Raw genomic sequence first — 72089 nt, 5'->3', positions numbered from 1 at the left:
ACTGTATCTCAGAAGGACAGTGTAAAATGTGAGTTTACAGCTTTGACGGCACACCAGTCTATCACAGAAATCTGTAAATGTTAAATAATTAAGTTAAGTAAAATTGCCATCAAACCACTCGCTGTCAAAATAAATGTCAGTTTGCAAGCAAATTGTGATTCATTCTTCATGGGAAAACTATGCATATTTAAAGTCATTCAGGAATGCATTTTTTAAAATGTACAGGCATACTACACAGTAGTTCCTTCAACAGTAGAGCAGTAGTAAAGGCTTGCACTTAAAACAGGAAGGGTGTGAGTTCCACATGGGATGCTAATGTAACCTTGAGCAAGGTATTTCTGCTTCAGTAAAACCCCAGCTATATAAAGATAAACAAATGTAAAGCTCTTTGTGTAAAAGCATCAGCTGAATAAATTATTAATAGTATATCCAAACAATCCTCTTCCTGCATTATTGTGCTTGACTTTATAATGCAGATCTGTTTTGTGTATAGCATGCTCTGTTTGTAAACATGTTCCCAAGCACATCAAAAATGTTAACTTTTTCAAAGACAACCTTCTGCTAAATGCGCATTAAAAAAATCTAATATCGCAATTCTACTTAACAGATGCAAATGTGGCATTATTAGGTTAATGAAATATGCTGCAGCACAGATTCTCACCTAGACAATTTAAATAAATGAAAACAATTAATCATCACATTTGAGTAAGTGGAGCAATTGTTAGGACAACAGCTGTAATTCACTGCTGTAGAGCAGGTTAATTAAACCTGTCACACTAACAAAACCTACTTTCTAGTCTGAAGTGTAATTTTAACATTGATAATAAAAAATACTCACTAATCAACCCATTTCTAAAACTGTAAACAGATTTTTTTCTCTTCTTTTTCTTAGCTTTTAATTCTGTAGAGTGTGTATGCTTGATGCAATGATGTCCAAAAAAATAAAGAAATGAAACCAACACAAAGAGATACTAAGCAAAGCTGTCTGAACCTGCCTATTCATAACATTTCACAATTTAAAGAAATAGTTTCAGATTTCCTTCCTTGGTTAACACTGGTATTGCCGCAAAGACAAGTTTAATTTGAGTGTTCCTAGATTTTAGTTTTTAAATTACAATCTGAAAACTTAACTTGATCCAACAATGAGAAAGCTTTTTTAAAAAACAAAATGCAGTCTCTGCAGATTAGGAAATGGGCAGCAATAAATGGTAACTCATTGATCAGATACTTCAATTTAATGTTGCTAATGAAGCTACTCTTCGTAGAGCTCCAAAGTTTCTGATTTACAATTTCCCTTAGGCCAGGATGAGCAGAAAACAAAATAACTATCTCATATCTCACAGGAAGAACAACATTATATTGCTTTTTCCTCCTCCCCTATTTCAATTTTACCTTTACTGTGCCTTGTGGTTTAGCCAAATGGCCTTTTCAAGTCATACCTGTGGAGTCAGAAATTGGATGTTCCCTGTCAATAGCCCCCAAGGCAGATTCTGATCTAATGATTAAATACAAGCTCGTGCTCTCTTTCAGACTGGTCTCCATGGAGCTCTGCTGCACACTCTACCACTGTCAGTTGGAGCAAAAACTTTCCAAGCAGCCAACATCAAACAAATGACCTCTCACCTACCCCCACTGCTTCCCTCTAATAAAATGTTGGCACATCATCCTTTTTTTTTTCTTCACCTTCCCCATTACTTTGTCCAAGCTCTAGGACTTTATACTCTTTTCTGAAATTATTGCAGTATCTACTTTAGAAAATCAAATTCTAGCAACAAATTCTGAATGTACAGTACGTGATCTTAAATGTTTTTATCACCAATAATGCCATGTTGATGTAGAGTTTTATACATGAAAATCTACAGCAGGCTATCTTTTAACATTTTAAATACAATAAATAGTCCATGCTAAAGCATATAAAACAACAAACCTAGGCCTAAGGCAGATGACTACTACTACAACTACTACTACTAATAATTTTTATTTTACATAACACCTTCAAAAGTGGCCTCACAATGCGCTTTAAACAGAGAAAAAAACTCACAGTGAGAGTACACAATTACAATGAGGGTTAGAATAGAGAAGGAATGCAAAGGGGCAGAGACAGAACCAGTTAAATAAAAGCACTTCTAAAAAAGAGGGTTTTGAGGCTAGATTTTAAAGAGCTTGAGGAAGGTGACTATCTAATGGATAGGTATCTTATGGATAGGTATGGGGGACAGACATAAGACCACAATTATCTGAATGAAGGCTGCAAGGTGGGGACTAGGGCAATAGTAATTCAGACAATTTCTGAGGTGCCAAAACATGAGTCTTATATGGGATAACCTCTTAAAACCTGTCCAACCTTCAGGTTTCAGGTTTCAGTTCTGAAATCGAACTCATTAAGCCTGATGTTCCTCAGGGCTCGATAGTGGACTCCCTACTTTTCATCATTTACTGTACTTGTTCCCACTTATCAGCTATCAATATCACGTGGTCTTAATTAACATTCCTACACTGATGATATTCACATCTATGTCCATACTAAACCTGAGAGCTGTCACTGCTCTCTCTAATTGCATCTCTGACATACAAACAAGGAAGACTCTCAATTTCCTTTATTTAAACTGCGACAAGACTGAATTAATTCTTCACAGCACCCCTTTTCAGCTCCTGTATGTAAAGCCAATGCAGTCACCCTATCTGTAGGTAAGATAAGAGATAAGATCACTTTATCACCCATATACAATTTCTTGCATTAGGAATTTGTCTTTTCGCATACCCCAGCTTGCTCTCCATGAGACACACAGACAGGGAGAGAAGCTTGGGGTCAGAGCGCAGGATCAGCCATTTATAAAGCCCCCCTGGAGCAGTTGGGGTTAAGGGCCTTGCTCAGGGGCGCGACAGAGTAGGATTCCTCTGCCAGCCACGAGTTTAGAACCAGCAACCTTCCAACCACAGGCGCAGATCCTTAGCCACTGTGCTCTGCCCCGTGCATGGTACTATACCCGAGTTTCAATCTAAATTGAAGAACTTATATTTGGTGATATTTGGTCTAGGCTTAATGTTTGACCCATACATGCAACATATCGTAAAAACATAATTCTTCCACCTCAAAAATGTCGCCTGACTACATCCTACTGTATGTTGTTGCTAACTGTTGTCAACATGTTTGTTTTCTCTCAAATTGATTACTGTAACACACTTCTCACTGGAGTATCTAAATCCACGTTGAACAAACTACAGTATGTTTAGAATTCGGCACCAGAAACCTGAGACAAGGCCAAGTGCAAGTGTTCACATTGCTCCTATCCTGGTGTCCTTCATGTCCACTTCAAAATCCTTTAAATGCAAAGGCTGTTTTACTGAATTGTAACAGCAGGTTCCACAATTTTAGCAAGAAAGGGTACATTATATAGGGCAAACTTTGTTAGGTTGTCCAGAGTGAGAGGGGTACATTTTTTGTGAACAAACAAAAGCAAGTCAAATGGCATTCATCCTGTGGTAGAAGTAATTTAAATATGAACACACTTGGTCAAAAGGTCTGGTATTGTGCTTGTGGCATAACAGGGCCCAATGGAACAGATGAGTCTGTTATAGTGACATTATTCCTCTGGGGTGCCAAGTGTATTGAGTAATGTGTACATATTTACTACTTTACGTGTTTTATAAAGCATTGATGCTTGTTGAGGTTGTGTGGCTTTGGTAAGCCTCAAAATTTGCTTGGAAATATTTAAATTCAAGGGTCATAATACAGCAAACCATTGCCATCACTCTTCCACCTTTGCAAGACAACAGATATTGAAATACAATAACTTCAACACTTTAAAAAAGAAATATTTATTTTGCAACTGCTTTAATGAATGGGAGTACATCACCTCAATCCATTTAAATCAATGCCCTACTTTAATATTAACTAAATGTTTTTTGTTTCATGTATTTGATCTAATACTCCATTGTTTGAAAATATAAAAAACTCCTTAAAGAGAATATTTTTTGCTTGTGATGTGTAAAGACAGCTGCAAAATATTTAGGCAGGATGAGTGTCCAAAAAAGCAGTTGAGGAAATAAGAAAAAAAAGACCTACTGTATGTCATTTCTTCTTTGTTGAAGTTACAACAGTAAAATGGAAAGAAAAGTTTAAATCCACAAAAAGGTCAATTTAGCTGCCTCTAATGAATCCTCCAATGCATGTGCAAAGGAAAACATAAAAAAATGGGTCACTTGCAGTCTGTTTCCTTCGACCTGCGAATACAGTTGTCAACACTGTTTGCAAATTACTACACATATATAGATAATGCAAAGGACTGCATTCATCCTGGGTGATGTGAGGTCAGCAAGCAGATGGTTCAAACCAAAAACATCATTATGCTTCTGCTACAGATGTATCTGAAGGAGACTTGGCTTTGAGTGTTGATTGTCAATGTTCATGCTTTGTGTGCTCATTTGTAATAACCATACTACTCCTAATACAGGTGTGTGAACGATAGCTGAATCATAATGATGTGGAAAATGGAAGAAATGAAAATGGCAAATGAGAGCTTATGATGGATAAGGAAGTGATTTGTGCCTGCAGACAAAAGCAGAGGGGAAAATGATTCTTAAATGCCTAAGAGACTGCAGTAAACATTAAGATGTTCAAACATACTGTAAAGCCAATGTTCCTGAGATAGCACTTCACATCAGACATAGTATGGAAGAACAGGTTCGAAGGAAAATGTCTACAGTTGCCATAAGATGCGTAACAACGTTTGTTGAACATTCTGTAGGGTAACCTAGAAACAACCTTTTGCTTTCCAACCCAAGTGGTTGCTAAATCAATTGCTTGCTTATGTGTGACAGACACCATACTGTAAGTAGTAAGGGGACTGTGAGCTTCAGTTATAGGGACTCAAGAAAAGAAATCATGCAGGTGTTTACTTTTTTACGATTTTTAAGTGTTCTGTGAACTGATGTGGAATCTAGCCTGAATTAAAGTATTATTTAATAACTACTACAAGGGATTGCTTGTTTTGGCCTCTGATCCTTGATCTGTTACTGTATGTATTTAAAATAAATGAACAAGTAATAGGTTTATTCCATGCTGAAAAAAAGAAGAAAGAGAACTTTTTGTGAGAGAGACAGGGCAGTAGGCAAAGGTAACTACTGCCCTGTCTCTCTCACACCTGAAGAGACTCCACGGCCGAAATGTTGTGTTCTCTTTCTTCTTTTTTCAGCATTGAATAAACCTATTACTTGTTCCTTTGCAGCCTACGCATGGTGACGCAGCTACCCACCTTTAAAAAAAATTGCCATTTTTAGCATCTACTAAAAATAAAAAAAACATACGTCACTACTTTATCCACTGTCAATATATACAGTATAGACAGAGAGTACAAAAGTTTACATAAACTTTCTTTCCAGATAATAATATTTAAATCTCATTTTAATTTTTTTTTCAAGAGCTCCTGAAAATGTGTGTGCCGCTGGACAGCAGAAAATGCTATTTCAATTGCAAAAGACATTCTTTTGGAGTGGATAAAATGAATGGCTCTGACTTTCCCTATGTCTTAAATTTCATTCATTTCATTCTAATCTAACAAAGATGCCAAGTTGAGTGACGCTTTAAAAGATCTGTTTCAAATTCCCTGTCTTACTATGAGCACTGCAGTTCTGATGAGCTAAATTGAAGACCACATTATCATACATAATGCAGCCTTCCAAGTTGCAATTAGTTAGTTGTTTGTAAAACATTGTCCAGCCCTTGATTAGTATGCATGTTCTTGGTTTAACAGTGAACTCACAGATGCCCAAAGTTCACCTTTTCATTTTCCTTTGGGTAAGATAAAGAAGTAAAAACCTGGTACAGTATGTGGACTAAAAAATAAAGATATGTTTTGTAGGGTTTTGAATAAGAAATATTATATGGCGCCAAATCATGTTCAAATCACATGCTGGAACAAAAACTCGAACAACTGTTTTCCCCAACTTCTTAAAAGAACAAACAGTGTCAGACCAATGTATGTCTGTCATCCTACATCACAAATTATATAAGTGAAGGTAATTTGTTATTGTAATCCATCTAAATAAAAAAAAATCTGATTTTTTTACCTATATTCAGTTTAAAAATACATAGCTCATCTTTAGCCTTTTGTGTAATACAATGACCAGTTTTGGGTCTTAAACTACAGTAAAAAAAGATTCTGTTAGCCTTACTGAGAACCCAACCACTAGGAATTCCCAGAATTCCCAATCATCAGCTAGACTGACCGTACCTGCTTTGAGGTGACACTTTCTAAGGATTCACTTTTAAGGATTAGGGTTCTCAGCCCCCACTGAAAACTCTGAAACATATTTATTAATATGATTTACATAAAAAATCCTTAAAGCCGCTGAGGACAAGCTAAAATAAGCCTTTTCACCACTGCTATATGTTATCGATGTCATGCCTACAGCAGAACAAACCTCCAGGGAAAGTTGGCCTAAAAATGACAAAAGTGAAGGAACAAAATAGCAAGGACTAACAGTGAAATCTCCAATCATTAATTTTATCTTAAAATAATAAACTTGAAAAGTAAAAGTCTGTCAAGGTTTTAAAAGTAAAAAAAAAAACAACAACAGTATGTAACATGAATATAATATTTGATACTAACATTCTTTCAAAATGTGAAATTCATAAATGATCTGTAAATTATTTGGCTTTGATATTTGTGAGGTACTGTATCCTGAGAAAACTAGATTTGTACGTTCTCTGAAGGCTTTCTAAATTCTATTTTATATAATTTTTAAAAATCTGATCTTTATGAGTGATTGGTCTCTAAAATCTTTTTACACCAATTTTATTAACCTAAAAATAATTCAACTTTGCCTTGCTCAAAATTTATTTCCTAGATTTCCTATTTCCTGTAGATACAAAAAAACATGTGATTTAGCTGTTTTCATTGAATCAAATCAAGCTGTTAAAGGAAATACAGTCAAAAGAAATGGTTAAATAAATTTGATAAAAAACCTCAGACATCTAATGGAAAACCATATTTATTCATGAAGTACCAATATTTATGATTCATATTAACTGAGCTTCTTTTAAAGCATACTGCAATACCCCCTTTAGGGTTTTGCTTTAAGAATTGCAAAAGCACAGTCTGTTATTTTTTTTATTAATGGCTAACTGCAAAATGTCTATTCTGGAGCAACAGTAAGGTGACTTTTATCATTGAGAAGAGTATTGTAGCTTTGTCTCAGTCCTGTGTACCAAACAGAAAAAATCTGCCTTCCAGCTACATCTGACAATTACTCCTTTAATCTGTTTTTAAGGAGAATTGATTTAAACTTCCCAGTTCCTTTGGCCTTAATTTGATCTGCAACACTGAGCCCACTCTGGTGAGTATGTCATTGTTTTTAGCTCAAGTTGGAAGTCTATAGGTATGCATAGAGCTGTAGACATTTATTGGCACCCTGTATCCTAAATTAGCTATTGCACTCAAACTTTTTAACTATACCTTAATAGGGTGACATTAGTGCGCAATAATACAAATATATTACAAAACAATAACTTTGGCAATATCTATTTATTCCACTCAATATAATAGTGAATATATTTTTCTTCATATATAAGGTGGAATTATTAATAATGATTTTAGTTGTCTGATATACGTACTGCATTAGTTATTTATGACATAAATACTAAGACTAAAAACATCACGAAAAACAAAGTTATAAAGATAGTATCTATCTTAAGGTCTGTTTTTTAGTATAATCTGTATTATAATCATTTATTTGTTTTATAGTAATTAATGCTTTGTAAGGCTACACATATATTTATTTCTACAGCTGTATATGACAATAATTTACCTCAGAAAAAGGTTAAGCTTATACATTTTGGCACTCTGATATGCTGGCTGCAGAGATTCCTTGTAAAAATGATATTCAGGTATCTAACACGTTTATCCTTACTTTATTCACACAGTTCATCCCCAGGCACCTTAATGATAAATATAGCAAATTCCAACTTTCTTTTATAGTGAAGCACAACACAGTTAACCACTCCTCTCCTCTGCATCCTTTTTCACTGTCTTCAAGAAATACCTTAAGAGCATTAAAGCTGACCACTGGTACAAAGAAATTAGCCTGAAAGCACAGTGAAGGTCAAATGAAAGCTGAAGGAGGACTCCAGTAAAGCAGGGCAAAGCCAGTGTTAGCAGGTGAATTTCACAGGGCAGAAACAGTGTGTTAATTGGTATTGCTTTTACAATGCACCCACTTTGTAGCATATTATTGGCATTAACATCGACAAATTTTAATTAAATTAAGAATGACCATACTGCAGAATACAATACAATACAAAAGCAAGTTTCCATTCCTAACATATTGTGATTCTTATCCTTTTTGCTTTTTCACTGAACACATACAGTATTATGGCCAGGTCCTTACTTCAGTTAACAATATATAAAACATAAGGAAAATGGAGAATGGAGAATACATCAAGCAGTAAAGTGCAACTCAGAAATCTTTGAAGAGCTGGAAGTGGTATTGTTGTAGAAACCCAATACTCACGGGGGTTAAACAAGTCTCCTTAACCTACAAGGGCCTGGCATGCTAACAATTTTCCAATATACATTGCAAGTAAAGCTGCATAGGAATTATATGCCTGAGTCAATGCATCATTAATGAAATAACATTTTTGGTACCTTTTTTAATTGACTTTATTTTTGCCAGTATTAAATATTAAAAATGCAATGGGTTCTTGACAAACTGAATATCTCAACACTAGAAGTGAACGAAGTGTGAGAAAAGTCAGGGGCAAACCAATTACCCAGTCCTTGCAGAAAATGAATATCCATAATATGAAAAACGTTTCTTTTGTGCAGGAAATAAATAGGCATTGCAGGCATAACAAAGCCTTATTCCAATTGCACACTAAAAATGTCATTGTTGTTGAAACTTTAATATTGCAAAACCAAACACGCATGCTAATCAATAAGATTGAATTATTAGACGATGAATTGTGATGCTGTAATTCAGAAGCATTTTGGCTTCTGTTTTGTTCTCAAGTGTATTACCTGAAGATTAAAGAAATGTTACACACACAACAAACTTGTGTGCCTCTGGTTTTACTTAATTAGTGTTAAAGACAAATAATTTATAACTGGCTCCAGTCACTGACTTCACATCCTTGGTTAATTACAAATGGCTTTAGTAGCCTGTATGCAAATGAAATATGGTGCACCTTTGAAAATATAGGACCATAGTTTCATAAAAGAAATGTCTGGAGTATAATAAAGGATTGAATCACAGAAGATCAACGTCGGTACTCACACCCTACAGGGTTTCTAAAACTCAAAGTTTTAGTGATTATTAATGATCATTGTTATATCATTTAAGCAATGATTTAGTAAGAAGTCACTTGCATTGCTTTAAGTAAACCAAACAGAGATACAGTATGCTCACTAAGGAGGTTTCATACAGCGTCTAACAAGGTCAGCAAGCTTCAGATCACAGGGGCATTTTAACGTCTCACTCCTTTGCCTCAAACACAGACCAACACTGATCCCTAGTGGCAGAATTCAGCTGTAAATCCACTATCATTTTAGGAGCAAATCTACAACATTTGTATTTGAAATGATTTGTAAAGTCATTATACAGTTGAATACTTCCAGATGAACTCTTGTTATTTGACATTCAATGTTGAATTGAATAACAGCTAGAATTAATCAGTCTAACAGACTTTCTTTGCTAGAACAAGCAGTTTCTTTGCTCAGTGTTTTGTTTTCTTGTTTATTTATGAAAAGCAAACTTTTAAATATATCATACTACAAAATTCTGAAAAACACATTCCCTGTGCCATGTATATTTATAGATTTTGTTTACCGAGGTATGAGTCTGATGCAAATAAAGCACTCGAGCTATGTGTTCATAACTATATTCACTGAACAAAAGCCAAAAACAATCCAGTGCTCTGGACTTTGAAGTCATTGTTTCATTTAATTTTATTTTATTTGCAAGGGCAGGGTTCTGCACAAGTAGCTGTGATGCTGCACCCTGCTGTGAAGGCTCAGAGGATGTCAGGTCAGTTCCAGGTTCTTCGCTGGAGCAGAGAGAATAAAATTTGCAATGCAGACTAGAAAAAAAAAACAACATTTGAAGTTCTTGAGGAAACAGCAAAGGGTATATGAAGTTTTAGTTCAGTACACGTGTCCTGACCCCTTGCAAACCATCAATTTATAAATTCTTTGAAACAGAATAAGCCCTTATCTTTCTCAGTTAAAATATACTGTAGGTAATGCTAGATTTAGGTGTACCTTAGTTATAAAACTCCTAATAGTACTTAATGATTAACACATTACCACATAATGCACAAATGTGTAATGCTTTTATTAGTACTGGTTTCTTACCTTTTCTGAAAAATGAATGCCCAGTGTCAAAATATAGACATATAGAGTTTATAAATATACTGTAAGTCTAATATATTAGACATGAATAACTCATGACTAATTTACTAACAGAATCCATCATTATTTTAATACCTTATGTAATAATTTAATAAAAATTGAAAAATATATAATGTAAAATAAAATTTTACAGGAAGGCTCTACCAACTAATCTATTTAACAACTTAACTATATGATTCTAATCAGTAGATACAGGGTAAACCCAGAGGACCTTTTACACTCAGTAGTGAAGAAAGGATATAGGTTTTGGACCTTCATTCAGAGTGGAAAACAGCAGCCCTTTACACAAAGCATTATGGATGACTGGAACACGCATCCCAACAAGGTGGTTGCAGCTCAAGCCCTAGGCTCTTTCGAGAACCTTCTGGACAACATTTTAGATTCACGCATACGGCCTACTAAACAATCAGGCAAGATGGCCTGAACAGCCTTCTCTCCTTCACAAGCTCTTATGTTCTCTTTTTATGCTCACGCCAGAAATATCAAACGATGTACCGTGACTTCTCCAAGGTATCCTTCTTTTCTATCAGTGTTAATTACATTACACGTTACACAAAAGCCTCAAATGAGAATTAGAAGATTCCTGCCATGCACCAAAATATGACAGATTCCCCCCCCCCCCCAATCCAATGCTGTATCATGCCACAGGAAAGCAATGGGGCATCTTTACCACAGAAAGTATGATGATCTTTTTAATTAATGTATCTTTTTTTTAGTTTCTGGCTTATTCCCTGCCTCTCAGATACCATCGAAAGATTTAGCTGAGTGGACTTTTTATCCACAAGGGCTATTCATGATGCGTACATATGACATATTGAGGTAATAAAAACCCACTCCGATGGGACGACGATGCAGGACTAATTAAGCACCTCCGCTGCGACCTTATTGCAGGAGGCAGTTGCCATGGAGTTGCAATACATCTTCTGGGCCCTGTGTCAAACTAGATTTCCCTTCTCCAATTTAAAAAGTTGCAAGGTCATTACCACAGAAGGCACAATTACATGAAATAATCTCATCTGTAAAAATTAGCTCTATTGACTGTTAGCGCAGTGACATCCAATATGGAGCGTATGGGGGAGGTCAGACATTTGTTATTCAAGGAGGGCTGTGGGGGTCAGTCCGTTCAGTCAGTTTTCATTAAGAAACTACCTGCTAAATGGCTAAACATGAAAATGAAAAGAATGCAGTGACGCTGCCAAGAAAGTGCAATCCTTCCTTCCTGAGATCTCTCGCTTTTTCCATTTGCAAGCATAGTGCTGTTGTACTTGAATCCCCCACCCCTCATAGTCATTGAAATTGCCTTCAAATAATACCCTAGGGGATCAGATTGACTGAAATCCAACATCAACAGTGAGAATAATGTCTTCATTTTGGTGGATTTTATCTCTGAGGTGTTTTTTTTCTCCAAATTTCATTTCATCCATGTTAAATTACACCTTGAGATGCTCCTACAGTATAAAAAGAAGGAACTTCTAGCAAGCAGAATATGACAATACAATAGTCATCAATGAATGTGCAGAAAGCTGGTTTGCTAAGGTGTAAATTTATTTTAGCTAAAAATGTAAAGGTACTGATTTAAATCGAAAGAGACTGTTTTTTATAAATTAACAAAGACGTCAGGAAGAATGTAGATGAAGATTCTAAACATTCAGTTTTCTTAGTTCTACTAGAAGGACTACTGGTCTTTCAGTAGAATTTAGCCAGAATCAAAGACCATTTCAATTTTTGCATCCAATTATTAGAGATGGAAAGATAATAGCTCCTCTGAAGAAAACCACAGTGCATCTCTGAACCCCGTCTATGCATGGCACACACCTAGTGCTTGGCCATTGAGGATTACCGTGACATGGAAAAGGTCAGCCAGATTCAGCCACAAGTTGACATTTCAAAGCCAGTTCACCAGTCCATATGACTGCCTATCAAATTCATAAGTGATATATTTTCACTTCTGAGTGGCTTGACACATGAAGATTAACTGGGTGACTTAACCACTAGTTTCACAGATACACTACATTAAAGAAGTGTCAATTCTGATACAATGCAATTCAAAGCAGAATCAAGCAGAAAAGTAGCTTTCAAATACTATAAAAAAGAGTCAAATTCACGATGGAACCATTTTAAACTACCTTCAGTAAACTAGAGAAAACATTTTTAGTGTATAATATTTGCAGATAATCAGGCTAAACAAGACATTTTACAGTATATTAATTTTTAGATTCAGATTTAGATTTAGCTTCTATTAAAGCCATTACACAACTTTTACTTAATGACAGGAGCTGCTTTCTTCAGGATGAAAAAGGAACAACAACTACAACAACTACAAAATGAATAAAAAGACCTTAAAATTTTCACATAGTCAATTCAAAGCGGTGGTTTTGAAGAAGAAACAAATATTGAGTTAAAATTGCAGGTGATAACTTTTATCAAAAGAATCCTGAACTGACACATAACTAAGCAAGCTATTTTGTAGGCAACACAGAAACCTCAAGAGGACCAGAGGAAAACACCAGCACCTAAAAGGAAGATTGGACCCAGTGGATTGAGCTCTGTGACTCACGTCCACAGAGCCCACAGGAGCCCACACATGAACTCTGTGAGTCATGTCCCTTGTTGTGTTCCAATTTTGACAGCTGAAGGCAGGCCGTGGTCACAATATTCATGTAGTGCACAAATGCAAGACAGCGCAAAACAACTGAGTTATAGAATTATAGTTTTTCTTTTCCTTTGCACCAAAGCAAAGTACCTGCAAGTCTGTATAATAAATGTTACTCTCTCACCCTGGTGAACATTTCAAGATAGGCCAATCACCAACAGCACAGAAAGAGAATTCATTATAGATGTACAGTGGTGTGATTTCTTATTTTTTTGCATGTTTGTCACACTGAAATGTTTCAGATCATCAAACAAATTAAAATATTAAACAAAGATAACACAAGTAAATGCAAAATGCAGTTTTTAAATGAAGGTTTTTATTATTAAGGGAAAAAAAAATCCAAACCTACATGGCCCTGTGTGAAAAAGTGATTGCCCCCTAAACGTAATAACTGGTTGGGCCACCCTTAGCAGCAACAACTGCAATCAAGCGTTTGTGATAACTGGCAATGAGTCTTTTACAGCGCTGTGGAGGAATTTTGGCCCACTCATCTTTGCAGAATTGTTGTAATTCAACCACATTGGAGGGTTTTCGAGCCTTAACCGTTTTTTTAGGTCATGCCACAACATCTCACTTTGAGTAGGCCACTCCAAAGTCTTCATTTTGTTTTTCTTAAGCCATTCAGAGGTGGACTTGCTGGTGTGTTTTGGATCATTGTCCTGCTGAAGAACCCAAGTGCGCTTCAGCTTGAGGTCACGAACAGTTGGCCGGATATTCTCCTTCAGGATTTTGTGGTAGACAGCAGAATTCATGGTTCCATTTACCACAGCAAGTCTTCCAGGTCCTGAAGCAGCAAAACAGCCCCAGACCGTCACACTACCACCACCATATTTTACTGTTGGTATGATGTTCCTGTTCTGAAATGCTGTGTTACTTTTACGCCAGATGTAATGGGACACACACCTTCCAAAAAGTTCAACTTTTGTCTCGTCAGTCCACATAGTATTTTCCCAAAAGTCTTGGGGATCATCAAGATGTTTTCTGGCAAAACTGAGACGAGCCTTTATGTTCTTTTTGTTCAGCAGTGGTTTCTGTCTTGGAACTCTGCGATGCAGGCCATTTTTGCCCAGTCTCTTTCTTATGGTGGAGTCATGAAAACTGACCTTAATTGAGGCAAGTGAAGCATGCAGTTCTTTGGATGTTGTTGTGGGGTTTTTTGTGACCTCTTGGATGAGTCGTCGCTGCGCTCTTGGGGTAATTTTGGTCGGCCAGCCACTCCTGGGAAGGTTCACCACTGTTCCATGTTTTCACCATTTGTGGATAATGGCTCTCACTGTGGTTCGCTGGAGTCCCAAAGCTTTAGAAATGGCTTTATAACCTTTTCCAGACTGATAAATCTCAATTACTCTGTTTCTCATTTGTTCCTGAATTTCTTTGGATCACAGCATGATGTCTAACTTTTGAGGATCTTTTGGTCTACTGTATTTTGTCAGGCAGGTCCTATTTAAGTGATTTCTTGATTGAGAACAGGTGTGGCAGTAATCAGGCCCGGGTGTGGCTAGAGAAATTGAACTCAGCTTTCCAAAGATGTGATAAACCACAGTTGATTTATGTTTTAACAGGGGGGGCAATCACTTTTTCACACAGGGCCATGTAGCTTTGGATTTTTTTTTCCCCTTAATAATAAAAACCTTCATTTAAAAACTGCATTAGTGTTTACTTGTGTTATCTTTGTCTAATATTTCAATTTGTTTGATGATCTGAAACATTTCAGTGTGACAAACATGCAAAAAAATAAGAAATCAGGAAGGGGGCAAACACTTTTTCACACCGCTGTATGTTAAACTACTTTCATTACCCCCCCACACACACACACTTATGAGATGGGACTGTGATATGGGTTTGACTGATGAAAAATTAAGTTAATACATTTCCCTAGAGATGTTTTTTTTTTCCCTTTTACTGAGTTTGCAGCACATTTGACTGCAGAATAGAGTCAAACTGGCACTTTATTTTTTTACACACAATAGGGTTGTACTTGAAAAAGACGTCAGATGTGTGTGTGAATGGAGCATACATAAACAAATAGGATGCCAAAATAGATGGGTCATATGCTGGGGAAATTAGCAGGAAACAAGAAAACTGACCCAATATCTGTCAGTCTGAGAGCCATAACAAGGTTAGGTATGAAATAACCCCTGGTGTACTCAACGTAGCTGCTATAAGAGGGATGGTAGGAAAGGACACTAAATCTACCCTTAACTTTCTAGGCACAATTTTTCACAAACATTGACAATATTATTACATGATGACCACTTCTCAGGTCTTTCTGATGTCGCCACTGCTACCCAGAGCTCTAGAGCAACCATGACTGCTTCCTGTGCATTCCTCCTCTTTCCACCCTCTCTATCTTTCTGCTCCCTTACCCTTCTACCACATTTCATTGTCCTGTGTCCAACCCCCTGCACAGTTGGCCCAGCACATCTCTGGCATTTTTTTTATCTCTTCCCCTTCTCCAATCCTTCCCAAATTGTCACTGTCCCCATAGGATCAATCCCACACCCCATAACTGATAGCCACTAATACTCAGTCTTCCTTGTGGGTGCAAGAACATGCTCTCAGTCGCACCATAGCTTCACATTCCCCACCCCCCACCACTGGCGTCCAATTTGTGCAGTGACAGCCCCCAAATCTCCACACATGCTTCCATCTGCAGCCCCACCGAGACTCTCCCAAGCGTATCAGACTTCTACTTGCCCTCGAGGTTCTTTGCTTTAGTCACTCAAATTCGAAATTAGTCCTGCCTGGAATCTGTCCTCCTTTACTCGCAGGTATTTCAAGCTAAATTCTATAATTTGTCTTATGAATCTTTTATTTTGTCCTTCCTTCACTTTTCTCTGGGAGTTGTTTCATTTGCTCACCGACAAGCATCAGCAAGTGGTTACTCTCTACCAGTTCCTGCAGCACATCTGCCAAGACAAGTTCAACACTGATGCTCTTTTTGAGTAGCCCATTTGTATAGTTTTAAAGATAATCTCCTCCATCAAACCCAGGATCTATGTACAATAAGTGCAGTAGTTCTGAAGGCTTGCATACTGTATACCTGAACCTTGTGCACCTCAGACTCCATCATGGAAGAATTCTGCACTGGTGTCAAGGGGTTTCGTTTGGGGTTCTGTCAACATCCCTACACCCAGATGGATATCTAAATAAACTCCATCTAAATAAACTCCCAATACTTTTGGTCTCTAAGTCATATGAATTAGGATTGGACTGAACTACCGAAAGGTGATGTACAGCAGGCCCTGCATTTGTTTACATTAAACATTACAGTATATGCCTGGAGTTTGCCCCGTCTTGGGTTTTATTTAAATATTTTATATTATTTGCTGCTTCTACAGTTTTTGCCCATCTTCCTAATTTGGTATCATCTGCAAAACTGACTAGTTTACTAGCTATGCCAGAATCTAGATCATGGATAGGAATTATGAAGAACAGTATTCCTAGTACAAATCCCAGTGGAACTCCACAACGTACCCTAATGTGAGCATTCACCATTCTATTTAGTAAATTATTCTATATTCTCTTAAGGAGAATGGGAGTATGGAATGTGCTACACAGCCATGTTTTCTTTCATAAAATGGCCGCATGAGATCCTTTGACCAATTAACTACTAAATAATACAATTTACGAACAACGGCCTAAACTCAATTATAAACTTTATGTTCTGTTCAAAAACATGCTTTTCCCGAACTAATCCAAAAATATTACAAATCAAAGTTTTGAATATTATCTTACACACTCCGATTTTAAAGAAAAAACAACAAAGTGAGGGCCACTGGACTGTAGAACAAAAGACCCCACATTTGCCTTTAAGAAGATGACATATATTTACTGTAAGGCAACAGTGACAAGTGGCATTGAATATTATACTGAATGTGCTTCTGTATCAGATTTCTTTCTCCCTCATTAAATACATGGAAAATGAATTTCCATATTTCATAAAAATGTAGTACCCCTCTGTATAAGGATTTTTTTTGCATTTATGAATGCTGTAAATTAAATATTAAATCATACAGTATACTGATATGTTACAGAACTGATAATGTAACACAAGGTTCCTGTTTGCATCTTAAAGTTGATTCACTGCCCAGGAGTGTACTAGTGTTGGTCAACATTGAATTACAAAATCTCATTAACGATGCAAGGACATCTTTCCTGGATGACACTGTTTCAGTGTAAGAGCTATAAAAAATATTAACTGGGGTGAAACAACTCAAATTCCATCTTTCAGGATGACTGCTTTTCAATTAGGAGTACAGCAAGGAATTTTTGGTGGCAGTTGTGAGGTGCTTAAAAGGGATAAGAGTCTAATAACATAAATAATCTTGAAAGCCTACATTTCCCAATTGTAATGAGAGCATTAAAAGGAAATAAAGCTACAGAATGTATCAAATAAACATGGCTCTTCCTGACACAGGGAAAATACAGAAAGAAATGTTCGTGCCTGTCAATTTTTAACTTGCTTTTCTGTGTGCCTTTACTCTTTCAACAGAATGCCTGAATGCTTCGATCACAGCTTGAACAAACACTGAATGGCAGTCTCCCATTAATTTGAAACATATCTACAGCATTGACATTTTCTGTTGTCAATAGTATGATCAGAGCAGAGTGATTTCTGACCACACTTCAGACTGAAGTGTTTACCTCTCCTTGTTTTTTTTCTCTTCTTTTAAAACAAGTCTATCTTATGCAAGAGACCTTTCTCAATTTGTCTCAGATGACCCCTAGGCTTAAAAGAGTCTGACGTACCGTAGAATTTCCATTTCAACAGGTTGCACAGGTCACCAGGGTCCAGTCAAGTCAGAGTTTTCTATAGCTACACACTGCAGTTTGAAAAGACAGAGTTTCCATTCTATGTTTAAGTAATGCTTGTTTGTTTTCATTGGATGTCTGGGTATTTGTTTTGGCTTTTAAATATTTATTCTCTGCATACAGATAGTGTATACTATGGCCAAAACATGTTTTAACTGCTTATAAGGTGTTAAATAATTTGAAACAAATGGAAAATAAACACTTAAAAAATATTCCACTATTTTCCTTACTGTGTACTCTGATCATGCACTTTTCTTATGTCTCTAGACAGGAGGTTGAGATTTTTCCCAGTTAAGTTTAACCTCTCCTTTTGATTGACTGCTGTGCTGTTATTACAGCATTATATTGTATAATTATCTATGTTGTTATCGGTAACAGTGTTGCAGTTACAGTATATTCTAAGTTAAAATTGAAAAAGTGAAGGACTTCAAATCCAGGTTATAAAATTAACAGTGGTGTTAGATCTAGGAGCCACCTCAGCAAAATCTGCACTCCGATGTTACTATATAGTACCAAATGGCGGATTCAAGAACCTTGAATTGTGAGATTTAATTTATTGGTCTGGTAATTTACCGAGAATATCAAAGAAGACACTGGGCCGCATGCACTGGTCTGTAACATGGAGGTTTGTCTCACAGTTTATTAGGTAGTCAAACCCTCAGCACTGACATTTCAAACTTTGCATGACAGCACTCTAATTGGCATGAAAAACTAAATGAAAAACAGTTATGCCTAAATTTCAGTTCATTACTTAGCATAACTATAAATACTCATTAAAAGAGATAGGATTAGAAAGTACACATACTTTGAAATGACACAGACCCTGGTACTTGTTTAATTTTGTGAGAACATGGAGGGAAAAAGAGTTAAATATGTTTAATATCTTTTAACTACAGAAACAATATTTTAGAAGCAACACAGAAGTGCAACTTCAGTATAAACATATTTCTGGTAAATTAATAACACTTTTGTTATACACTTTGAAAAGAAATAAAAAATAAAGACTTCCAGAAGTATTAAAATAGAACAAAAAAATGAAAAATAAGATTACTTTCGTTGTGGTTTTTAATTAATCTTCAAATTGACAAAATGATGCAAGATGAGATTGCACCTTGCAATGGCTACAATCAATATATATGCCCTCAGGCTGGTCAGCAAGCCAGAAATAAGCACAGTGGCTAAAGAATGCTTCAGATTTCCCTAGTGCCATCAAACCAGGACACAAATCTAATCAAGCACAGGAGCATCTTGCAGTAACACGGACCATTCGTATAGTATGTTGCTCCCCACCCTGAGAGAAAACTCTCCCCCACCCCCAATGACATGATGGCACCAGACTGTAATAAGACAACTTGGGAGTTTTTGTGTTTACTCAAGTGAAAGTGTTACAGCACACTTCACTACCACAAGCAAATGTGGGATTGTGGGAGGAAGCCACAATATAAAATTTCTTGTAGAACAATTATAACATAACATCACTTTATTAGCTCTATACAATTTCTTGCATCAGGAAATCATCTTTTCACATACCCTAGCTTGCGGTCTCCATGAAACACAGACGGGGAGAGAAGCTTGGGGTCAGAGCGCAGGGTCAGCCATTGTACAGCGCCCCTGGAGCAGTTGGGGTTAAGGGCCTTGCTCAGGGGCCCAACGGTGTAGAATTCCTCCGCTGGCTGCAAGATTTGAACCAGCAACATTCCAGTCACAGGCGCAGATCCTTAGCCACAGAGCCACCGCTCCACCCTGATTGTGGTTACCAGATAAAGGACAATCAACTTATTTTACTTAAATGAAATACTTGGCACAGAAAATTAAGGCTCTTTTCATGATTAGCAAATATATTTTTAGTAGCAACAGATATCTACTATTATGTAGTCTGATCATGTTATACATCCATGCAGTTCGAAGGCACCAACTTAGACTTGGTGCTGTAAGCACCTCAGCAGGTGCCTGTCTGCAGTTTCTAGGCTTGGCTTGGTTCTAGTTTTGCTTTCTTGTTGAATTCCTCCTCTGTCAGAGACCGCTTCTCCTCTTCGTCTTTCTCCAGGGTGTTTCCTTCCTCAGCAGCTGTTAAATCCCCAATTTCTTTCAGCTTCATCTCTTTCTCAAGTCTCTGTTTCTCTTCTTTCGCCAGGATCCTGTAGTTGTAGAAGTTCATAATGAAGAGGAAAATCCCAGAAAACAGCATTACGGCTCCACACACATAGTACATGTATTTGTAGTCCCCAAAAATATCCACCAGTGCACCTGAAAAATAAATAACAGAGACTCTCTAAATTATGCATTCTAGAATTCTGTATGACTTAAAAAACTATGAACCAACAAAGGAAAAAATACAGCCAAGGACACATTTGTTCCCTTGAGAAGAGATGATGGCAACTCCTTAGTTAAAGTGGATTCTTATGCAATTTTATAATTTAAAATGCGCATTCTTATACTCATAAAAGAAAAACATTTATTCCATTTGGAACAGCTATGGCTCCATTTACTTTTAAAACCACTTAGAAACAAGCAACATTTTCTCAAAACTCATTAAGAATTCTGGACTACTTATACATACATATTTTAAATATTATTGAATCAATCAATGGCTGAAATATTTCTGACAAACTCCTTGCACATGTACATTGTTGTGATAGTGAACAAAATAATTTGTATTCCTCTTCATTTTAGCATCATACTGCATAGGCATAATATGAAATCTTTTCAGATCATTGTAAAACACAAAAATGGGTATTTTTATGTTGTGCAACAACTCAAGTATATAAGCAAAAGTATTTGCTATTTCATGGTTTACCATTTTAGAAAATCCACTAGTAGGTACCTAGTATCCTCTACAGAATCTGAAGGGTAACTACTAAATTACCTTCCAAGTTCTGTAATCAAATGCTGATTTTACACTCATAAGTGAACAAAAATTGGATATATTGTACAAACACACCAGTAAGGAGTTTTAGATTGCTGATACATAACAAAACTGTTATTAATATCTGGTGTAGTATTTTCACTCTGGCGAAAAGCACTGCTGTACAGCATTTTTGATGCAATCTCTTCTACTATTCAAATTATGTTTGTGAAATCTGTTTATCACTGTCAAACTCACCAAACATAGGTGCAAAGCCATTAATATGGTACAAAGTTTCCAATTTCAAAAATAACAAAGGTAGTTTAAAATGGAGGAAGCACAAAGGTCAGTGTTGACTAGAACCTTGGGTTCAATTCCTGGGTTGCTATCCGTGTGGAGTATTTCCCCCCACCCTGTGTTTAAGTGGGTGGGTCCAAAGACATGCTGGTAGGTTAAATGACTTCTGGGAAAACTGGCCCTGGTGTAATGCGTACATATCTGTGTGTGCCATGGGATGGACTGGCATCCTGTCCAGGATGTATCCTGCCTTGTGCCCACTGCTTGCAGGGTTAGGCTTCAGCTCCTCTGCGACCTTGCATTGGGGATGTGTTTGGAAAATGGATTGGTTGCTTGAAATGAAATGACAGTGTTGAAAATGCAACTTTTCTAGAGATAATTTAGATCTCAGTTTGTAGCGCAACAAATACTGTCAACCCCCTCCCCAGAAGTACTAGCATAAGCATGTACAGTAATGCAGGTTACCATCAGCAGTCCAGCTCAAGAGACTTTCCCTTCACACGTGTCAGAACTAAATTGGTAATGAAATTAAACATTTCTTTTCTCTGTAAGAATCTGTAAGAATCAACACCACTTCACGAATTTTCAAATGTTTCATTTTTCCATGCAGTCTTGCACCCTAGCATGATAATTATGAATAAGTGTTATTATTAGGTAATGGTTTTTTTTATCCCTAATGCTAATAAAGAAGTAGAGTTCTGCCTACTGTATATCATTATAGATCGTCAGCCCACAGTACCAGCACTCTCCAAACATCTGCTCTACAGTGCTGTACATTTTCAACCAGGTGCATGCTACGCTAAAGGGCTAATAAATCACTACAAGCAGGTTGCTTGGTTTTCTAACTCCTTGAACAAGCATGTGACATGAAAACAGATTTACTAATGAAGAAACTGCACAGCAATTCTGCTGATAACAAGGCAAAATCAAATTTAGAAGGTAAAATATGCTAAATTTGGACTTTGCAGAAGTTATTTGCCTCTTATACTCTAACAAATTACATGACAAGTTCACTCCTGGTATAAAATTGAGCACAATCTAAAAAAGCAACAAATACATGTATCACATTTCTGGTTCAAGCATTCAAAACTCATACGCGTCACATAAGGAAATTGAATTGAAGCCCACAAGAAGCGCAGTCAGTCTGTCATCTGCTCTCTTATAAAATGTTCATAAAACAAATCTGAAAATAGAGATAGTTTCCAAACATAGATATGAATTTAGATAATTTGATTTAAACTCAACAGATGCTTCACGCATATGTGGGAATTTGACATGTGATTTTATTTGGAAAGAAAATAGTTCTGAAACAAAAGTTATAAAAATAGAAAAAAAAGTTATGTTGCAAGCTGAAGGGCATAGAAATAAAAACACATAGTATAAAAAAATAATATAAAATGTTATTGTTTTCTTGTACTATTAATTTAGTTGCTAGGGATTTGGGTAACTATAACACAGCAAGGCAAATCATTAGGGGGTAACAAAGTATGAATGGAATTCTATATAAATAAACCAAGAAGAGTAGAGAATTTAATAAGTGGCAAGGGTACTGAACATAATAAATAGCTTTCTATCTACATATGGTTTGTGAAATTAAAGAGCTCTTTGGTACGCAAAACTCATTTTTTTCAAAATTCTTTACTTACAATTTCTAATTATTTATGTATTAATAATTGAAGTAAACAATTGCTATAAAAGCTATTGGCCATGCATAGAAAAAAGTATATGGTCATGAGGCTGGGGTATGTTTTATTATTCACTGTTTGCAATATTTTTTGACATTACGCTTCTAGGATGAAACACTTTGGAAGTCAGTCTAAAGCAGTGCTGGAGCATCAGCTTATTGATCTGGTACAGCCTGGTCTGAAGATTTCTTGTACATGAGTTGCTTTATTCTAACATTAAATTATTAAAGCAGAAACCTGGAAAGAAGAACATTTAGCTTTTTTTTTAACTAATTTTCTAATACCATTCTTCCAGACAAATATGAATCAATGAATTGATATAATTAAACCAATCTTAGAAAATAAGCCTTCAGCATGTCGTTTACAAACTGTCAATCCTGGCAAGACAGAGATCACAGGCTAGGTTATGGGTTAGGTAAACTAATTACAAATTGGGAGCTTAATGAGTTTTTCTGAAAAATACAAAAGGTTTGGGAGTTAAAAATGCTCTCTGTTTGCAACACTCCCGGCTTGAAGGCCAGCTTTTGATTAATCATATTTGTCGTTTGTGTTAACTGGAGAATATAATTGTCATTAAAATAGCCCTTGATTGGGGCAGTAATTATGCCCATCTGGTAGCACCACTGCTTTTTAATGTATTCACAGCTTAATAATCATGCAGGTAAGGGCCTTTAATGAATTTCATTCAGACTTCACTCATTAAACACCAAGCAAAGGCTAATTACAGCAATTTTCTCACTTCCCGCTAATTAGGATGACCTAAAGGTTTACCGATTGTATGACTATGGAGCTTGTAACGAGTAGACTTGTAAGGGTAAATGTAATGCTTCTGCCCTCCTGAGAATAACGCATGATAATGCAACATGTAGGGAAGAATTTATTTACTCCATTAAATGAGAACCTTGAAATAGGTCAGAGAAAAGAGCAAGACAGCCTATAAATTTATCCCTCATTAAAAAGAGGAGGAACAAGATAAACAAGAAATCTGTTTTATACTGGATTCCTCACAGACACACCACTTTGGTCTAAAGACAAACAGTTATGGTTCCGGTTCTTACAAGTCAAGGATTTGGGTCTCCTTGTGTGATATTGCTCATGCTTTTAGTGCTCTACAACAGTAATGGCTTTTGAGTTAAAAAAAACATTTATATTCTAGTCCACAACAGGTAGTTCAAACTTTCATTCTTGGATGTTTTACATATCTCTTTCCATTGAGGACATTCAGCTAGATGGGCTGAAACCTCCAGATTTCAGCCTTTCCAATGTTCCCATTTCACCTCAAGACTCTTCCTACAGGTACCCTATTGATCTGGTCATATTGCCTTGGTCCCTTTAATAATTAAAAATCACTTAAATAATTACTGTATTTGTTGGAAGAAAGTGCCATAGGCACAAAATAAAAGAGTCACGTTCGCAGAAATTGGAATTGACATGGGTTGTGCTTTTTTTTAGTTATTTGTTTTACCTTTTGTGTTGTTCCTTTTACCACATGCAGAATTTTTTTTTAAAAATCCTTGCAAAACCCAGCAGTGGAGAGATGGAAGGAAAACTGTTGACCCAATTACAACAGGGAGTTGATAAGATCAAAATTTGTCTGGGAAAATACAATCTTGAGGCAAAATGCTGTGGTTTCAATTGTTGCATACTCATTTTCAGGTCTAAAATAAAATCCACTACTTTCAATTTTCAGGCATCACAAATCGGGTAAACTGATCCTATCTGTGGTAACATAAGTAATGTCTGAACGCTCTGAACATTCCTGTGAGGCTACTCCTAGTTGTAACATCTGCTAAGGCTGCTAGCACCAACAGCAAAGCCAAAAATTATAATTGTTTAATTGTGCAATTATAGCCTTAATAAGTAAAGATTCATATTGTTGGCTCCTGTTTGAAGGAATTTACAAAGCCTGAGGAATTAGGGCTCTCTAGTACCAGGAATGCAGACCACTGAGAAAACAATTATTTATTTAGCATTTAATTCAAATGGGCCTTTACTGAAACACAGACTTTGACATGCTCATTTGCAACAACAGATCTAACAAACTATTAGATTATCTGAGTTGTCCCATACATAATACTAAAGATACTGCTGAAGGTCACGGTTCGGATATTTTAAATATGACCACTCATATATATATATATTTTTAAAAACAAAACAGTAGAAATTATTTTTCTGTGGACTATGCATTGTACAAACCACATTAAAAGGGGGGAAAAATCCAGTACAAAATGGATAAATCATGCAGAACTATTATCTCACTGTAACATATCACATTCATGTTCCTGTGAACTGTCTTGAAGGCATTCAGCCCTTTACTTATACACAAAATTACCAGGTGCCCTGCAATGCCAACCAGTAATTTGCATGAAAAGCACACAATTAAAAAACAAAGCATTCTAGCAAGATAAATGTTATATTAAATGAGTTCCCTGAGTTACACCAGGAAACTCCAAAAGTACAAATTCAAAGGGTAAACTACAGTAGAAGAGTTCCTCCCAATGCTTTATCATGCCTTAGTAGAGACTATAGTATGTATTCAGGTCTAAGCATCATGCTTGTGAACCCAGGCAGAAAACATATAGTTCAGAGACCTTCGTACCACTTATGAGTTCTTAGCTCCTAAAATGTTCCATAATATGCGAAGAGGATGAATTCTCCAGCGACTGTTCAGCAAAACTACAAGCTCCTAGTTCACAACAGAATAGTAAATAAGCGTGACCAATTATAGGTTCTCTCTTGGCGCGGACTGAAAGCAAAGCCATTCACCAATGATAATCCTATTTTATCAGAATGTATTATAAACTGCAACTGGGACGTTGTTTTAATTCGTTCTGTGCCTTGCTGCTCTACAAAAACTGCATGGGGTTTAGTTCATGGTTTTAATAAATCATGGTCTTTTAATAGCCTTGAGTGAAAAGAAAAACTACATTGCTTTAATACAGTATATTTTATGAAAAAATTCCAGCTATTGCGTTAGGCTTATTATTTACTTCAAAGGGCTTTTAAAAGATTATTGGCAAAAACAAATTAAAAATCCACTTAAGGAAAGACAGACAGCACAGCAGAATGTTTACTTACCTCCAATCGGTGGCCCTAGCAGGACCGGACAGCATTCGATAATGGTCACAAGTCCGACTGCACTTGAAAAGCGCTGTGCTCCAACCAGGTCCATCAGTGTTTCGAAAAGCAAGGCACAGACCATACCAAATGCCAAGCCAAAGAACACCGCATACACAACTAGTCCAGAGTATCCTGTGGCCAATGGGCACATGAGGTGACAGACGCCATTGTATGCTACTGAAAAGCTGAAGAAATACTGAATATTGGGTCTTATCCATTTAGTGTTTGCTATCAAGCCTGTCCCAGGCCTGGCAATCATGTCCACAATGGCCAGGATAGACAGCAGGAAAGCGGCAGAGTATTCATCAATACCCAGATGCTTGGCATAGGGTGCTAAAAACACAATGGGGGCAAAGAAGCCAAAAAACATGATGACGTTTCCTACGAGGTAGATTATAAAGCCTCTGTGCTTAAATAGTGACAGATCTATGAATTTATTGACCTTGTCCAGGCATCTGTTCTTGTCTTGCTGATTCTTTCCAATTATTAAGCTGACGGCATGTGGGTTGATCATTTCAGCTGAACAGTCATTATCGCATTTTTCACTCTTAGTTCCACCAGGCGGCTGAATTTGTTTTTGCTCAGGCTTTGTAGGTGGGACTCCGATAGGCCGAAATAGAGCTCCAGCGACGCAGCAGTTCAACAGCAACGCTCCCAGTATGAAGAAACTTCCGCGCCAGCCAAAATTATCAAACAGGAATTGATTGAGGGGGGCCAGGGTAGAGAGAAAAACTGGACTTCCTGCCATAGCAAGGCCATTAGCAATTGGTCTTCTTTTCAAAAAGTATTTTCCAATTATTGTCAGAGATGGTTGAAGATTGAAGGCGAGGCCAAGACCTGCAGAAAAGATAGAACTATTAGACTGGTTACAGTATATTTGTCACACTCAAGGTATATAATAAAAAACAAAATGTAAACGTATAACTTCACTTTGTTATTACAAATACTGTGCAAAGATCCTATGTCATTTCAGTTGCTGGCTAAATCTTTTTAATAGAACTGGAAAATTGAAAAAAGGGATTTCTCTATTTAACTGATAAGCAATTAAGACTTCTAAGTCATCACTTCATTATTTCTTTTTGCCACATAGCCAATTTAATACTTTCTTATTTCCTTAATTAGCATTTTCACTGCAAGGCAAATACCTTTTCTGGTAAAGCAGACTCACATATTAAGCCTTTTATAGCTGTCTGAAATATCTGGAGCACCATGAACCTGTCCTGTAACCATTTCCAGATTACACTAACATTTACTTAAAAAAAGGGTAATGTCACAAAATTAAAATACGTACATTGCAAAATTATATTGGATGATACACCAGTATACTGTCAAATTAAAAAACAATCAACAGCATTTATGTTTTTAAGACCTTAGCAGAAAGTTAAACTTTAAAGTTAGCCTACTGAACCAAGTAGCCTAAAATATAATTTGGGTAATTTAGAAGAAAACTTATTTTAAGGGCAAGGGTAAATAATACATTGGATGAAATACAGCATGCCAGTATCACCAGGCTGTAAGTTCTGAGTGGTGGGTTGTAAAGAAAAGAAAAAAGGATCAATACTTAGTTTTTCTAAGATTTTGGAAGCCTTCACAACTGGAGCTGTGACAGATCAGAGCACAACAGTAGTCCAAAGAGCAATTTAGGATGTATGACAGAGTTCACATGCCCTTGGACCTACGCCATTCAACTGATTGATAGCACACAGCTGTTGCTTTTTGATCTGTCCCTGTGGAATTCCATTCATAATGTAGTTGTGTCCTCTTTAAAGTCTGGAACAGACACTTCACCACAGAATTGACTAGTGCATGGGAGCTTGGGAGATCCGAATGTATGACTGTTGGAAAGAGTTTGTGTAAGTCCCACAAACTTCCACTTTTACTTTGGAGTGCTGACCACTGGACCATTTCTGCTACAGCTTTCTCAACCAATTAATTCTTCACACATTTCTTTCATTGGATAATTAGTCTTGCAGGTTGTTCCCTCTGGGCTTTCTACCAAGAGACGAACCCTGTCATGCCATGTCTTCGGAGGCAAGCAGAATAGCCCAGTAGGTTAATTACACTCAGGCTTGAGCCCTGAGCAACAAAGGCTCTGTCGTTTCGTCAGAGGGTCACTCTGTGGATTGCCACTGCTCAAGAAAAAAAATATATCCCCGAAGAGCAGCAGAGCAGCAAACAATAGAAACTATCAGGCTTGGGCTGCTCTTCCTGCTATTCTGGATCCCTGTGCCAACATGGATGTGCAGGAGCTGTGTTCTTGTTCGTTGACCCCCTGACTCTCAGAAGCACTCTGCTCAGGGACACAGTAAATAACTCCCCTCAGAGGTGGATGCCTGGACAGGATCCAATTACTGCTTGAACTTTACCCCTCACTGCCACCCCTTTCAACATGCAGTTTCTTTAAACAACCCATTTTAACACAGACCATCTCCAAAAGAACCTGTATAAACTAGGCAGTAGTGGAGGAAAAAAAAAACAAAGAGAAAAGTTCAGATAATAATCGATAAAAGGAATCCTAAAGACATCTGCTGCAGAAATCTTAAAATGAATACTTATATAATTTCAGAAAAAAATACATCTTTTTATTTCTTTCTATTTCAGGCATCTGAATACCACAGATAAAAACACAGAGGAAAAGTAATTTTGATAGTATTAGAATTTAGTACTACATACAGTATGTAAAACGCCCCAGATGGAAAAGAGAAGCTTTCACTCAGCTGCAGGTCTGGCCCAGGTTACATTTCCAACTTTCCCTTTCAGTGTCTGAAACATGCTCCTTTCTTGCCCCCACTGTTTTCAGTTAAACTGTCACTCCACCTCCAGCTGTGATTACAGCTGCAACATATTGCAGTATTTATTCTAATAATATTCACAGTTGTTCATGAACACTTACTAGTCTTCTCACAACACCCATCATGCTATCTCTCTGCATCTACTTTTGACCTGAACATTTTTTTTATATATATATATAAAATATATATCGACAGACAGATTACATACCAATACATTCAAAATTAAGAGCAACGGCGAGACCCTGGATTGGTGACTGTGATGTTGTTTTTGCTTTTCCAGTATTAATTAACGGAGTGCAGGGCACAGGCCTACACACCAACATATTTTACAACATAAGGATGCAGTGACACAAGGTCTTTCGCTACAGGAAAAGCAATAAGACCTATGATAATATTTCAAGCAGCCGAAATCACGTCACTGTCATTCATGCAATACTTTAATGCCAGTTTAACACAGGTAAAATGAGAATGCCTTGGAGCAACGGGGCTCTGGAGATGTAATGAAGACATCCTTAGACCTCCTCAAAGGCCAGTGAGGTTTACCAGGAAAAGGGAAAGGAACTCACTGGATGCTGTTACATGATATCTCTAGGGATTTGCAAAGGAATATGCTGTAGACTCCTAAATCAAAGTCTCTTTAAGCAAACTGTATCATGTCAAATTTCATAGGTTTTAATATAGATTTACTTTATGAAAGGTTCCATAAAGAATGTGTGTTATTTAATATTAACAACTTACAATTTGTAGTAAAGACAACACCATGAAAATTAGACAGAACACAATTCTGTAATGTACAGAATTCCAACATTTTAAATTCCAGATTCTTCACGATACCAAGTATTCTTTTGGAAAAAGTGCTCATTTTCAAATCAAAAGTTACATCTAATTCCGTATCACAACTTTGAAAGTCCAGCTTATGGTGAGGTGAGATAAATATTTAATACCAAAAAGATAATACCTGTCTTCATTCCATTTCAGGTATGAAACAAGCTTAAAACTTATGAAACTAAGAATAATAAGAACAGTGTATATACATTTGCTTTTAAGTCATCTACAGTATATAGATATAATAAGTAAATTAAAATAAATGAAATACTGTACCTCCAATGACTCCAACGCACATATACAAATGCATAATGGTACTGCCAAAACATGCAGTTACCATAGCAATTGCACACATAACTCCACCAGTGATGACAACAGGCCTGCTGCCATAGCGGTTCACCAGGATACTGCTGACAGGACCTGAAGAAAGGGGATTCAATATTGTTACTACCACAGCATAATCCAGGGCATACTCATATATAAAGAACAGAAAGTTGCAACGGCGTAAACTGTACAGTTCATCCAATAATATTAATAAAATACTGTATCTGCATAAATCATCAAGTTCAGTCCTTCACATGTCAAAACAGAGATCATACAAAAGTAAACTTAAAACTTTTAATAGTGATGATAATATTATCCTACTGGTCCTTTTAAAGACACAATTAAATACTTAAAGCTTAAAACATTTTCAGTTTGTTTAGCACATATTAACATATTTTTAATGCAGTATGTCTATATTAGACAAAATAAAACTTTTCGATCCCCAAATCCTGAAAAATTGTTTTATAAACATACGATATTGTAAAGCGCGATTCACCCAAATTTCTTCTCAATCTGAAGATCCCTAAAGGTGAATGTTTTCAACTTTGTGTTTTCTAAAGTGAGATAATCTAATCATCTTAAAAGTGCAAGGGGATGCTTTAGTTTCACGTAAACTTAGTTGATCAGATTTGAATGAACACCTCTTAAATAAACATAATAATTATTCCTAGCATTGACAATAATTCCATGCTTGTTATCCACCAATGAAGTGCAGAGCTCACCTAGGTGATGTGTGGAAGTCACTACAGGCCAACAGTGCCAGTACATTACACAGTAGGAGAGAAGGGGGGAACTTAAGTAAGACAACTGCAATTTCACAGAGTGGAATTTAGCAAGGATACAGGGATGAACACTCTTAAACTTATGAACAATGCCATGTGAGCGCCACCTACTGGGCCACCAGTATGGGCCACCAATTTGGATTGCTCCGAAGTTTCCCCGTCCCAGTATTGGCAAAGCCAAGCCTTGCTTAGCATCTGACAAGATCAAGCTCCAATATGGTATTTACTTATTACAAAGAAACATTTCTCTTCTGCTAAGCAGTGGTCAAGCTTAGTTTGTCTGAAATATCAAATAAGCATGTGTGTGTGTTTCAATTGACATTTGTCTACAGCTTTAAAAAATGTATGTACCAAATACTCTTGCATTTTTTAGTTAAGTTCATACTATTTTACCATCTTCACAAACATAAACTTGTTCAATTAAAAATTGCAAAAATAAATCACAAGTTACTACTGTACATGACATGAAATTAACTGAAATAAATATGGAAACAAACACTTCTGATAATTTAAAATCCCAACCCAAGGAAAGAAGGACAAGATACTAGAACACACCTGAAGAAGGCTCCACGGCCAAAACGTTGTGTTCTCTTTCTTCTTTCTTTCAGCATGGAATATACCTATTACTTGTTCCCTTACTAGAATCTATTCTACTTAAAGGTATTAATAGAAATACAAAGACTGGGTTAAGATCTCTGAGATTACTAGAATACGTTATTTAGGACTATCATCTTAAAAAGCACTCCATCTGTTCCAATGCTGACAGAAGTCATTAGCTGTAAAATCTCTTTCCAATAGTCTAGCAAGATTGAGGAAATCCTAGAAACAAGATTTTTCTTCATTTTTTGTTGTGGTATTCTTTTATTTTGGGCTTTAAAATGGGTGACCTTGGATTGTTCTAAGAACATTAACTCAAAGGTTCTTTTATGGATTAAAATGGAATGTATTCTCCAAATTAAATGTGAAAGATAAATGAAGACTAAGCAGTCTCCCCCATTTGAAAATGAAAACTGTGTTGAAGCTTTTGAATTTTTGATTTAGGTTATCCTTGCAATATCATAAAAGAAACCACAAATCCACCATAGTCATCTGCAGTAAGCAGCCAGTTAACCAATGTAGTTTTGATTGATACAATACTTAAAAAAAAAAACTTATTGCATGACAATGGGAATCCTTTCCAGAAGCAAAGAATAAACTTTGATGTGATTCTTAGAAAACTACTCAAGTGTTTGATAAGTAAGGAATCTGTGATTCTGAATTCCAAAGAGACAGCCTTCCTGACTTGAGAAACATCCAGCTGAAATGGGGGAAAAACATAAAATGACAACAGGATATAAAAACACAATGCAGTTGCAACATACACATCTGTGAAAGATCACAGCCTTAAATAGGGTGGATCCAGGGATCTAAACATATTAAAATCTACAATGGTGATATTACTCAGTACAGGAGCCTACATTCCAGAGATTATTACAGGGCTTCAAAACAAAAACAAAAAAACTCATTAGCAGTCTTCCCAGACTGCTACAAAACCTCACCACCAACTCACACTGTGAGTAGGGCCAGATTAAAGACCTTGTAGACCCTTGGCACTTTTGTTTCATTAGTTCTTTGAGACATTTTAAAGGGTATATAAATTTTTATGGATAGATGGGTGATTAAAATTATCTTAAATATGTTTTCAGATAACCTATCCTTGCTATATGCATATATTCCAGAAGTGATCTTTGATACAGTTTTGATCATACAAATAATAAAAATCATTGTCAAACAATTTGTTCATAGGTCATTACGTTTTCGTTTTCATAGGCCCTATGGACAGAGATTATTATGCCTATTGAATAATATGACCCTAACCTTGAGTCCATTTATTTCCCAAACATATCCCATTTAAAAATGTGTAACTATCCACCACCAATAATCTAATGAACTAATTGCTGCCAAGTGTGTCTATTTACACATGATAGTGGCCACTAGTGGAAGTTTTGGCTGCTATTACAGTTCCTTCCAAGACAGGTCTGCCATTTAGTGATTACAACCAGTTAATGAGTGCTAATTACCCACTGCATGTAGATAATACAAATCACATTATAAAGTCCCAAAATACAGTAGCTTGAATTTATCAGTTTTAATTAGGCACTTGAAGAGATTAAGTTCTCTATACTCTTTTCCCGTTCTCTCTTTAGCTAGCACCCATGCAGGGAGATGTCAGAAGCAGAGAAAGTTGCTCGTTCTCATCCTAACAGCACAATGAACAAGTCAAGTACACATTTACTAGAGTCCCAAAGTCATTTAAAATAGCCCAAGTCAAAAGTGTATGTGAGAGCATGAGAAAACTGTGACAAAAATAGGCCTTTCAGGGAATCGGAGTTCATCAACATGCCAAACTCAGTTTGGAGAGAGGCTAGTGTCTTTTTTACTGCCTCCACAGCATTGTAATCTATTGTATTCATTGAGTTTCTCTTTAAAAAATGCTTTCAAGCAGATAACTAAGACAAATATATATTTTCTACTTTAGGCAGTCAATGTGCAAATTATTTAGGATGCAAAACAACATATGGGTAACACATTACTAGGGGTAGCAAATGTCATTTATGAATGCTATATAAATACAATATAGTAAATTAATGTGATAATAACCGAGCTCTATTCTCGATTAATTGCATGCTAGTAAGAAAATCCTAATCCTAATCATAGCCTGACCTACTCCCCTAATAATGATGTATTACTGTTTATAACATCATTAAAAACAGATTAATAGATTGTTTTTACACATTTTTAAAACATACCTGTACAAAGGTATGACCAAAACATACAAGGATATGGCCTGGCATGCTCAAAACATCTACTGGTACAGTAAGATGTGTGTAACAGGGTATCTTTCTTTGTGAGGGGAGTTTGGTCTGTTGACATCAGTACAGGACCAGATATGGGTTAATTTGAAGAGTACAACATTCAAAAAGAGACAGGGGTTAATGTGAGTACATGGGTTAAGACTGAGCTGTATCCATTATGGTTAGTAAAGAGAAGACCGGAGGAGCTGGAACAATGGTTACCTCTGAAGGCAAGGAGCTCCATCTACTGTAGCTCTCTGGTTAGTAGGGAGGTGTAGCTCTTGGTTGGAAGGTGGTTAAGCAGTCACCAGTTTGGGCAGAAGGTTTCTTGTGAGTAAATGAGAGCATGAATAGAGAGTATAAGCACATTTAGCTCCTGTTGTGTAGGAGGTGCAAGGAAAGGTTATGGTTATAGTGTACCTGGCCACACAGGATCGGCTGAGCAGGTTGTCACTGCTACTAGTAGTGACTGTCTGGTTAGAAATCCCAGAGGGAAATCCCAAAAGGGGTTGCTCAATGGTTACATATCCCAGAGGGATTTCAGACCACATGGCTCACTAAGGAAGTGAGAGTGCTCCTTTAGGTCTTAGTTCTTCTATAATTAAAAGAGGCAGCTGTGGGGGTTTCCTTGAGCCTAAGTTCGCTGGCCGGGTGTGGGAGAGACCAGCGGTGGATGAGGCCATGGGTCAGGTGTTGGGGAGCCCACCAATGGGTGAGCCCTGGGGCTGGGTTTGGGGACCTTTGCAGTGGGGGAGCCCTTGGATAGAATGCAGGTGATAAGACAGAGCATTCCTTGGATCTTTTAGCTGTGGAAAGGAGCCCTCATCTCAGCAAGTTGCTGAAAGTTTCCCTGAGAGGGGAAACATAGCTGTCAGTAAAGAGAAAAAATCCAGGTTATGTTTAAGAAAGAACTAATAAGTTATTTATTTGGTATGCCTTATATAGTCACAGTCTAAAGGATATGGTTATAGATCTGATTATGTGATTAGACAGTTCCAGCTGTAGGTAATAGTTGATGGTTATCGGTGTATGAATACTTAACAGTTCTAATACATGGGTTAAGTCTTGGTCTCTGTACTCTGACTAACGAATACATGGTTTATAGTTTATGGTAAAAGGATTTAGAGCATTTAATATGGTTTTAATTAATTCCTTTAGGGCCCTGGAAGGCTTGCGATGTGACTGAAAGCTGGGTGTTCAACCTTGGTCTGAGCATACTCTGGGTTGTGTTTAGGAGACTTTGGGTGAGTCTGTATGGTTTTAAAATGAGGTCTATCAGTGCCTTGCTTTAGATATTCTACATTTGATTTTTTTGTTCATGACTTTCAATACACATTCTTTTCATAATGGGCTTTCTTCAGATAATGAATAAAGGTAATGTGTTGGATTGCTTCTTTAGCCAGTAATAGCTTTACGGTTACAGGCTTAGTCTTAATGACAAGGCTCAAACACTGAAACAGAGAACATGAGAAGACTATGTCTATGTCGTCCCATGCCAAGGGATAAGATTGTATGAATTAGGGACACCAATGTCAAATTAACACTTAAGGTAAAAGTCCCGCTCCATATGAGGTGGTTGTGGAAATTCAGAATAAAACTAAAATCCATTTTAAAAAGCACAGCAAGGCTTACAGCTGCTTGTGTGGTGTTATCTGACACCTTATTTGAATGTGGTTGCTAAGCCTTACTCAGAAGCTGAACAAGAGCAGAATGGATTAGGACTGTGAATTTTCATAAAGGGGTCTCATGGCCTAGCATTCCTGAGCACCAGACAAAATCTGCTGAGAATGAACTGAATCAAACTGCCACGCCCATTCACACATTTGATCTGCCTTTTTGATGGCCACTGAAAAAGAACTTTGTCATCACAACCTGTAATATGATGGCTCATCCCAATCTGACACCACGTGAGAAACGATCGGTAAATGTCAGCAGTTTTTTTACATTATCGTTTACTGGTGGTAACAAGGATTTTATATTATATTACATAATGATAGCACATAATGCTTGTTAAAACAGCCTAGCCGTATTCAATTTTTAATTTAATGATTTGTTTCCACGTTTGTTGATGGATAAAGCCAAACAGAATAAATAATAAAATGAAAGTCATTATGTGCTGTGCAGTACCTGCTTCCTAAACAGTTAAAATGTTTAATTTCAGAACATTTTAAAAACAGCACTCTCATTTTAAGAAAGGCAACTTTATTGATGCCATGCACCAAGACCAAGACCTTATCATATGCGTCAGGGACAGAGACTCTCAGTACTTACATGTGGTCTGAAAATCTGCTTTTGCACTCTTGCCTTTCTTTCAATTTAAGCTCCTTGGTTCAAATTGTCTGCTTATTAAATGCATTGCTTTTTTTATTTAATGTTTCAACATTAAATGTCAATGAAATGGTGCTATTCTAAATATGGAGGTTTCTGTGGCATGGCAGGGAACAGGCATACACTCAGTGGCGGAGCTTCTCCAGGACAGAATCATTAATCAGAGTTAAATAATGGATTGAGCTGATTCTGCGACTTTGCTTTTTGTCATCTCACAGATGGAGTTGCAAATACATAGCAAGCATATAAAAACTCAGTCAATCCAAAACAAAAAAAAAATGTTTGTAATACAGACTAATAAGAAAGGCATTTTATTTATGTACAAAATTTAACAAATTAAATCCCTCTATCATTAATTTCAAATTAATAAACTGGAAATAAATATAAGAATGAGAAGCGACCAATAAGGTTAATGCGTTTTGAAAATACTTATTCCCATTCCAAGCATGACTGGATATATAGGCTAGTTTTGTAAAGCCTCTAATAATTGAAAATCATAGGTCAGCAATAATAGGATTATTAAATTGCCTAGAGTGGCGTACATATGTTAATGACTTATTCCTTTGCTCTGGCAGAAATGTATTCAAAAACATACCAGTCATACAATGAAGAACAACTTCTTTTAATCAAAATTGAAGTATTAGTCATATTAAACTAGAAAAGTCACTGAAATAAACATTTTTCAAGGTCAAAATCCTATACATTTTATAGGACCATATACAGATAGTTCAGTCTGATTTCATTACTTATATGACAAAAGATAATATATTCTATTTTTCAAATAATTATTGCTTTCTTCCTTCCTTATTCTTTCTTCAGTAGACACTTCTTTATATAAAGTGTTGTCTGCATCTGGAATAAGACATTCCAGCCAAGTTGTTGAGAGTGATATTCAGGTGAATGAGTTCCCTGCATCAGTCAGCTACTAACCTAATGAACCAAATTCCTCATTTGTAATTATTCTTATGTTTTTAATTCCTATGTTTAAAAAACTCCTTCACTAAATTGTAAAATTACTATTAATTGAAAATTGGTCCCATGTCAACTGCAGATTGAGAGAGAACCAGTTTGTGGCTGATTTGTAAACTATACCTCTATAAATGGCACAGTAAACTGCCGTTTTAAATGAGACAGTGAGTTGCTGTTAAACTAAAATACCATGAAAGTAAAAATAATTATATTCAAACTTTCAAAGGGTGGAGATTTTTCTGCCTGGAAAATGCTTGGTTTTTATTTCATCACAACTCTTGAAATAATTGAACTAATTTTGTCTTAGTTAGAGCAGTATAACAGCTTTCCAAGTCTACTGATGCTTTTAATTTAAGGGGACCTATAAGACCAGCTTGTGCCCACCCCTTACCTCCAGTCTAATGTTCTGAACATCTGCGTTAATCATTGCAGTTGCATCCGAGTTCTAGTTATTTACTGTAAGCAAACACAGCAATTGCATAGCATTGTGTTTTTTTTAAAGATCTTGACATAGTTATTGGATAACTTGTTTCTGCATATTTCAAAGATATCATATCACCCCTCCCCTGTAGCCAAAGGAGGAGGGTAGACTTGTCAATTTCAAACTCCCTGTCTTTCAAGCTAAATCTTGTTTTTCCTAATACAGCTGCTTAACATCCACAGTGATTCACTATTCAAGATATTTCAAAAGGAAAATAAAGCAAGAAGCAGAAACAGAGAGAAATTCATGTAAAGACTGCCAGTATCTCAACAGTTTAAATATCAAATACGAAATACATTTAATAATGTATGCAATGGTCCGTTGTCCTTTGTGTCCGATGATGACTGAGACATGTGCGGGGGCTTATTTTAAGTGGGAAAGCTGTTGCACTGTCCCACTGTCCCACTCTCTTGACCTTAGAAGCCTGGGCCCTGTGGTACAAGTAATTGTCACAACTGGAGACTTCCTTGGTTGCAAGAACCTTGCACCAAACGTGGGACACGAACCCACTACCCTGAGATTATGAGTCTCAGGCTCTACCAGCAGAGCTAGTCGGGGCTGTAATGTAATGTAACAATATGATTAATGCATATATTATTGAAGTATACAATGCAAACAACAAAAGATGAAGATTTGTGTATAACAAAGTGCATTATTATGATAAATATTTGAAATCTGTAATAAATCAATGTAATTTAAGTTTTACATAGTAAATTATTTTCAACTTGTACCAGAACACACAGATACCTTCTAGATTACACAGATTGTAAACATTTTTTTTCTGCCAGCTGCAAAGCAATTATCACTGGCACAATGTTCATGTTATCTCCAAATGATATGTCTTCCTTGCTTTTCATCTTATTCAGCCAGACCATATAAATAGAACAATACGAACAAAACAGCCAGTTTTTATTGGCTCTAATATTTACAACTATGTACACGTGCATCAAAATATAAAATACCTTATATTATTTTTAACATGAATAATTCTTAACAGAAACTGAAACCAAAACGGTCAAACAACTGAGATCATTAAAAATAGTAATATGTACATTGTACAGTGTGCATGTATTATAGGTTCCCCTTCTTAATAAAAAACATAATTATATGGTTAAACATTTAAACTATTTAAAAGTATAATTTCATGATTTCCAGCAAGAAAACTAGTACAAAGTTCCAATGTATTTTAGATTTATTAAGCTCAAAATTCTGTTATATTTTGGATTATATTTTGGGTATATAGTGGATGTATAAAGCAAATTTCCATTGAGTTATATACTTACCCCAGTTCTTATATCTCTGGGGCATAGAGGTCAAAATGGTATAAAGCAAATCCAGTTATTTCATGAACAATTTATAATAATCCCAGTATGTGAATCCATCTCAGATCTATTATTCCTGTCCTTTTAAATGTCAGGTGACTTTGCTAAGTGCAGCCAAGGACAAAATGATAAAGCTTTGTGACTCAATGCAAGTACACAGGAATATTTCACCTAGATCCTTACTGCCATTATTGCTGTTAAGTGAAATGGCACTGCTGTGAAGAATCATGAAACAGTGACCTTGGAACAGCTGATGAATCTCTCTAAAATCTTAAACTGAATTGACTGCAATATCTCAAGCCACTTCAATAAGCAACTTTAAGGAAATAACATTAGAGAGACGACAACAGAAACAAATCTCAAAAGAGCATTTTAACTGTATAAATATATACAGTAGAGATATATTTTAAGGTTTTCATATTCAGCATACAAAGTAATAATTTAAAAGAATATTAAGTCCATCTTAGATATTTTAACAGAATTTATTATATATATATTGTGTATTTTTGTATAGGAATATAACATCTTCAAGCAAGCAGGAATTTTCTATTTCATGTGTTAGACATTAGTGTCTTAACATCTTCACAGTATAGAAACTGCCCTGGTTAAAGTCACTAATGATCTTCTAATGGCTTATGATTCTGGTTCTCTTTATCTCCTTATTCTTCTTGATCTAAGTGCTGCTTTCAACACTGTTAACCATGATATCTTACTTTCCCGTCTTGAGAAAGTCTGAGTCTTGTCTTGAGATTGTGTTTGGAGTTTCTGACACTGCTCCTAATGGTTCAAGTCTTACTTCACTGATCACTGCCACTTTGTCTCTCTTGGAGGATTTAGCTCTCAAATTGGACCTCAGGGCTTGATATTGGGCTTTTCAGCATTTAAATGTTCCCACTTGGTCAGCTTTTAAAATCGAATGGCACAAATCATTTCCCTGCCGATGATACTCAAATCCACATCTATACCAAACCCTGATGTGGCTGTCTCTGACATCTCTAATTGCATTTCTGACATAAAACCATGAATGACTCAAAATTTCCTTCATCTTAACTGACAAGACTGAAGCCATGCCTACCAGAACCCCCATCAACTTTGTAAAACCAATGCAGTAACCCTATCTGTGAATGGTACTGTACTAGAGCTTCAGTCAAAATTGAAGGAGGCGAAAACTTGGAGGTGATGTTTGATTCATGTTTGAAAATTGACCCACATGTGCAACATATTGTTAAAACATCATTCTTTCACCTCAGAAATATCACCAGATGAAATCCTATGTTATCACTAACTGCTGCTGAAAAGCTGGTCAACACATTTGTCATCTCCCAAATTGACTAATGTAATGCTCTACTCAGTGGGGATTCTAAATCCACATTAAACAAACTTCAGTATGTCCACAAACTTGGAAGCCTGTCAGGTTTTGTGTCAGTTTCAGAATCCTCATGTTCACTTAAAGGGCCATGCATGGTTTGGCACCTCAGTACCTGTCTGAGCTACTATCATCCTGTTCCCCACCTTGCAACCTTTGCTCTTCTAGTTCTGATCCATATCTGTCCCTGAAGCCCATCCACACTTTCCTGCTGTGCTCTGAAAAAAAAGCTCCGAAGCTCAATCCCTAAGGATATCAGAGAGTCACCTCCCCTGAACTCTTTCACATCTAGACTCAAAATCTTCTTCTTTAGAAGGGACTTTACTTAACTGCTTCTTAAGTATACCCTTATATATACCCTTTGGCTCCTACTTTAGTCCGTACCCCCCCATCTACCATCTCCTGTCATTGTGTATTATCATTGTGTATATATTATTACTAAATAAAGTTTTTATTATTATTATTATTATTATTATTATTATTATTATTATTATTATTATTATTATTATTATTATTATTATTATTATTAACATGGCACAAGTGTCCAGTGGTTAACATTGCTGCCTTGCATCACTGGAGCCCAGGTTAAATTCCAGATTTGGGATGTTATCTCTGGGGAATTTGTGTGTTCTGCAGTGTTCCTGTGAGTTTTCTCCTGGTGCTCCAGTTTCCTCCCACTGTTGAAAAACAACCTGGCAGTTTACCTGGCTTCCTGGAAAACTGACCCTAGTTATGAGTCTAAAAATGTCTGTTTTTGTATATCTGCCCTGTAATGGACTGGCACCCAGTCCAGTGCGTGTTCTGCCTTGTGTCTGTTGCATGCCAGGAAACTGTGTGCTCTGGCTCCCCTGTGACCCTAAATTGGATTAAGCAGTTAGAAAATGGATGAATGTATGTCTTAATATCATCTTAATTATTTTTTTAAAGCATAAGAACAGACCTCAAGGGTAGGGACTGTTTAAGCAACTTCAAGGTTTTAATGGATAAGAAATGCTCCTGCTCAAATCCACATTAATGTCAGATGACCAAGCATATTAATCAATAGTTTTGAGTGGACATAACAGTGCTCACATGCTTTACACACATTACGTGTACTGACTACTTCAGATGCAATGCACATACTGCTCATCACTTCACTTATCACTCATCAGATGCTCTAAGTTCAAAATGTGGTTTGAGACAGCTGAAACAGAACAGAAGAGTTAAAGGAAAAAAAACTTTACATACATTTAGAATCGGTGTAAACAGAACAGCCATTTGTGTATGACTTTTTATCTTCCTAATTTAGTGCCAATGACAAGTCAGCTGCCTTCAGTTAACAGAATTTGTATGGTTTTGCTTTGCATATTTCACAGTATTTAGAAGAGATGTTGAACATTAAAGTGCATAAAGAAAATTAAATAACCCCTTTGTCAGTATTTCTAGAAGTTAAATTCCAGCTAAGTGTGGGTTCGAGTTCATTTAGAAAACTGGCTTATTTCCAAGTAGGCTAATATTTTCCAGAATCAATTCAACCTAAGCACTTAAATACAAGAACTGACATTAAGAGCTTTTATTGGGTATGATATTGTCTTTAAGTTTCATTTGAACAAAGATACCTGTTGAATAATGATTTTGGAATCATTACCAAATTAACTTAAATGAAGATGACTAGCGACAGCTAAAAGAACAGACTAGGCCTACATGTTCACAAAATTGAATGGGTGTATCAGAATAAAGTTTCATGATTTTAAACTACTAAGACTAATTATCTTACGTAGTCTTACAGTATAAGAGTCCTCCTGGATTTAATGCACATCCACAACACATATACTCCAGCAATGCTGTTACTAGGCTGTACTGTAGATCATGTTTAACTGATGCAATCTGGGGGAATTACCTTATTCAAACATAAAACAACAATGTCCAAATCAAACCCCTATACCCAATGACCAAAGTCCAGAGGCCAAGCCATACCGCTACCTGTAAATAACACAGGAATATGAACTGCCTCATTCAAAAGAGGGAAGCAACAGCATTTTGTTGAGGTGCAGTAGAAGCACTGATACGTATGTTATTCAAATCTTCTCACAATATATATGGTAACATGTGGAACATATATATTAACAAATATTACATGTCAGGACGTAAACGTGACTATTTAAGTAGTGCCAATACACTTAACCGTTTTTTAACTGGCTAAACCAGTTCTTTTGTTCTCTAGCAGGCAGATAAAGTACTGTATACAAAAACAAAAAACCCTTAGCAGTATGCAAATCAGACATGGTAATTTATAACATTTTATGAAAACTGAAAGACCACAAATTGTAGCTTTAATTTATGGGTGAAAATGTCATGTCGAAAATACCAAACCAAGAAACTAAGGCTATTGATGCTGATCGGAATGATCAATCAATAGAACAGGCCTGGATGTTTGCTCTATTGAAATGAAATGTGGTCCGAAATCTAATTTTAGGCCCAATATAGTCATTTTTAAAATGCAGTACACATCAGCAATATCACTTAAATTAACACATGCAGTGTTCATCTGTTCAATTTCCATTCATAGAAGACGATGAGAAAGAAACAGATATTCTCCCAAAAGCACAGCTGTCTCACAGGTATGGTATCTGTGGCCATGCAGAGAGCATAACAATTAACAATTGATTCCGTAAATGTGCTGTAGAGTCAGTTTTTAGATTTCTTTGTAGAATTTGTGATACAATATTTCTTTCTTGGTTTTGAATAAAAAGTCTCTAGCTGTATACATGGCGTTACACACAAATATAAGTAAAATGTTGGAAAGATTATTAAGGGAGGATGTAGAGCATGGCCTATCTTGTGCATAAGTGGACAAGATCATAGGTAATCAATCATTTTTCCACCTGCTGGACAAGTTTGGCTCCTTGTTGTTATATACTCACCTCCAGCATACATAGATGCAAGCATGATGGAAGACACCCAGGCTATTTCACTGTATGAAGTGGAGAAATATTCCTGGATTTCCTTGAAATAAATTGTCAAGGCCTTTGGGAAGGCATAGGAGAATCCAATAGAAACAAAGGCCCCAAATACCACAACCCACCCCCATCCGCCATCTGGAGGTGTATATCCCAAATTTGTAGATGTGGGAGGTGGCATGGCTTTGTTTTTTGTCAGGAAGATCCTGTGTAGACACACAAAAAAGAAAGAGGAAACAAACTGATTTAGACACAGTGAGCAAGTTTGAAATCAAAGCAGACAAAAACATTTATTTTCTAATGGTCTGAGTTCATTCTTGGGCCCCCAGCATTTTGCAGTTTTAGAAGCCATTTATCTAAAATATTTACCTTAATAATGGGCGTGACTCATAGGTTACACTTGAGTGTATAAATTAATCTTCCTTGAGCATCCTGGTTAAGAACACAAGATGACAGCAGTTTTTGTTGTCAACTGTTTATCACTTTTAATTTTACAAAATGCCTTCAAAGAGATTATCATGCCGTTGCTGACATGATCAGATTCTAGCAGGCAGACAATAACTTACAAAGCAACAGACAGTATGTATTAGACAGTGAAGATGTAAAAGTGTACCTGAGACATAGGACCTCTGATATTTAAGGTAAGCCAATGGGAATTCTTTAGGGAGTTTAGTCAGGCCAAGTCTCTTACATTATCTTGTTGATTGAGGCACTCACAATTGCCTGGACTCGCATCTGAGTCTAGACAGTCAGGCAACTTCTCAATTCATTTAACCATGACCCATCCATTCTTGGTCAGGTCATTTAACCAACTGTGTTGGAGACAGTAGTGTAACAAAAAGAGTTCTGTTGCAATATAAATAGAACATAAGACATAGAAGATGAAGGGAAACACAGAAGGATCAATCAAATACAGGAGAAAAAGAAATAGCACAACGAGGGGACCCATCATTTCCATTCCAGGCTACAATATACAATACAGGACAGCAAAGAGTTTGCATGAACAATGCGAGAAAATTAAAATGTCGTTAAATGCAATGATAAGTGAAGCATTTTGTTAAAAAGGTGAGATCAGGAGTATCTGATCTGTATTGTATATTGTGTTCATTTAGGGGATTTGAAGTTACTTGTGTGACAGTGTGTCGTGGGAGGCGCCGCAGCGAGCACTGGTAAAAAGTCCAAGTCCTGGGCGAGGGAACGGAAGCAGTGGAGTGAGGATAGAAAGGACCAAAAATAATACAAAAAGAGTGACACACTAACAAAAAGGCGAAAATAAATTGTAGCGATGTGCCTCAGTACCTCCAGGCTGGGCTTACCCTATTTAAAGGGGTCCGGCCTAGGACAAAAAAGAGCTGCAAGCACAGCAGCGACCAGACTGGACTTACCCTATTTAGCGGGGTCCAGTCTGGAGAGCAGGGCACATAAGGCAAGAACATTACAAGAACGTAGTACGTAAAAACAAAGTGTGGGTATGCCTGCCCTTGTGAACGTGCATGATGGGACAGACAAAAAAGAAAAAAGGAAAGAAAAAGACAGCATTATGCGGGTACAACCCCCTCTGGGACTGTCGGTGTAAACTCCCCTCGTCCTGGGGTGGCCCTGCTCATCCTGTCGGGGGGTGTGCAGTGTGCCTTTATAGGACCCGCCGAACTGGGGCTCATCAACTAGAAGCCAAGACAGCTGGGACTACAAAAACGAGGCACTGGAAAGGCCCCCGCGTAATGCCACACAAGTCTTGTACATTTAAGTTAATGGAGTTATTGAGATCTAATTTGTTAACAGGTCATGTGCAAGAACACCACGTCTGGCTGCAGTTTCAGTACAGGACTTTTCTTGTCCTAATGTAACGATGTAATATAGTCCACCCATGGCAGGTCACAGGACCTCCTCAGCTTTTGACTTTCCCCTGTTTCACAGCAACTCATACATTACTTGGAAAGAAAATGCTGAAATCACAAGGTTGCTTGCGACATAAAGGGAAAAGAAGCTTGGAACGTCATATTGTATGAGAAAATTATAGTGAAAAACTGCCTGGGAAATAAATATTTATTTCTGTTGCAATTTTAACTATAATAAAAAAGTAAATTAATTGAACAGTAGGATATGTAGATGAAAAATGTTTTTTTTTTTAATTCTCCAGTAGTTAAATCTTTATCTTGTGAAAAACATTTCCTTTTGGTGAAGGTGTTATGGTACGTTATACAGCATAGCACTTGCACCGAGCCCTCAGTTTGGTTTGGTCTTTCATTCTTTCATTTCATCTTTTATTTCTGTTGCTTTTGTTTTGTTATGGTCATTCTGGAGTTGACAATTGTAACAAAATATTTTTTTTATAATATAATTTATAAGTATACTTTTTACTATCATGTTCTTTAGGTTTTGTGTACCAAACTGAAAAGCAATTTGAAGATGTGGTATTTAACTTAGTTCAACTGTGTAAAAGTGTCAAATATTTATTATTCTATTGATATAATAATGTTAACTGAGTAAAATTGCAAGCATGTTATAAAATCTGCCCATTTATTTCCCAGTTCACATTTTTGTTGCTGTATCAGGACTCTTGTATCGCAATCCATTCATCATCAATACTCACCCCTAATATAAAATACCCCTTTGTCCTACAGGAAGTATGACTTGTTAAATATTGGCAAAGAAATCCATTTTAAGTATTTGCAGTAAATGAGTCTGACATGTACTGTTGTCTTTCATTTGAGGAAAAACAAAGAAGCCCCCATCTCTCCAGATGCACAAACAAACTAAAAATGAAGAAGAGACTATTTCCATTTTTCAAATAGTAAAAGAGAACAGAAAAAATAAAACTCAAAATAAGAGAGATTTTAAGATACAAAACTGATTTATATGATTCTGGCAATAAGACTGTAGAAAGGGAAAACTAAATTCATACATTAGCTTTTATATGTGATTTAAATTTGACACTAGTGACTCTACACTGCATGTGACTTTCAGTCATGATCAGTCCAACAGCTTGTGCTTTACCTGTACACAATGATTAATAGAAGGTGCCACTTTAAATCCTTCTGTGAATGATGGGAAAAAAACAGTTCACAGAAACATTGTGAAATTCCTCATTCACAGAGAAAGGATGTCTTCAATTACCACAGAACTCAAGTCATTACTAAAACACAAGGGTGTCTTACTAAACACATTACTAAAATATACTGGTGGCTCTCAAGGGAGCCAGGAAGTCCTTGGGCTTTGTCAGTGGCTGTTCAAAAGGGTGCCCAGAAACAAAGGGAAACTTTGAACAAGTGGAAGCAGTTCGCAGTCAGTCAGCATTCTCACATAGCGGACCTGTTCCAACAGCAGCTAGGGTGGATTTGCTAACCAACAGTTCTGCTTTATAATATTTTAAAACCAAAACTGTACTGCTTATCAATTTATCGATAACTGTCAAATGGTCTTTAATTATTAATAACTATACTGTGTTTAAAATGGGAATCCTGACAGACCCTTGATTTTACCATCTGTTTTAAAATACTATTTAAAATGTGTCAAAAAGTCATGAAAACTTCACTTTTTAGCTACGGATCCTGATTTTAACGGGTCCAAATACTGGTCCGTTTTTTGAGGAAGTTTTTTTTTCCAGTTATTTTGTGATGCTACTGCATCACAAAATAACTGAAGTTTAATCAACCCAGACACATAGAAGCTTGATATGGCGTACTGTAGTGACACGTTCCCATAAATGTAATTCACTTCACATTAATTTAAATATACTAACGCATAACAAACTACCAAATAGTTAATTAGTACTGGGTTAAAAAAAGCAGATTTTAAGTTTCCAAAATATCAAGCTTAAACAGTGTACTCCTTGCGTTTGACAACTTTGGGACATTTTCTTAAAGCTGGGTTGAAAATACCTGACAACTAGCTAAAGGCGGAACAATCCTTTAAAAATTAGGCTACTAACTGCAGCAACTCCAGCACAAATGCAAATCTATAGGCATTGGGGTTGAAAACGTTTGGTTTTTTTCAAAGAAAACCAAATGAACAAAGACTTCTGTAAAGGAGTAAAGGTTTACACAATATCTTCTAAAGTTATACATTGTTTTTGTATTACTTTACAGTAACTACAGCAACTGGCTTAATGCTTTGATTAAAGTACAAACTACGCCGTACATGTGGAGGCAGAAGTTTTAAACAAAGTTGCTTCACTAACACTTACCTTGCTTTAAAAAAAAACACAGGATTAAGAATACATGAGAATGCACAACATACGTGTAGAAATACTTACCTCTTATGAATGGAAGACGTATGAGTTACGCTCCAGATCCTCAGATGGTTCTCTCTGCTACAACGTTCGATCTCACTTTTTTCAAGTTTAAATCACGTGGCTTTCTTTGCCGGCTTCTGGAGTCGCTACTGTTTTATAACCTTGGGACTTCACGTCGTTCAACAACGCTAAAGCTACTTAAAATACTTGGCGATAGAGGGGGAGTTTGTGTGTGGTCAAATCCTTGTGAAACAATATGCATTTGCACTCTAAAGCTGATTTTTTTTTAAAAAAAACACGTTTTGCATTTAAACGTTGTGTCGGTACTGTACAGTGGTTGTTTGTAAAATAGTATCCAGTGTGAACAGGTTCCAGCAGCACAAAGCAATCTAGAAAAAAAAACAGTAAGCTATGCTGGTAGAGCACGTCAAGCATTACAAAAATAAACTTTTAAAACCATTCTTTACAAAATATTGTTCACACCTTATTTGGATACTTCCGTATGTATTCACACTACATTACCTTAATGAGTTCTGTAGTTCATTTGGAGGCATAAAAAACTTTTGTGCACAGTTTCTATTCGTGAAACATCAAAATAAACTCATATCCAAAAAACGTGACCGCATTTTACGGCTACCAGCCCAAAGCCCTGTGCAATAAACAAGATAACTTGAAACATATACTGTATCATCTCTCTAGTTCAGGTAACGTACTGTATGTTGTTGAAACATAACTTCTTTGAAAAGTTTAAATGCACACCTTGATAACTAACGGGACACTTAAATACATTGTACGTTATCAAAATACATTCTACATTTATTTACATTGAGGGTTAGGTGGCCTTTTGCTGTGGATTATAGGCCATTTTTTTATTTCGGTGCCTCAGGTAATAATTCTGCACAGGTACAAAACCTTCATATGTCATGATTTTCATCTAAACTCAATGATGTCATGTTTGTAAAAGCAGATTTAAGGACGGATAAAGGTTCACCACACTATTTTTGTAAAACGTATTATAAAAAAATAAGGGTTTGATGACTAGTTGTTCTTTTCAGATCTCAGCACCTCACACATACCAATGCAACACATCGGAAAAAACAGTTTAAACAGATTCTAAAGTCCATTGCTGAACAAACAGATGTTTCCATAGTTAAGCAATACAAACGTTTTCAAAACCCATTTTCTTCTAAATGCCATAAGCCTTTGATATAAAATTGTTTATTGACGTGAGGTTCTTCCTGGCGTAAGGACCACAGCAGGATTCCTTTGAGAAACCGGATATGGCGAGTTTTACGAAAATAAAGGTAATATAAAAAAAAAACATTGTCTACAAAATAATAGCATAGCTTTTAAACCTTGATCCAACAAGATATTAAATTGTGACTAAAATAAGAAACTTCAAACGATGCAATTGTAAATCTAAATCGTGTATTGTATTGTGCATTATTCGCAAAAGTAATATTTTCATCGAAAGAAATAGTACGTCAATGTTTCAACTTCTGTACTACACTCATCACTTGGTGCTGCGCTCCCACAGAGAATAAGAAGTGCTATGACGATCATGTGTGGGGGGAAAAAACATTAATAAATTGTCTTTAACCCGCAAGCAAAAGTAAAATCTCCAAGTGCAAGTGTTTATCGAGAATATTTACAAATCTCTGGGGGGAAAAAATGAATAAATCGCGATTTGTATACATTTTACACCAGATAAACTACAACAGTGAAATGCCAAGGTGGGTCATGTTCAGATACTGTACTGTATGTCACGATCGCTTCTTTTTAAGTTGACATGAAACCTCAGCTTCAGCATCGAGGAACTTCAAAAGGCTCTTTGCCACTAGTGGCTTCTAAGCACATTACAGTGCTCAGAAGAAAATAAATGAATTGTTACTTAGGTATTTGTACAGGCTTTTCAAGAAATAATTCTCATTTTAGGATACTCAGATTGTAAGTAGTGTAGGATTTCTTCGACAGGAAACGAGATCTGACTAAATTCATTCAGCTCTGATGAGGGCTGTCATATTCTGCACATCCGAACTCATGACTATTTTTTTTAGGGGCAAAACAAATGGGAATAGCCCACGAAGAAATGAAGACTTGAAAAGTGGGACATTCATCACCATAAAAAGTACAGAAGGGCTGCAACAATGCAGAACTTGAAAGGAAGACTGGTAAGTGTTCTTTAAGTGTATAGTGCCCATGCTGAAAACTTATACATTTAAACGTTCGGTCTTGTGTAAATATTTTCTTAGGCTGTGTGGCACACATTATTGATAAAGCAATATATGAAACCCTTTTGTGAAGACGCTGTAGGTCATAAAAGTATATACTAGCAACAACTGTTGCCAAGTTTTACTAGATTTGGAAACAAAACCTATTGGATAATGCGATAGTCCAGCTGTCCCAGAGAATGATCCTTGAGTCACTAGGTTATATAGCTTAAACAAAATGTAACAGATGCTACCATTTTAAAACCCACATTCATAATGCAACTTACCAATTTGCTGCTCACATGAAAAAGTAAACTTTTAGTCAGTTTTTGAAAAAAAATCATTTTTAATTTTGTACATTTCAAAAGTTGTTCAACTGGGGCTGACAAAAACAGCACTACCAGGACAAAATACAGATGAAGCTCTCTAGAAACGCAAAGAAACGCTTTGAGGTATATTGTTTTAGTGCTTTAAAACAGGGAGAGAGACAAACGGAAATGCTGACAAAGCAATTACGAAAAGTGAAGCTAATTGTGGATTGCGCCCACAGCTGTCAAACCCCAAACAATCCACTTGGAAAGTAGAAACATACTTTACATTTCACATGAGTGATCCAGAGCTTTAGATTTATTTAAAATTTCCCGCCTGACAATGTGGGAAGTGAAAAACAAAAGGGGCAGACACTGCTTGGACACGTCGCAAAAGGTGTGCAACTCAAGGATGTTGTGCTCAAGCTTGCACCACAAGACCTTGTTTAAAACCCCATTCAGTTTTGTTCATCGTACCAAGAGATTATAATCCTGGGGGACCAAGAATAATTGTTTTCTCAGGAGCGCATTGCCCTATACAGTTAAAACTAAACATCTTCAGTCTACACGAAAGGAATCCCAAAATGTGATCCAAATTTCTATGATGACTTTGTAGACTCAGCAGTGGAACAAGGACCTGGGTCACAATTTAAAACTTCAAGGAAATGTGGAAGGAGGAGAAAAAAATGTTTCTTTACATTAAGTGTTGTGGGTACCTAGAACAGGTGCTTAATTATAGCTGAATGAAATTGGAAAATAATTTAGTTTTACTACCAGATAAGATGGTCCTCACATCTGCAACATTTCGTTTTGATGTTGAGAAGTTTGGAGTGGATGTTTGTGGCTCAGTTTTACAACTACAGCACCTGTTTCAGTGAGGAAGAAAAATAAACCTTACCTATACTTTTGACACACCCATCTGTCTGAACTACTCCTTGCAAATGCTGCAAGATTCACAGTACATCATAGGAGATACGCGTGTTGCATTAACTTTACTGCCAGAGAGCAGATGACTGACCAAGCCCAGGAATGAGTCTGACTGGTTAGCCAAGATTCTCCCAGCTTCTAGTGCTCACCTACACCCACAGGCACTGTACCTACACGTTGGTCCCGCAACTGACTCGGCAATGTCTGGACCTCACGGCTTCACTGGGCGTAGGTTTTCATGACAAAAATTGAGAACTGTGCTATAAAATTACAGAAAATAATAATTTGAACCCTTGGGGAAAAATAAGTTCAGAGTAAAGCAAGATTTATGTTCACTTTTATTCTGAAAAATGTGCAATATTGATTTCACAGTAGAGCTTTATTAATGTATCCCCATTCCCCACCCTCAAAATGAAAAAAGCTTCTAGGAAGCACAGATATTTCACCACTCATTCCTCACTGGTGGTCAACAGTGTTTGCAAGCATTGAATGGTTCAGTATACCTCAAAATCCAATCCTTTTACACCAAAAAATGCAAGCAATACACAGCATTAAAAAGTCACATTTGGAGCATGTGAATAACATTACAATATTTGTTTACACACCATGTTTTAGAGCATCACGGAACCTTTTCAGTTCGGATCCCATCTCGGAAAAGTCCGCTTAGTATTGTTTTGTGTAAAATTATGGCAAAAAATATTTTGACAACTCTACATACCTTAATCTTGTCATAGGATATTTCAACATAGCAAACCATTCCCCCCCCCATTAACTAGTCAAATCAAGTATAAAAGAAATAAAACATCTATTCTTAAAGTTGAGTATGTAAAAAAAACTGTGCAAGAACAGCAAACATTTTACAGTATATCACAACGAAACCTATTTAAATACAGTACTGTGTATTGGTATAATCCTGAGAATTGTCCATTTCGTATATCATACTACAAGGCTTCCAGCTTAACTAGTACTGTACACACGGCCAGATCCACACTTTCAGAAGTTAAGTCCCGCTTCACAAAATGCAATAATCAAAAGGTATTAAATGTATTAACAAATGATTAGTTTCCTACCTGCTTAAGTTTTGAATAACTTTGTAAGTTACAATGGGCTCAAGTTGTACCTGCCAAAGACTAAGTAATAAAACCTCAAGGGCTTCGTCAGCTTAGCATGAGGAAGCCAAGTCATTTTGCCAGGCAAAGTCATCCACCAAAGAGCTGTCCTAGCCCATGTTACTTGGAACACTTACACTAAGACATTTTTTTTTTTAATAAAGAGTCCCAGTAAATGAACATTGGTGTTGGGCACAACCTGACCAACCTTCAACAGCACTTCTAAGACTGTGTCTTTTTGGAAAGCATCAGATTTCATGACACAAATGTAGTGCAAAAAATAAAGGAAAACCTGTTCTCATGAACAAAACTAAAGCAGATAGTTTCAAATGTCATAACATTAGAATGAAGGATTAGGTTATTAGTCATATCTGTTAGATACAATTAAATGCTCTACTCTATAAATACAAAAGATTGTCAAAAGCAGCACCAAAATGTTTTACTTTTTAAATCAACTTGATACATTGAACATGTTGTAAAGAGACACAAACACTTCAAGAACGTCTCTGGTAATATTAAGAAGGGTGCTTCATAAAGTTTGCAGCACAACCCTTTAGAAAAGGTAGCGGTATAAGGAATGAATAGGACTTTGGAGGTACACAAAATGTATCCTGGACAATGTTAAATTTAAAACACAAGGTTTGAGCAATTTCTGCATTTATCAGTAGGCACAATGATTTTCTAACATGCATAAAATAATACCAAGTATCAAAGTTTAGTAGAGAATTTACAACAGACTGCCTTTGACAATACAACAGTCAATTTAAAAAAAAAAATCTGCAACCACTATCAGAAATAATGCTCTTTACCACGTTAACGCTACACCTTAATGAATTTGTATTATTGCCACTACAAACTCATCCTTCAGTTTTTTAAGCCTTTAAAATGCCTCCAAGAGTCCAAGAACTTCAAAAAAAAAATAAAGAAACATCATGACTGGAAGAATCTAAATGCTAGGTTAAATGTGCTAAAAAAAACGTTTTTGCCGCCATTACAATTTCAAGCCAAATATTTTAGGAAACGTTAACCACTCCTCTCACAGAGAAGACCAACTACATTGTAAAACCCACAGCACACAGATGGCCAAACTCTAGTACTCGATGAAATTAAGTCTCTCAGAGATTCTTCACGGTATTCAGATTGATCATCACTTTATGTGCAGGAATAAAAGTGGTAACACACCTAAACAGTTTTTAAGTTGGCTGGATAAGGGAAAATGCTTCAGCCTTAAGTAACCCCTACACTGCATAGAGAAGACAGCAGATGTCAATCACAGTACCAAACAGATTTTATTAGGGGGCATGTGTGCACGCTCTCAGTTTGATTTCACAAAATACAGCACATAGCCTACATGTCTGAGCATAAACACCAAACACTGTAAGAACTGCAAAGCAAATTGCTTCAGACACGAAAGTCAATTCCATATTACATGCACTGATTTCTAAGACACACCCCCAGCTCATCCCTACCTAAATTTAAATGCATGAAATGCAATATTCAAATGTATTTAATATAAATTTGTGCCATTAAACCCAGAAGAATTACAGAAGCCTCTTGTGAATATCCTGCACATGTCAGCAATTTCTGCCAGCAAATAGAATATTTTTTTAAACGTAAAATTAACAAAACAGTCAAGACAAGGTCATTTTAAGAGACATACCAAACTAACGTGTATGGTCAAAAACAACCACCAAACGTCACCAATGACCAGCGGAGCTGCTCGTACCCGTATACTTGACATTTCACCATGTTGATGTTCCTCCTGCATAGCTGCATGTTAACCGAGTGACAAATCGTAGCCTCTTAAAATGCTACTTAATAAAATGGCTCAACACACATAGCAGACAAGATGATAATTGCACTTATGAATCCTTGCACCAGTGTGAAACACTGGTCAAAGTACTTAGTAGTGACTGGATTAATTAAAATACTGCAAGCTTTAAGAGCACCCATCATTCTTGACTTTGAATCCTTAATGCTTAAGACTACAGACTCGTCAGATTGCAAATACTGACAGTACCAGGCACACACAAACTCGCAAAACCACACATCCCTCACAGACAACATACACAGAGATCCCCCTGCTGCTCTCACAGAACTTTCTGAAGACACTGTGGATACAGTTTGGCAACAACACATTCAAAATGGCGGCCAAGATCCCAAAGGCGGTCAGGTGTTTCATACATCTTAATCCACTGGTCTGTCTTCTCATTGTACTGGTACAACGAATTTTTCCGGCTGGTTCGAAAGACATGCTCCTCCACAGTGACCTGGGTAGCCCTCACAAACAAATGCAACTTGCCGTGGAGAAGCAAGACTTTAATGTAAGGGCTGGTAGCTTGGTCAAATGGAAGATCCTTCTTCCGAATCCACATATTCCTTTCAATGTCATAGGTTTCAACTACAAAGGTACGCTGATGATTTTTACAGATACCAGCAATGTAGTAGATGCAGTTCTTGTATACCACCCCCAGTCCTTGACTTCTAGGGATACGCATTGGAGTTAGGTGGCCCCAGTAATCCTTGCGAGGATCATAGCAGAAGAAGTATTCTCCTATTCAAAAGAGGATTGACAAATGTTACATTACTTAATGCTGCACTGCAACATTTCAGTCTCTTCTTCTAAAATGATACTAATGCACAATGGACATATAACACACTAAGTTACATGCTACACCAATTTAAAGCTATTGGAGAAAGAACAAACCCTCTTAAGTACATCGAATTTGACGTTTAATTACAGTACGTCAAAACTAAGTTCAAGCTCTTGGCAAAGGGTTAAAATGCTGACAACTCCATGGAAACCAAAAGAACAGCTATGTAATTTTGAATTTGAGTAAGAAATCCGCAGAGATCTTAAGACAAAATTGAGGCTGGTTAACATGATCCGTACTGATAAGATTCAGGCAACAACAATATAAATAACACCATTTATATAAATATTTTAGACCAGTTAAAAGCTTACTATTAATATTCCAAACATGTTGGTAGAAAATTCCCCATTTGATGTACCCAAATCTAAATATCCTGATAAAATCAATGACCATGTTTCTTTTACAATCCAGAAGGTAGGTTATATTGTCATACAAGATCAAAAATGATTCCAAAAGTCACTATTGAAATTCCAACCATCTTCTTAACGTTTATACTTGAATACTGTTTAATAATAATGCATGTTAAGCCCAGAAATGTTTCAAGTATACAAAGTACCCGAAGTTATCTTGCCATTCCTTTACACTGCAGGTGTGGACCTTTTACTCAACACACCCACAGTCTAGAACCTACTACACAACACACTAAGTGTTCTAAAGTTGATAAACTCACCTTGCAAAACAAAGATCTTGTCCTTGTATTCAACTGCACTATGAAACTCCATGGCAACAGGCATTGCGCTAACAGAGGTCCAGCAGTTGTCTCTGGAATCATAGCACTCCACAGATTTGAGTGCATTGCGTCCGTCTCCTTCATAGACGCGCCCCCCCAGTGCATAAAGCTTGCCACAGCAGTGAACCAACCTGCATCCTATCCGTGCCCTCAGCATGGGAGACTTGGGTATCCATCGGTTTCCTGAATGCTCGTACATCCAGAAATCACTTTCTGCTTTATGGTCAATAGAGACCTCACTATTGCTTGGCCTGTAACCCCCTGCGATGTAAATGTCATTTTCCGATGACACCAATAGCCCCACCTCTCTCAGATCATTAGGTGGCTTGCATAGCTTGAACACCTTCCCTGCAATGGTGTCCAGACAAGGCACTGTTTGTTTCTTTCCTGAGTGTTTATGAGCTGCATCAAAACATATGATCATTTCCAAGGCTGTCATTCCCAGCCTCAGCGGGCAGCCGTTGGTACCGTTAAACTTCCCTTTATCTGCCCACTCTTTTTCCAAAGCCTGTGCAAATACAGGGGGAATTTTCTTTAAAAAAGAGTCTTCCAGTAGAGGTAGCCGAATGCATTTGGCAAACACTTCTGCAAGATCCGCCTCCCTTCTGTCTCTGTCATGTTCCAGCCACTTAATGATGCTGTTGTAGACATGCTCCTCTTTCTCCACATTCAGATCATCATTGTCAAGGACGCTTACGAGCTGTTCCTTGGTCATGTGGAGGAACTCTTGCTCGTTCACAACACAGAGAAACTTTTTGCGGATGTAATCTTGAGATTTCTCTTTGAGCTCCTGATGTCCATAAGCATCTGCAAACATGAAGACCCCAATGCAGTTCTGAGGGTCCAAACGGCTGATCATGAACAGGGCACACTGGTCCTGCAGGGATGGTATATGGAAGATGCTAGCTGCAGTGAACAGAGCCTGGACGTTTGACTCCGACAGTGTGACCTTGGAGGTATATGCATATTCTAGTACAAGATGCATTGATTCTGACTCAATTCCAAGAATCTTAATTTTTCTCTGGGTGCTTTCAGTAAGGCCACTGGTGAACATAGACCTAAAAAAATGACACTGTAGTTAGGAGTATCAACACCCACTTTGTACAGCAAAACATTCAAAAAATGAAAATGACATTAGGATAATTTACACAATTGTCTCATTGGTATGGCCATTCTATATAAATGCTCTCTTATGCACTCATTACACTTCTATACAATTGTCTGTTGAGAAAAACTATAAAGTGAACTACACAGTTTTACAAGTCTTTATTCAATTTTATTATACATTCACTCTCCACCTTTGTGCACAAATGCTTGACTAAATAAAACTTCTCAGCAGGGTATTACTGAGTATGTGCTGATTGCATAAGAACAGTTAAACCTTTCCAAAGCCAATTACAAATTAGAAGCCGTACAAAGAAACTGCATTTTTCTTACTTAGATCTGGATATTGGCAGAAGCAAGATAAAAGGGCTTACAGTAATATTTCATACCTGAAATAAGGACTAATTGCTGCAAGGACATTTCTGTGACAGGAGAATGTTTTTCCATGATCCACTTCCACCACAATATCCGTCAGCTGCCCTTCGTCATACAAAGATTTAAGCTGCTGGAGAATTTTACATGCATGGAGGGGGTCCATTCCATTGTAGTTGGAGTTGGCAGCAGTCCCATTCTGTAAAAGCTTGCCTATATCTGAAAAAAGAAACCAGAAAATTACAGTTTCAAATACTAACAAAAGATTAACCTGTGTGCTCAATGAAGGTTTCAGCTGAGTGATATTAGCTTAAAATACATATTTAATCATCAATGGAGAAATTAGTTAATTGATCTTCAGTCCATTACCCCTTTGAAGAATAAGATCAGCGTTAAACACCAAAGATCTGAGGTTTTCACCCCAAAAACTAGGAAGATGTAACACGTTGCTTATTGATCAATCAAGTATTTTAACTGAAGTAATCTGATTGGTAGATTTTTCTTGATATCTACATTAGGAACGAATCATCTGCAATTGATCACAAGTAAATTGTTCTAAAGTTGGAATTTCCCCCAATGTGATAGAGCATATTATACCTGCTGCACTGGAGCTCTGGAGAACAATATTGGAGAAACATGTGCTAAATGTCTGATTCTGTTGATGTAATCAGCCAATTTACAGCACATTAGACACAGAGCTCTTAAGTGTTAGGCATAATATAGATTTACTCAAATTGGTTAGAAGACATTAAAACTACATAAACATGAAATGAAAAGTTCACAATCCGGTCAAGTTAGATGTTCTTCCAAACACTGAAGGTCAATACTTTCTGCCTAAAGCGTTGTGCCCTATTAGTACTAAAATACTGACGTTAATCACACTTTACGATGTAATATAGTGCATATTCCAGCAACTTACACCCAGAATGTATTCGGTTTAAAAAACCAAACGCAATATTGAGAATGCAAAGTTGAATTAATTAAAATTTAGAAAAAGCCACCATACTATGCTTTAAAGTTCTTGACTGTCATGATCGATATAGCTCCAATCTTAAGTGGCACGGAATAAAGTAACACCGAAATATTGCATCATTCCTACTATAAATACAAATCTGTTATAAATTTCAAAACTAAATAATTATTAAGATTACTTTGCTTACTGTGGAACTCGTTGTTCGCTGGCTGTACTCTAAACATGTTGATACACCACAGCAACATATAAGGCAACTTTATATGTTCTGAACGAATCTACTTCAAGACGTCTTCGGAAGGCTTACTTTTTCTAAATTAACTATTAAAAAAAACACACAGAGAAAGACGTATAGACGTCATCAATTACAATACACTTGGAAATTAAATTCGAAACACACTGAGGTATTTAGAAACTTTGAATTGCATTTTGCAAGATTTAACATCAGTCAGATTATGTCATGTGGCGTGGATGACATCTTTGTCGAAAAAATGAATGTTTCCCCAATATTTCACAGCCTACTTTTCTTGACCATATAACCTGTGTGGTACAACCTAACCAAACAAAGAGTCAGACGACACCACGGAATCTTCCAAATAAAGGTTCGAGCAAGCTGGACAGCCAGAATACCGCCGAGTAACCTACACGAAGCTTTTGTCTGAAAAGATAATTTAAGTACGACAGCGTGTCCTATTGAAATTTGGACAACTTTTTCTTTTTCTGCTCAAAAGCACAGAAAAAGCCCGTTTCAAAAGGCAAGCATTTGAGGTTACTCTGAGTGATGATCCCAATAAAAAAAAGCCTGACAGCTAAATCAAATTCATGGTAGAACGATGTAACAGGGACACACAACACCATCCGCTACCGTAACATCGTGCAATGGGTTTTAAAGCTCATACAATGTTTTCCTTTCTCTAAAGCAGATTGTAATTAACACGCGTCGAGTGTAAGGATTAGTCTCACAGTGGCAGAAAAAAACAATCCCTTTATGTCAACACTTGCTGTTTTTTTTAAAGATCACTTATCAGTATTCCCTGCTGATCGAAGTTTAAAACTTTGAAATGTACAGAAGACGCTCAAAATACTAAACCCAAACAATCCAAAAATCGCTAACCTCCACCGGCAGCCATCGCTCTCACTTCTTCTTACTGCGGAACAGAAACGTCACTAATAACGACGAACCCCGGAAACCAGTATCAACCAACCGCAGCTGCCCACACTCACACAGCAGCCAATCACGACCTCACGTATTTGACACCCGGGGCTCCGTCAGGGAGTTTCTGCCGGACTACAACTACCAGAACAGCTGCCGCACGTTTTAAGCCTTGTTCCCCAAACGATTGACGATTAGCATCATGGGACTTGTAGTCATTTTGATCAGTGTTTTAGGAATACTCCTGAAAGAAAACCAATGGAATACACAACACTCAGTCTCAAATGGTATTGTGATTAAATTTCCATTGGTGAGTTCTTAAAAGATATATAAGTGCGATTTTGCTATACGGTGAAATTGCTGAAATGGAATGTGCTTGTTTGTACTAAAGACATAGCCACTTCACATATCGGGCTTTCTGTCTTATACAATAATTATGTTATGTTCATACATGACCTTGATCACTTTAAATTTCTTTAAAGTGTCGTTGTTACCACTTTTCGTGTTTTCTATGTAGATTTGTCCCTGTGTCGGTTTTTTTTTCTGTAAGTCCTCACGCTTTAATTGTTAAATTACCTAAGGGAGAAAAAAGTTTATTCTTAAGCAGCACTGAAATGTTTACTTCTTAGTAGCGTTAGTACTACTGTATGATATAATTCCTTTAGTGTCAGATCAGCCATAGGTGAAAAAGCCCCAGGCATCAACTCCACTGCAGTGGAGAATACAGTGCTGCAATGTTCTGAAATCTATGATACAACAACGTGAGTTTTAAAGTTTAGTCTGTTTAGTCTTGAATTGAAGCTGAAATTCATTTCAATTACGTTTTAGGTGTTCGGACGAGCAAAGTCTTGCATATTCTAGTCAGTATGTTACTCTAGTTGACTAAGCTTTACTGCACTTTAGATTAGATTCAGTACAGCTGTGGATCTCAAACAGGAATCCGAGTGATCCATTTGGGTCCTTACAATTCTTGAGGCTCAGGAACAGGAACATTTCACACCTCAGGTATAGAAAATCCTCTTTCTTATATAGAGAAAACGTCTATAAGAAAGTCAAGTAATAGGTTTATTCCATGCTGAAAAAAAGAAGAAAGAAAACACAACGTTTCAGCCGTGGAGCCTTCTTCAGGTGCACCTCTAGTTGCTGATGCAGCTACCCACCTATAAGAAAGTAATATAAATAAGTCATAAGTCACACTTTTTGACATGTGGTAGTGGTAGCGAATAGGAGGTGCGGTGTTAATTAATATACACTTCAGTTTAGTTTTCTGTGTATATCAAGTGTCCTTGTAGAAAGGGACTTCTTGAAAAAACAATTCACCAGCTTGGCGAGAAAGACGAGATAGAATCAAATGAAAAAAACATTCTGACTTTTCTCTTTTCCATGTCTTCATGTTAGTAAAAAGAGTAAAAGTATTCTGTGCTTCTTGTGCTGTCTTTCAGATAATATCCTGAAGCTGTGATTGAAATGTTTGCTGCTGCTCTGGCAAGGATTACCAGAAACATAAAAGCAACAGTAACTGTGAGGTTTGCTTATACTCAGCTTTACAGTACAGTTGGAAATAACTCAGTCAACAGAACCAGTGGGGTTCGGGTAAGTGGGGGAAAACTAAAGCAACCTATTGTGAATTGGAGATGAAAATAATAAGAGAATTTCCATCCATCCATCCATCTTCTAGCTGCTCTATTCAATGCATAGTCACAGGGGAGTTAGAGCCTATCCCAGCAAGCAGCAGGTACAAGGCAGGATACGCCCTGGACAGGACACTAGACTATCACAGGGCACACACTAACACCAGGGCCAATTTTCCCAAGAAGCCAATTAACCTGGAAGCACATCTTTGGACTGTGGGAAGAAACCAGAGCACCTGGAAGAAACCCACCCATATATGGGCAGAACATGCAAACTCAACACAGACGACACCCCAGGAATTGAACCCAGGGCCCCAGTGTTGAGAGACAGCAATACTAACCACAACAGCACTGAGCTGCTCTAGTAAAAGGGAAATGTATTACATATTATTTTTAACTGTATTAGAGTGGTATTTTTTTCATTATTATTAATAGGACATTTTCAGTTAGCCTGAAAGCTTAAATATCAGTTCCAAAACATTACCGTTTTCTAATTTAAAACTTTGAACTTGCTGCTTATAAAAGTGGTGTCTGTGTAAGCAAAGCTAAAAGTAAAATTTAGTAGTTTGTCCATTTTGTATAACCGATTAGACTCCTTTTGACCTAATTGATAATTGGACATTACTTTGGAGCAGTGGTTAGGGTTCTGGACTCATAATGTAACTGGAAAGTTGTGGGTTCAAATCCCAGGTGAGGTACTGCTTTTGTTCTCTTGAGCGAGATACTGCTGGCTGAACTGCTCCACTAAAATACCCAGTCGTAGAAATGTGATGGAAAATTGAAGTCGATTTGGATAAAAGCATCAGCCAAAAAATATAATAATGATAATTAGCTACTCAAACCCTACATGGCAAAAGTAATTTTAGATTGCTCTTTAATAAAGCTTCCATGGATGTTGGGCTCATGTTTAATGCATGTGCAGTGGAGACTCAACAAAATCTCACAAATATGATCGGAAAATCTTTCTTTATGCACAGATCTCTTAATCTTAAATAAGATCAAATCTAAACTAGAATTGAGGAAAATTGTAGAATTGTATAAAGCAGTCCTATTGGAATTCTGCTGTGGATCTATATTTTAAAATAGTGTTTCATTTGCAAGTCTTTGTAGACCCATCCCTCCAAAAACACTTTTTCCCCCACAAAGTAGCACCTTAGTTTCCAGCTCCCTTCACAATTTGACTGAAATTCCAATAAGGGCGTGCAGACTTTTGATATCCATTGTATGTTATCTCTTGTCATATCTTGTGTTACACCAGTGAGCAGAATTTTTTTTTTCATGTTTTCAATGTTCAATGTTTTCATGCGTATTCTTAGTCCTAATGAATCTGTTGTAGATCAAAACATGAACTCCTTGCGTGGCAGTGAGATACGTATTTTTCAACAATTTAAATACAATAATTTTAAAGGTATAAACTCTTCATTCCCCCTATGCTTCATGTTACTTAGATCTTTTAAATTTGTATTTAAGAGGTGTATTTATTAGAGGTTCCCCTTTGTACCTTAGTTCTCGTTTCCCATGAATTCTGATAGCTTATTCCTAAAATGACTTGTCATACCCAAGATCTACATTTGGTTCAGCTTCAAGTTGTAGACAGATGGACTGACATCCTGCTCAGGAATTGTCTGATAAAATGCAGAATTCATGATTGTGTCAATGATAGGAAGCCATCCAAGTCCTGAGGCAGCAAAGATTCCCCAAAACTTCACACTCCCACCAGCATGCTTGGTTCATGATTAAGGTTCTTCTGTTTCAAAGCATTGTTTGGGTTTTACCAAAATGAACATTTCACATTGAGGCCAAAGAGTCCTACTTTTGACTCATCTGTCCGGAGAACATTGTTCCAGAAGCCTTGTGGGCTATCTGTGTCCTCGTTGGTGAACTTCAGATGGGCAGCAGTGTTCTTTTTGGGGAGCAGTTGTTATCTCCTTGCTCTCCTTCCATGAACAACATTCTTGTTCAGTCATTTACAAAGAGCTGAGTCATGCAAAGTCACATTAAGACAATGCGAGAGTAGCCTGCAGTTCCTTACTTTGTACCATGCTTTGGTGATTTTCCAGTTTGTTCTTGGAGAGATTTTCCTAGACTCCTGGGTGCAATCTTGAGTTTTTTCCAAGATTGTCTGTCTAACAGTGGGTTGGTAGAGCCCCACATCCTTAGAAATGGCTTTGCAACCATTTCCAAATACATGAATATCATTAACTCATTTCCTCTTCAGAGATTCCCTTATATCATGGCATGACTTCTGTCCACACACCTGTATGATGAAGACCAAACTCACATTTCCGCTGTTTATATGGAGTGGGGCCTTCTAAACATGTTTCCCTTAACTGAGCTAATGAAACTAGGGTTTCACTTACTTTTTGTCCTGTACCTAAATTGCTCATCATTTGTTTAATTCATCTTTAATTCATCATTAAGAGACAATTAAATGGTTATTATAAACCTTATGTGATACATAAAGACTGGTTTTGATTCCAGAAGACTATTATGGTAAAACTGAAATTTGTATATTTATCTTTGGGGTTCACAAACATTTTTGGGGCACTGTATTGCAGGACCCAAGTGATTTATCCAAAACATAAAGGTTTGTTCTGAATATCTAATTGTTTCGTCTACTGAGATCAAAATCACAGAAGGCTGTATCAAAACACTCTTAATAATGGAACATGCAGAAAGCATGTTGAGTCTAGGTAGCAATACTGGCTTAATTAAATTTTGTAAAAAAATAAGAATGCTTGAAAATGTTTATTAATGCTGTCAGTGACTGTAAATATGCACATGTTGTTGATGGATGTCGTGTTATCCCTAACATGAAGTGTTCGCTCTAATTTCTTCATCTAATCTGTTATAGGAAACATAGTAATTACTGCTATGAACTGTGCAATTACTTCACAATTTCCATAAATTATAGCCTCATCCTGGCTTCTTTTCTCTTGCTCTTAATTAGAATTAATACACTGCCTGCATAATGAAATTAATTATCTTTCTGTGCAAAAGTAAATCATTTTTTTAATGACACAATTTATGTCCATTAATTTTTGCAAGTTGGTTACTCAGGAGATACCATGCATGTAAATTTGTGAAGAAATGTAGAATATCTTTCTTAGTAAACATTTGTAATGACAAGGTAGAAAGGCACAAACTGTAATTTTTCTGTTACTATATTTATTTATATGCTAGGTTATTTAGAGGACAGTAGTAAAGCAGGGTTTGAGGCTTTTTTTGCTTTAAATGCAGATCAGTTTTGTCATATGATTTTCATCAGATGTGGTATTGTACTTAGACATGTGCTTAGAATTATGGTACACCTTTTAGAGGCCCCAATAGGGTGAAAGAATCAGTTGATTTAAGTACAACAATTTCCAAAAACTGTGTAGAAAGTTAAATTTGATTAAAAAACCGTAAGAGCTTAGTCTCATGTGTTTTAAAGAATTAATTTACTGTGTGAAATCCTGCTCAGTTGAAGGTCTTTAAGCATTAAAAAATAAAAAGGTGACAAAGAATCACCAATAAATAACAATGCAAAACATGTTTGGTGTTTAATTTCCCTACATCTTACATTTGCAGCATAGAAGTAGAACCAAGCTTTTGTTGGTCTATAATAAAACAGCAAACAGAAACAACCTTGGTTAAAAATAAGCATTCACATTTCCCTTTTGAAAGCATCTTCTGTGAAACATGTTTTTCAGTTTAAAATACCTCTTCCCTAAAACAATCCATCATCTTGCTTCTGCTGTAAATTATTGATGGTGAAATATTCCTGTGATTATAATACTGCTTTCACCATACATTAGTTTATTGTATTGTACTTCTGTATGATATTACTGAAAAAGGGGGTAGTTGTAGCCCCCATTCTATGTGCACCGCAAGATGTAAATACTTAGTATAGTAATGCGGAACTATTATTGAAAATATCACATCCTGTAATAACCTAATGAAAATAGTGTCTTAATGAAATATGAAGCCCAAAATGCTTATTTTTATCATAATCATTGATAACATACATGTAATTACGTACAATAATGCAAGCCAATGAGATTTTCAAGTAATTGTAAAATTCTACTAAAATTCTCATTCTAAATGAAAAAGAAAGAGAAGTTCAACACAAATTCAACTGATTGATTATACATTTGTACAGTATTACAAGATTCCAGTTTAACCCAGAATCTCTGACAGCACACAACCTGCTGCGTGATCTTTGTTCGAATGAACTTTGTGTTTAGCAATGGGAGATGTCTGGACAGTAAAAGGGAAAAGGCTGATGTGTTGAATTAATTTTTCACTGTTTGCCATGGATGAAAATAACAACATGCATTAGCCCATGGACAGACAAAAATATCTTAAATACTTTTGGCATGGAAGCAGATGTGTTACAACGACTGTACTACAAGTATTTAAGATGGAGTCAATACCTACTATACAGTCATAAGAGGCTCCAAAGACTCCAAAACATACTTCTGGAGTGACCCAAAGAGACAGCTGCCATTAATGATTTCAGGGAGGGCAGTAGGATATTTGCAGATCTGCAAAGGAGGCTACAACCGCTCCCTTTTTGAACACCCATGTTTTCCTGTTGTGTGAATGTTGACACAGGTGCTGTATGATGGAGAGTGTCCAATCTGTGTGAAGGAAATCAAGTGCCTGCAGTATCTGCAGCAGCGTCAACAGGGCAAAGTGGAGTTCATTGATATCTCCCAGAAGGACTACGATGGAATGAAGTATGGGGGAATCACTTATGAGGTGGCAATGGAGCAAATGCATGTGATTGATGAAAAAGATAAGGTAGGGGAAATTATTAAAAGATAAGGTGTAATGGCTGTTAGGGATGCAGGGAAGGAGACTGTTCTTTGCCTTGAATAGTATGCCCATTTGCTACAGCTGCGAGTACCATAGTTGTGTGGTTTTCATTGACCTGCTGTGTAGTTGCATGTCACATTGTTTGGCTTTTTCTCCAAAGGCAATAGTCCTGGTCTCCCCGGCTATTATCAGTAGTTTTCAGGCTGGGGCTGACAGTAATGCTACACAACACAGCAAATGATGGAAAGTGAGTAAAAGAAAATAGAATTGCAATCCACACAATCGATTTCACATTTTTCCAATTTCCCCATCCAGTACAACGTTTGGTCTGTGAAATTGTCCACAGATTTTTTAAACGAAAGGGAGAGACTACCCAGAGATCCTGTTATTTAATGATACCTTTTGCTTATACAGTACATATATATTCCTCTATTTGCTATCTTTTCTGAATGTGGTGCCAGTTTTCCTGATAGGTGTAGTTTATCCTTTATTTTGCAAAGGAACATTTTTATAACAACTCTGAAAAATAGGATTTTCAAATGTGAAATAGCTCCATAATGGTGCTTAACGTTTAGAGGCTCAAAAATGGCAGTTTTTCAGTATCATTTAAAATTCTATAGTAGGCATTTTCCATTTGGAGTGTAAACACTAAAAAAGTTCTTTTTTTGTGAAGAAAAGGCTTTCAAGTGCAGCATTTCTTGATACACAGCATTCTGGTATTTTAAGTGGAACAGATTAAGAATTCAATAAGGTGCTATCTTTTCTCCTTTTAAAAAGAACAACCATGCTATACTGGAGATGTGTTCTCTGTCACAAATTAAATGTGTTATAGAACATAAAAAGATTAACAGGGAGATTGCTCAATAATTTGATTTATTCCCATTTTCTGAAAAATCAAATCAAGGAAGAGACAAAGCGAAAATGAAACCAATGGATTTTAACTTTAGACCTTGTTTTCGAAAATGAAGTGGAGATCACGATAAGAAACTTCAACAGTGAATTAACGTACCACATCATGGGGAAAAAAAGGTTGCTAAAGGTGCATGTTGGATATACAGTATTGTGGAAATAACAATAATAATCAAATATTTTGGTAAGCGTTTGATAATATAGTCTTTATTGGCTCTCCAAATGATTGACACATAACTTTTAGTATTTTATTTATATTCCATTAATTGAAGTCTACATTCTTGTTTTTTTCCCCTTAGGTTCACTGTGGGGTTCCAGCTTTTAAGGTGATGTACACTGCAGTGGGTCTTGCCTGGCTGGCTCACTTCATTTCCCTGCCAGGAATCAGGTCTCTCATGGACAAAGCTTATTCTGTATTTGCCAAAAACAGGCTGAAGTGGACTGGGAGGGAAAGCTGTTCTAAAGGAACTTGTGCAAAAAAACAATGACACCCAGACCACAACCAGACACTATTCAGAGCTCGTATTGAACAGTGAGCTGTGATAAGTAAGGGCCAGCTTAAGGGAGGCACCTACATTAGTAACTGCTCTTCCAGAGACTTTGCATACTTAAAGGACCTTATAAAAACTACAGAACGTAAACCTGAGAGGAGTACAAAAGAGCAGTAAAGTTTTTCTGTCTCACGGAGCTATCACATTTACTTTTAGGTAAACTTTTTAGTGTACAGTTGTATGCAAAACTTCGGGCACCCCTGGCCAAATTACATGTTTTATTGATTTTCTAAGTAAAAGGAAGTTGACACAACCTCTGCAGCGAACAAACTTAAACTTGACATATTTCTGCAAATTTTAACGCACAGTTCCTATTTATTTGCTGAATTTAACAGCTTTACATACACACGTTTTTCTTTAATTATCTATTTCCTATACTGTAGGTAGACCTCTTTGTCACCCTTTATAGACCTAAATGCAGACAGTTCCTTGCAAACATGATCAGACCCTTGCACAGATTTTCTATCTCTTTATTTAAAGCTAGCAGTTATGACACTTTGGAGTAGTAAATACAAAGTGTTACATAAGTAGTAATTAATACTTGTTATATACAGTACACATCCTAATCCTCAAATTCAGTATAAAAAATAAATGATAGAAGTAAATAGATAACATGAAAGAAAAATGGTTGGACAGGATCACATACCTATTCAAACCCTTTGTTGTGACATCTACATTAAATTTAACAATAACATCAACAAGCCATGCAATTAGTTGAATGGCCTCTGTGTGTAATAATGGTGGTTCACATGATTTTAGAATACATATACCTATCTCTGTAAGGTCCTTCACATTTAATTTGATTATTTCAAGCAAATATTCAACCACAAAGACCATGGAGCTTTCAAAATAACCCAGGGATAAAGTTGTATTAAGGTGGATTAGGAGAAGGGTATAAAACCATTTCAAAGACCCACGCTTAGAGCATGGTGAAGTCAATCATTAAGAAGACTAAGGGACTTAGAAACTGCTTATATCAGGTCGCCCCTACAGACTGAGCCGCAATTAAAAAGAGGAAACTGGTTGCCATGAGGCCAACAGCTTTAATAGAGTTACAGAGTTCAATGGCTGTGAGATGTGAGAAAATATTCATGGGTCCAGAATATCCCAGTCACTCCACAAAGGTTTTTGGTATGGAGATCAAAACATCTCAAATCCAGCATGGGTAAGCAACAGAGCCTGTGATATTCCAAACTTGGCCAAAGGTTCAGACAAGACAAAATTGGTCTAAATGCAAAGTGTTACATCTGATGGAAACCCACCAGGTAGTCAGCACCATCCTTACTAAAATGCGTGGTGGCAACAGTATTACATTATAGTTCTGTTTCAGGTCAGACTGGGAAGCTTGTCAAGACTGAGGGGGTCATAGATTGAACAATGTACTGGCAGATCCTAGAATAAAATTAGTTTGGGATCTCCAGAACAAAATGTCACCTTTCAGCAGGACAATGATACAAAGAAAAAGGCCACAGCTACACTGAAGTGACTCAAGAATAAGAAAGTGAACGTCTTTGAGTGTTGAAAATCCGTGGAAAGACTTAAAAAGTAAGTGATCCCCGGGCAACTTGAGAGAGCTTGAGAAAATGTGGCAGGAAGAATGGACAAAAATTACACCAAGTCAGTGTGCAATGTTGATAGAGACTGATGGAGTCTGCTAGCAGAATCTGTATGTTACTCTGTACCCAGATAGTGGTAGGAGCTGTGAACTCCTGCTGAATTCACATTCTAAACTCTAACCTTCATGCTTGCTTTAGCACAGATGCTTCTCCATCCCTGTACTGAACTCCCATCTCCTGTACTAAACTCCCTGATGGGGAATGTTTATACTAAACTCCTGATAAGAAAGGAATGTTTTAAGTGCTTTCTGAGTCCTGGAGTTTCTTGAGAAATCTACCTCAAAGACAGGAGGGGGAGGGTGTAGAGAAAAGTATATATAAGCTGTGTAGAGCCATATCCCCTTTGAACTACTATAACTACTCTGGTCCATGTTGTGGTTCCTTGTATGCATACAATAAAGTTTGGCTTGACGAACGGACACTTCAGGCTCGAATCTCTTGATTTCTACAAGACTTAACTAAAAAGGCCTGTAGCTGTAATTGTTGCCGGAGGTGCTTCTGCCACATATTGTGTTTCCAGGTCTGAATACTTATGGGATCATGAACATTTTTTCATTTTTTTTCTGTTTAGGTTTTGCTGTTCAGTTACTGTACATTTACTGTAATTTATTTAATCTTAGAAGTCTAAGGTTTCATTATTCAGGTTTTTAATCAGATATCAAGTTTAAATATTATACAGTACTGTAAAGTATTTTGTAATTTCACCAAATGGAACTGGGGCCCTGTGTTCAATTCCTGGGGTGCTATCTCTGTGGAGTTTGTATATTCTCCCATGTTGGTGTGGGTTTCCCTTGGGTGCTCTGGCTTTCTCCCACAGTCCAAAAACAACCTGATCATTTAATTAGCTTCTGGGGAAATTGGCCTTGGAGTGAGTGTGTGTGTCTGTGTCACTGTGTGCCTTGCAACGGACTGACATCCTGTCCAGAGTGTATCCTGCCTTGTGCCTGTTGCTTTCAGGTATAGCTCCAGCTCTCCTTCGACACAGTGTTGGATAATGCAGTTAGAAAATGGATAAATTGATAAGACCACTTTGGGTCTGAATACTTTTGCAAGACACCGTACATAGACACACATATAATGTTTGTATATAATATTTCAGAAACTCTACTAAGGATGAAACAGTGTAGCTGCTTTGACTTTACGTGACATTTGGAAATAGACCTATTTTTATATTTTTATGCTGTCCAGGTTTGTGAAAGGGTTTTGAGATAAATAAGATTCTGATTTGTTTGATTCATAGCGACTATACAGTACGTGTATATAAATATGCTGTACATTTTTGTAAGTATTTAATCATTATGTTCAAGTTACATTCATCTGGATTGTGGACAAAAGGTGCCGTTTGTGCCTTATTAATATTAAGCCAGGTGGAACTCCTGAAAATAATGGAGGCTGTTAGGAATGAATTGCAGAAGAGTAAACGATGACAAGGAAAGCAGTGGAAGCTAAGCAGGGGGTGTAATTCTGGTTTAAATGTACTTTTTGCAAAAGCTAAAAGTAATAGGCTATTACATACCCCCAGGGCCTTGGAGAATTTGACTTCAGATATTCTAAAAAAATGCTTTCTTTCACTGCGTTTGGCAAGCCACCCGGGATGATACAAATAGGAACACAACAGGAGACTTGCGTAAATAGCAACTTGTATTCCTGACTTATATTCAGAAAAGTGCCTTTCTTGTTACACAGCTAATAAATACTAGGGCTTATATAGTGGGACACTGGCGTTTATTGTGCATATCCAGCGCTTGGGGTACATCAGTCATGTGGTGAAAATGTTGTTTTAAGTGGTCTTCCTAGCGCAGTTTCCATTTCTGCTACGGCCAAAATTACAGTGTAATACTTTTAATACGCTTTCCAAAAACTAAAAAAAAAAATCAAACCGCCTTAAAATGCAAATCATACATACGGTCATGCCGGGGTATCACCTCAGATAATCGTGTTTCATGATTTTAATAAAAACCGTGACACGGAAGTATAGTTTCAATCTTTGAGATGACAGCTTAAAAGGTCAGACGTTTTCTGAAAACATATAAAAATTTCTCAGTGTCCTCTAGTAACTGTCATCCTCCTACTCTAAACAAAAAATGAACTTTTCATATCATTTGGTGAATAAAAAATTTATAATGACTCAAATCATGTTGCGCTGGTGATTTTGTTTCGTCTCAAGTCATTTCACACCTAATTTAGCATCAACGGAGGCAAAGCAATATGTTCAAAATAAGTGAAGTTGATGGTTAGGAAAATTGTCCATTATTTAACGTTAGCCAAGATCTGAAATAATTTATAGGGCTCTAAAATTCAGTGCCGAATGTTTCACTTGCACTGCTTCTGCTTTCGTGGTGAGAGAACGTAGTGTTTCAATTATCAGCTTCCATGTAAACGAGAACTATTTACTGCCACCTGAAATTGTTATTTCCTGCTTGTAACACATACAACAGGAGTCTGACAATGTTGGAGTACTCAACAACTGGGCAGTTTGGCTTGGCGAAGATGGGCTGATACAACATCAGTTCAAGGCTGTTTGTGTAATTCCTGGAGGCCTCAGGTTACCAAAATAGGTGTCAATTACATAAATGAGATAAATGAGATTTTAATGTTGAAAAAAAAGGAAACTGTGTAAATACTATATATTTAGCCCAAATATCAATATCTACATAACTGTATTGGGTGTTCAGTGCAGAATACAAATAAATTCAGTTTCAGCTGACAGGATGTAATTACAAAATCCCTGTTAAAAGGATTTCCTCACACACTATTCAGGAGGAACCACAGTGGCTGCCCCTAATGGTATTCTTTTTTTTAGCCATGTTCATGGAAAGATAATGCTGATTTCATCACTCCTGAGCAGCTACAAAAAGCCTTTGCTCTTTCATTTTTTGTGAATTGGCAGAATGATAAGAGAGTGCAAGGACATGACACAGTCTTTCCAATTTTGGATTGAAAGATCGCTTTCCTGTGTTAAAATAACCATTTTCAGCACAAGGTTGAATTTTATGTGCACATCTGAACACCTATCTCAACAAGCCCCGTGCCAAATGTGAAAATACTAGTGCAAATTTCCTCAGACATGCAATATAAAAGTTAAATAGGTAGGATGCTTGTCGTGACTGGAAATAAATAATTTCCATGCTAGAAGAATTGTGAAATTCAGTGTGAATGCTTCACTAGCACTGTAGTATAATTAACTATTACACTAGTGCTATAATTAATTATTAACTCCCAAATTGGTGAGACAGGCCACATATTCTCCTTCTTATGTTCTTATGACCACTTAAATGTACAATGCAGCTTATTCCATACACCCACTACCCATTGTGTAAAGTAATATCTCCTGTCTTAATTGGAAGATCTCATCTAGCCATTTCTTGAAAGAAACCAGTTCAGCTTCAACAATATGGCTGGGAAGGTTGTTCCATACTTCCACGACTCTTTGGTACAGAATTGCCACCTGCTCTTGGTTTAAAATCCACTTTCACCTAAGTTTCCACTTGTGCCCTCTACTTTATGTTTCAATGTTCATTATGAAGAAATCTACTGGGATGACTTTTTCAGTGCCCTTGAGGATTTTGAATTCTTGTCTTAGGTCCCCTTGTAGTCTTCTCTGTTCAATACTAAGAAGGTTAGTTATAGGTTAGAATACTTTAAGCTTGTCAGTGCAGTTTGTGTCAGTGTACAGTAGTTTGGTCACCAACAGAACAGGAGCTGGGCATTTATTATTCTGCCCTGAAAGTGCAGACCTGACACCCCCATGCCAAATGCCACAGAATTAATACAATTAATACAGGTTGCACATTAATACAATTAATACAGGTTGCAAAAGATAAAAAAAGGCAGACAAACCAGTCTTACATAAGATCTTGGAAACACAACAATGGTTTAGAGGTAGTGACAACATAGTCCTGTCTGTGCTGAGAAAAATAAGACTCATTATTGTAATCTTTAACATTGCTGGACTTTGCTCCATAGCAAATTCTGTCAGCTTATAAGAAGCGTCCAGTAATGTTTTTGATCTTTTATTCTGCTGGGGT

General features: G+C 36.8%; 3 protein-coding genes across 8 annotated transcripts; 1 reads left to right on the top strand and 2 right to left on the bottom strand.

Annotated features, from left to right (window-relative positions):
• Window positions 1-18482: 18482 nt before the first annotated feature.
• slc16a7 (solute carrier family 16 member 7) lies at window positions 18483-47281 on the bottom strand. Its single transcript, XM_006630649.3, has 5 exons — window positions 47039-47281; window positions 42748-42989; window positions 29715-29858; window positions 25780-26658; window positions 18483-20121 (listed from the first exon to the last, which is right to left on the bottom strand). The coding sequence occupies exons 2-5, from the start codon at window positions 42962-42964 to the stop codon at window positions 19838-19840; spliced, it is 1524 nt and encodes a 507-aa protein (XP_006630712.2). The 5' UTR covers window positions 42965-42989; window positions 47039-47281; the 3' UTR covers window positions 18483-19837.
• Window positions 47282-48212: 931 nt separating this feature from the next.
• On the top strand, window positions 48213-68482 carry LOC102686130 (uncharacterized). Of its 5 annotated transcripts, XM_015347279.2 has the most exons (5): window positions 48213-48321; window positions 49075-49188; window positions 59997-60147; window positions 64782-64970; window positions 66194-68482. In XM_015347279.2, exons 3-5 carry the CDS (start codon window positions 60022-60024, stop codon window positions 66380-66382), a joined length of 504 nt encoding a protein of 167 aa, XP_015202765.1. In that variant the 5' UTR covers window positions 48213-48321; window positions 49075-49188; window positions 59997-60021; the 3' UTR covers window positions 66383-68482. The 5 variants fall into 5 exon arrangements, with proteins under 5 accessions (XP_015202765.1, XP_015202768.1, XP_006630713.2 ...); XM_015347282.2 differs by lacking the exons at window positions 48213-48321; window positions 49075-49188 and adding an exon at window positions 58773-58864 and having other exon boundaries at window positions 59997-60075; XM_006630650.3 differs by lacking the exons at window positions 48213-48321; window positions 49075-49188 and adding an exon at window positions 58773-58864.
• On the bottom strand, window positions 50783-58588 carry kbtbd8 (kelch repeat and BTB (POZ) domain containing 8). 2 transcript variants are annotated; one of them, XM_015347277.2, is made up of 5 exons: window positions 58516-58588; window positions 57592-57722; window positions 56449-56650; window positions 54896-56013; window positions 50783-54125 (listed from the first exon to the last, which is right to left on the bottom strand). In XM_015347277.2, the coding sequence occupies exons 2-5, from the start codon at window positions 57647-57649 to the stop codon at window positions 53662-53664; spliced, it is 1842 nt and encodes a 613-aa protein (XP_015202763.1). In that variant the 5' UTR covers window positions 57650-57722; window positions 58516-58588; the 3' UTR covers window positions 50783-53661. The 2 variants fall into 2 exon arrangements, with proteins under 2 accessions (XP_015202763.1, XP_006630686.1); XM_006630623.3 differs by lacking the exon at window positions 57592-57722 and having other exon boundaries at window positions 58516-58556.
• Window positions 68483-72089: the final 3607 nt, after the last annotated feature.

The sequence above is a fragment of the Lepisosteus oculatus genome, chromosome 4 (genome assembly GCF_040954835.1).
Source record: "Lepisosteus oculatus isolate fLepOcu1 chromosome 4, fLepOcu1.hap2, whole genome shotgun sequence".
NCBI classification, from domain to species: Eukaryota; Metazoa; Chordata; class Actinopteri; order Semionotiformes; family Lepisosteidae; genus Lepisosteus; species Lepisosteus oculatus.
Note: the sequence above shows the minus strand (reverse complement) of the source record. Positions and strands in the feature narration are given on the sequence as shown.

What these genes read in the sequence shown, in the direction of transcription:
- kbtbd8 (XM_015347277.2), bottom strand. Translation starts at nt 57,649, where the DNA reads ATGTTGCTGTGGTGTATCAACATGTTTAGAGTACAGCCAGCGAACAAC. An exon ending in GCAATTAGTCCTTATTTCAG is followed by an intron (nt 56,014 to 56,448) that starts GTATGAAATATT and finishes TCATTTTTTTAG; the next exon opens with GTCTATGTTCACCAGTGGCC. An exon ending in CAAGATCTTTGTTTTGCAAG is followed by an intron (nt 54,126 to 54,895) that starts GTGAGTTTATCA and finishes TCTTTTGAATAG; the next exon opens with GAGAATACTTCTTCTGCTAT.
- LOC102686130 (XM_015347279.2), top strand. Translation starts at nt 60,022, where the DNA reads ATGTTTGCTGCTGCTCTGGCAAGGATTACCAGAAACATAAAAGCAACA. An exon ending in ACAGAACCAGTGGGGTTCGG is followed by an intron (nt 60,148 to 64,781) that starts GTAAGTGGGGGA and finishes ATGTTGACACAG; the next exon opens with GTGCTGTATGATGGAGAGTG. An exon ending in TGATTGATGAAAAAGATAAG is followed by an intron (nt 64,971 to 66,193) that starts GTAGGGGAAATT and finishes TTTTCCCCTTAG; the next exon opens with GTTCACTGTGGGGTTCCAGC.
- slc16a7 (XM_006630649.3), bottom strand. Translation starts at nt 42,964, where the DNA reads ATGCCACCTCCCACATCTACAAATTTGGGATATACACCTCCAGATGGC. An exon ending in GTGCGTTGGAGTCATTGGAG is followed by an intron (nt 26,659 to 29,714) that starts GTACAGTATTTC and finishes TCTTTTCTGCAG; the next exon opens with GTCTTGGCCTCGCCTTCAAT. An exon ending in GCTAGGGCCACCGATTGGAG is followed by an intron (nt 20,122 to 25,779) that starts GTAAGTAAACAT and finishes TTTATTTTTCAG; the next exon opens with GTGCACTGGTGGATATTTTT.